Here is a 71419-nt window from a genome sequence, read left to right on the forward strand (position 1 = left end):
CTCCGTGTATACCCAGTGGTGAATTTCTCCAGCTGATGGGGTGATGTGTAACCACGTATCTTGGATTAGAGTCAAGCCCTCTGTGTCAGGGTTCACAAGCTGCTAGTATTATATGTTTCACGGCGCAGTCGTAGTACGTTACAGCTGAGATTCACCCTGCGTGCAAAGCAGGGCAAAATCCTACACACCACTCAAGTTCTCTCCCAGCCCTGCCCTCAGGGTTTGGGGTCTGCAACAGCCGGCCAGCCACGGCCCCGCAGTTTAGGTCAGGATCCAATGAAAAGTTTGAGTGGGACTGGAGGGATGCATGAATGTTGTTCTGGTGTTTTGTCACAGGGTCGGTTTCACTCAGTTAAATTTAATCCTTGGTGAATCACTTGATGAATGATTTAAAATGTATTTATGGGTTGTGTGGTTGTTTTTCTTGTCTGCATTCAAAGCTGCCTTTACTCTCTAGTGTTGATGGCCAAAGTGTTATTCCTTATTGCTTATAAATTACCATTAACTTGTGGCTACCTGAGAACACATACACTACTTTTTAAAGGCTTGGGTTTTTTTCCCCTTTTTCTGTTTTGGTTTTTTTTTTCTTCTTCTTTTTTCTCTTTTCTTTCCCTCCCCCCTTTTTTAAGGGGGTGGGTTATCATTGTAAAGATATTTAAAAGTGCAAATGTGAAGTAAGGATAATGATTGTTAAGAGGATGTGGGTGGTATGTCTGATGAGAGAGCGGTGGGCTATAAGGCAAAGGGGAAAATGCCGTGAACGCATTGTGTTGATGATTGTTGCCTGTGGGGGAAAAAATTAAAAAAGAAGATATATAACTGGAGAAAAATGGACGCTTTGAGCTGCTCTCAATGTAGACGACACTGTGGCAAGTGCATAGCCGAAGCCTGAAGTGATCCCGCTGCAGGATGCCGTGAGCCTGGGATTGAAGCACAGCGGAGTCGCTCTGAGAATTGCACTAGCAGCGTGTTGCGCATCGGGAATGCTTCAGTACGTCACGACCACGCGAGAATGGACTGTCTGAAACCGCTGAGTACCAAAGTTTGTAACTGAATGAGTTAGCATTTGTATCATGTTGGTTTTTTTTTTTTTGAATGTTATGATAAATAAAATGTATTTTTCAGTAAAAGACACACTGCAAGTAAGCCTGCAGTTCACTGCTTGGTCATATGTTTGTCAAGTTACCTTCGCTGTTGTGCCGAACAAGTGATAACAGAGGCGTTACTTGATTCAACATGTAAAGAGTAACAGAAGAAAAGATTTCACCGGAGAGCAGATCCAAAACCCCATACTCGGAGTCTCCCCAGGTTTGCTCTAGTGTTGTAAGTCTCTTTCTGACCTGATCTCACTCTTTATTCTGCCCTCTTAAGACAAAGGGAAGTTGGGGGCATTGCTTCGTTTGACTCTCTCTGATCTTCCCTCCCCCCCCCCCCCCCCCCCCCCAATATAACTTAAATGAAAAAAGAAATCCCTGGTTTCAGTGGACTAACTTTGACTGGTATATGGGTTTGGGTATCCAAAGATACCAAAGATATCCAAAGATGGGTTTGGATATCCAAAGAACTGCATCTTTGTTGTAATGTGTTCAGAGAGAGCAATTGGTGGGGTGAATATCTTTTTTTTCTGCTCATTCTCTATGCTATTTTCATTGTCTAATATTGTGATACGATCAAAAATAGGATCACTTTATTAGAGGATAGCAGTATTGCTTGGATTATTGCTAGGAAAAAGCTTTTGCTGCTTTCATGTGTTCCTTCTACACTAGTGGAGATTGAGTAGCTTTCTGATGTTAAGTCCAAACTTTTAAAAAAGCACGAGTCAAACACCAAAAAAACACAAAATGGACTTGAAAACTCAATGATTAGTTTTGCGATTTAAAAGAACACTTTCACTTCTCAGTTTTCAGTACGTAAATGGCACATTATAATGGTCTTCCTTTTAACCATGTGCCCTAGATGCTTAAAGGAAAAGAGGTATCTTTTCTGCAGGTATCTGTATTATCTGCAGGTAATGCAGTATGAAGACATCTACCGTGAGTTTGTCGTACCATTCTAAGACATGGCTACATGGTCTTCCTACCTTGCTGGGAGCACAAGTTTACTGGTAAAACAGTGGTTTGGTGTTTGTGACGTTCTCTCTCTCTCTCTTTCTGGATTCTTTGAAATTTGTACCTTAGTGTTGCATTGAGGATAGATGTCATCAGTGACTTCTCTGCCAGTGTATAGTTAGTGAGTCCTATACAGAGATACAAATGGATTAATTGGCAGACCCAAAAGACTTAAGAGAGGAATGAGAATAGATATTGAAAATAAGAATTGGAAAAAGGGGAGAATGAACTGGGGAGAGCACAGCCACGCAGGCTCAAGAGGAGCAAGCAGGAGATCAAAGGATGACCGAAAGAGAACCTAATTAATAGTGGGTGTGCAGAGTGGAGAGAAAGGCTTTAGATCACTTTGTTCAAACTTGAGGATTCTGAAATTGCAAAGAGACCTGGGGTTGTCAACAGGAAAATTTGGGAACTGCTCCTTTGCTTTTCTCCAAGAAGAGCTCCTAGAGCCTGATTTGAGTGGACCTCTGTAACGAGCTCTTCACAGCAATGATGGTTTCTCATGATAGATGGACCTTTTAAGCTGTCACCTCTACAAAAGAGAGGGCAAAATTAAATATGCTGAGAGACATGAACTCTAACCTTTCCCTAAGGGGCTCACTCTGGCAGCCAGCATTTGCCCAACAGCAACGTGCCTTACGCTACAAGAATCCACTGAAATGAAAGCGAGAGCATTTCTTTATGATACCTTAAATTAAAATGAAAAGTCAGGTGAAATATGTCTGGGATTTTCAAGGATTGGTGGTGAAAATCTACGAGTTTCTAAATAGTCTTTAAAACATCACTGGTAGGAATGACAAGACCAAAAGGTAGAAATGCGGCACTTTTTTGTCAGAGGAGTAGGAACAAAGCAAAATGAGAAGCAGATAATTCCTTGATGCCGGATCTAAGCAAGCTATCCGAGATAAAACAAAGCACTTACAAAAAAAAAAAAAAACAAAACAAAACCAAACAAACAAACAAAAAAACAACAAAAGAAAGAAATTCTATTTTAGAATTGCTGTCATCTTGGATTGTCGCTCTTGAGAGCAAGTAATCTGCTTGCCAAACCCAGACTGTATCCCTAGTCTACCCAGCTGGTTTATTTTTGAGGTACCTATCATCTAGTTGCCAAATTCCAACCTGACGCAGCAGAATAGTGCCTGCCAGCCCAGCTCGGCCACTGCCCCGCATTCCATTGACCTCTGCTGGACAAGGTGCCCAGTTCAAGCCGAAAATGTGGTTAAAAACCTTGCTCAACCAGGACATCAGTTTATTTTGCTATTTTTAACAAAGCCTCCTGTGCTCTAAGGTACAATTGCAGCATGCATTATATGGGCCTGTGACTCCTAAAATGTATCTGTACTTAAGGACTGCTGTTCCTTCTACTCTGTGTAGCCAGAGAAATTCTCTACCAGATGCTCTCAATTAGTCAGAGTTGACTTTATAAGTAATGCGTATTCATCAGAAATCTGGGCTAAGTATTTTACAAGTTGTTGCCTGTGGGTTAGCCCTAGCACCTTTCACCAAGTACCGATTAATTTTATTAAAAGTAAAATAATTGAAATTATTATCTTCTTCCTGCTAACACAGGGAAAGGAAGATGCCGGCAGCATGATTGCAGGTTGTTCTGAGGTCATGCTGATTTACACCCATGCAGCTCTGCTTGGTATCCATTATTGGTAGGAAAGACTGCATTTTACCAGCAGTTATTTATGGTCAAGTGTTACAAAAATAATGATGTTTAGTCCTCATATCTGCTAACCTGTACTGCAGGCTGAATTCATAACCTCGTGAGGAGGTCTGCCTTCCAAACCATTGAGCTTTGTATTTCCCTGTGCTTTCCGTACCAGAATATGTTTAGGAGTGGAGTGATAAACTGAATCCTGGAATTTGAATATTTTTTAAAGACTATATGAGAAATACTCTTAAAAAAAAGAACGCTCCTTGAAACTTTAAGATGAAAGTTTCAACATCTCTTTTGCAAGTGGGCTGCTTTTTGGGCTTAGCTGAATTACCATTGCCCTGTTCTTTCTGTGGCTTCCAATTAGAAAGAACTGAGCATTTGTTTACTTCTCTAAAATTCACATATGAATTATTGTTTAATTGCTAATTTCTGCCATTGCTGATTATTTAAAAGTATACATAATAGCCATTATTAAAGCTGTACATCGCGTATTTGTGATTCACACACATGCACACGGTTTGATATATGCAGTGTTTGCTTTGGTTGTATTCCTAAGTGTGTTTTCACTTCAAACGCAGGCTTCAGCAATGTATTAATTTCACCTTATTTTTAGAAGATTGTCAGTTTTGTTGCTTCTGTAGCTATGGAGCCCACGTAAGGAAGCCGTGGCCTTCCATTACCCAGCTGTTGGACTAACCCCCCCGTGGAATCCTCATTATGTCCAGCTGTTAGGGTCAGACGGCTTCAGAAGCAAGGGTATTGCTGCGATACCAGGGGGTATCCATGAGGACACATATCGCTTCGGAAGGAACAACGTGGGCCTCAGAGGCTCTGTTTCATCTAGTTTCAAGGGATGTTGTCAAACCTGTGGGAGCCCCAAAATTGCCCTTACAGGCTCGTTGTCCCATTCTGAAAGACCAGTTTTCAATAGTGTGGATGGCCACGTGATTTTCCTCAACAAGCTGTGCCAGGGCTTGATGAGTAAATGAAGAAGTGAAACACACAGGTCAGTATCTCTGGGAGACCTGATGTATTTTATGTTAAACAGACCTGTGCATTTCATGTGAAAGAGGAGCAAACCTGGTGTCATTGGCTCAATACTGGGCAGTAGCCAGATTATCTTTCGTAGTTGGAAAATATTTTATGTTATGCTTTTTTAAAAGTGAGTACTGATGTTACATTATTTTTATGTGCCAAAGGGCCCCGTTTTACAGGCACGCATTCAGAAGGTTCTTAGATTTGATAAATTTGGAAGTGGGTAAGCCTTGCAGTGGGTTGCTGATATTAGACACAGATCATACAGGTACAAATTGCATTATCTAGAACCTTTTTATTCTGATTTTGGGTTGTGAAGTCATGGGTGAGCCTGGCAGACTGTTGATGCAAATTAGGATGTGGAGTTCAGGTCATCATATATTGTTATCTCAATTGTCTACAAGTGAAATAGTGATGATAGCTATGTCTTTGTGCTGCTCTTTGTCCACCTTCTATAATTAGGGTGTCAGATCACTGCAGGAGGAGACTGCCTCTTTCTAGGTGCGTGAATACTTAGCTCTGATCTTATTTTTGTTTTATACGACACAAATAGCACGTAGTAATAACAAATATGAAGTTTTGTCTTCAGTTTCAGTTCCTAAAACAGTAGTGGAGGCATCAAACAATGTCTACAAAACAGAGGGTGCAGACTTTGCGTGTGGATATTGAGGGGAAGAGATAGCTTTGCGGGAGCCTTGCTGCAAGAAGGAGGACTGTGTTTGGGGAGAAGGAGGGGAGGTTTGGAAGGGAGGAAGGAGAAACTGCCCCTTGTTGAGGGAGGAGGAATGCCTGGGGATGGGATGTTGCATGAAATCTTCAGCAGAGGAGTGAAAGAGGGCATTTAAGGCTGAAGATCAGGAGCAGGTTTGCTGGCAGTGCTGGCCTGTTATTTTACAGGGTGGTGCCACTGCCAGCAGTGTTGGTATCACGTTGGCCTTAACTCACCTCTGGTAAGTGTCAACACTGAAGAGGGACACCTAGGTCTTACCTCTCCAGAGGATTTGGGCAGGCACCTCCAGCATGTGGTGCACCTGCTTGGGGTCTACACCACTTTCTGGAGATACCTCCATCTCCTGACTAGAGGAGGAGCCCAGGACAAGTGGGTGTCAAACTTACATTGTTGGTTCCTATGTGGTGGTGAATTAAAGGGTTCCTCTTGCCCCTATCAACACCATTCCTTCCCCAACAAGAGGCTTTCCCAACCCTGAAGGTAACGGACAAAAGCCAAGACTGAAAACAAAACATTTATTTCACACGGTATTTTTACCTGTTTTATTTATGCTTTGACTAGAAGTGTGTCAGCATTTTCAGGAAAGACAACAAGCAGACTGTTTCGTCCCATTGATAGTTTGATTTTTGCAGATTTCTGCACTCTTGTTTATTTACAACACAAAAGAATTTGGATTTTTTTTTTATTCTCATAATACTTCTTTTTTTCATGACAATCTAAGAGTTTTTCCTGCCTGGTTTTGTTTTTTTGAAAAAAAATTGTTCCTGGCTTTTTATTTTACTTTTTTTGTGACCAGCACTCACGCACCTTGTCCTATAAAAATTAAATCAGATGGATCATGTCAGAGATCAGCTGAGCTGGGATGAGGTATATTCTTTCTTAATCTGCAATGCTGCTGTAAATGTAAAACTTTTTTTTTTTTTTTTTTACACAGTTCCTATGAAGACACTGCTTGAGCGAGCAAAAAGGTATCAGTCATTTTAATTGGAGGACTCGTATGTCTAGTGATTACTTTTTGGCATTGAAATATGAGCCTAACTTACCTAGAAGACAATGTTCTGGCTCTGCACAGGCTTTGCTAGACTGTGCATTCAAAATGGATTTCTTTCAGGACCTTTTCCTTCATCATAGTTCAAAATGGCCGCAGCGTGTGCTCATTTTTTGAAATACACCTGCCTTGATTACACACTGCAACACAAATTTTCAGGAGACAACCTTGAAAAGCAATCAGTGTTGGCTTAACTCTGCTCCTGGTGATAACTACAGAAATTATACCATTGATTTCACTGGGAACAGAATTAAGGCGACCGTAAGTACTTCTGGAAATGTTACCCCACATTTTTAATCAATTGTATTTAACTATGGCAGTTAATAAAAAACCTCAAAAGATAAATAATAATAATAATAATAATAATCAGGCTCTGTCTGCTTAAAAAAAGGGAAAAGCCTTTCAAATAATGTAAAATAAAACCTGCTTTTTTTGTAAACTGGCAATACTGAGTAAGCAGGAATTCATGGTCCCATTTAGATGATAATTGTACTTGACTATTTGAATAAGGATTGGTCATAGGCCTAAAACACCTAAATACTTTAAAATATATCCATAAATAATCATCCTTTATACATCAAAATTGTTCTTACTGCATGTCAAAAACACGGACTTCTGTATTCCCCAAGAAAGAAAAATGGGTTATTTTTGCTTTTGGCATGAAAAAGTAAAGATAAAAAACTAGCACCACCCTTAAGGGAGTGCATGGAATACTACCAAATTGGTCTTTATTTGCCTTAGCTTTTTTTTTTTACAAAAGTCTTAAATATAGGTTAATATGTAAACACTGTGCACGCACTGAGAGGTTGATCCTGGCCTGTTGAAATCAATGGCAAATTTCCCATTGACTGCAGTAGTGCAAGATCAAGCTCCAAGTTAGGACGGTACGTACAAGCCTAAGTCATTGAGGGAGCCATGGATTCAGGAAAGCAAAAGATCAGGTGCTCATTTCAAAACCAGTTGCTGGAGGAATCAGACTTGGCGCCGAATACCTTCCTGCACATGTTGGAGTTCTCTTGATGGAGAGGGTATTCATTACCTGCCAACAGTTCTGCTTTCCCTCTCTTTGCAGTGTACCGTCTGCCAGATGGGAGACTTTCATACTTCATCACGGAACGCCTGTAAAGACACAACATGGTGGTCTGGTATTAGCAAATGTATGCAAAATCTGTACCCTGTATGTGAAGCTAGAGATGAACACTTTACATACAGAGGAGATTACACTTCCAGAATGTGTAGGTATAATCAGAACACGTTTTAGTATCTGCAGAACAACAGATACTGTTTTGTTAGGATTTCTTGGAGATCCTCGAGTTCTTTAATTCCTCTTAGGCTTACCATCTTTTGGATCAGAAAAGCCTGAATGGAAATCTGGCACAGGCTCTGCAAGCGTTATCCCCCTTAGGTCTTAGCAAATAGGGACTAGTGGGGAGTAGTAAACTCAGCTTCTCACATGACAATGCAATTACTGGTCTTTGCTACTGGAAAGCATCTTTTTTACCTTATTGCAGAGTTGTTTAGTTTTCAGGAAAGTTGGTGCCTTAATAAAATATGATAAAACACAATGGTTGCAAGAACTTAACACACCAGGTACTTTTGTTGACACTAGTAAATAGCAGAACATGAAGAAAACTTTCCACTTCAGCTAGTTTATGGCTATGCACTTACTCTCTCAACAGTGTAATAGAGAACTACTGCTGGCAAAGTTTCAGGTCACCATCAGAACTGATCGTATGCGAAGGGATGAGTGTCCTGCCACTTCAGTTAATTTACTTGCAAAATCAAATTAGAAAATTAGACTAAAATGCACATTCAGAGCAAGTCGTGATCTTCAAAAAGTCCTCTCTGAATCTCACAGGTGGGGGACAGGGAAGAATGGGTTAGCAGAGAGCTCAGTATGTGTAACAGCCTACGCTGTACCTGACTGTGTTAGGCTGAAATTCAGCCTCTGTTGTTAACCTCTCATGGCTGTGAATACCAAAAGTTCCAGGTTCAGTAGCTGGCTGGAAGGATGCCTCAGAAATTGTGTGCTCTTAGTTCTTACCTGAACGGAGACTCGACTCTGTCCATCTGCATACAGACTAAAAATGGGTACTGTGAAAACTGCACTGTGGAGATGAAGTCTAATGCTGTTTCTACTTCCAAAGTGGTTTCCATACCAGTTTTTACAAAGAAGGAATCAACCTCAGTGTTACCAGCTATAAACACGGCTACCCTGCAAATAAATTCAAGCATTACAATTAATTCAAAACACATCAAGAAAGAGGAAATTAAATTGCAAGCAGTCCTACCATCCATACATTAAAACTGCCCTCAAAGGAGCCTGTTTTTCAGGAAAAGGTATATAAATTCAGATGAGTCCAGTGGGAACTGGTATTACTCAGCTGGAAACAAGAAGAGAAGTAGAAGTGTTCTCCTGTTCATGTAACTCATCTTCAAGGTCTTTCATATTTAAATTCTTCTCAGCAGAACTACTGGGGCTCAGGAGCCTGAGCTCTCTACAGCTATAGTGCGCGCTGGGAATATCTCACCGGTTCTTGACGTTGGTTTTGGATTCTCTGTACCACAGGCTGAACTCCATCCCTCCCGAGATGTCGATGGCCAGGCCACCTAGGAACTCCGCGCTGGCCCTCGGCCCAGACTGCAGCTGAATCTCCTACAGCCGTGAGAAAGCACAGGTAACCCCCTGTTACTGACTGGTTACTGACTGCAGACCTCAGTGGTTTCCTCGCTCCCTTTTGTATTGTGATCATGCCACTTGTCATTTTGCAGGAACAAAAAGGAATAGGTAGCTTTTCTGAGAGGGTGGACAAAACACCCCTGATGTACCTTTACCCTAGAAAATGGGATGAGGCTAAAGTGAGGTGCCTTGTACCCTTCCCCTCTCCCTTATGTGCCAGCTGGCTTAATTTCTGCAAGGAGTATCGCTGCATGGGTGGAGGCTCTGCTGGCACTCCAGCTAAGTCAGATTAAACTCCTCACTGGAGCCCCAGCAATGGTGCAGTGTGGTGTGGCTTCTTCAGCGCACCCAAAGGCAGCCCCATACTGGCAGTAGGATGCAAAGTGCTGCAAGCAGTTGTGCAGTGTGTAGTGGCTCCGAACCCAACGTATGGCAGGAATGATTGATGTCTTCGGTGTCTGGGTGGCCAAACCCATAAGCTAAGGCACCTCAATTGCCACTGTGAATTTGCATTTAATGCATTTTCCATCAAGTGTACTTATGGCTTCTTGAAACCTCTATGGCTGGACTGGAAACCCATCACGTGGAGTCTGTTTCGGAAGTGATAATATCATTCACGGTCATGGCAGTTCGTTACTTTTAAGTTTTGACACACAGCCAAGATTTTAAGGTTCACTCAGCCTGGCAATCTAACTCACTTTATATAGTTGTCCTGCTTCCCTAAGAACCAGTGGATTAATTCACTGTTTTAAAAGAACGATTAATTCGGGGAAAGTTTATTTTGATCATATCCCCCATGTACAGGATGCTTGCTCCTCTCTCCCAGCTGGTTTTCACCCTCCTCCCAGTTTTCTGTGCCTCTGGTATTCTCAGCACCTGTAATGCTGCAGGAATCTATAGGATGCGTAAATACTCAACTCCCTCCCCCTTTTTGATGTCCGGGCACTTTAAAGGTCTCTCTTCTCTTCGTAGCTATTCAGTAGCCCAGTGGTTCCAGCTAATGCTGACCCAAGATTTAAGAAAGAAGCAAGCAGAGACAGTCTGGCTTCCTAATCCCTATAGCAAGGAGCAACATTTTTATTTAGAGCATTAAAGTTTTCCTGAGTTTTCCTGCCATAATTGAGGACTTGGATAAGTATGGTGGCTCTATATGTTTACTTTATCTTTTAGGGTAAATAACCAATCTCTGAAACAATCTTTTTGGCAGAAGCAACTTGGCAGTCTGTTGCTGCTGAAGTGGGCTTGAGATTTAATGTAAGAATGTAGTGGGCTGGCTGTGGCTCATAAATCCAGCACATCCACAGCAGGTGTGGTCATATTTCTTATTTTTTCATATTTCTCTGATTTCTTATTTTCATGCAAGTTAAAATCATGAGTTGGAATTGTGGTGTTTCTGAAATCAAAGGGAGTTTTTCTACTGACTGCAATGAGGCAAGGAATACTTTACTTGTCGGACTGTTTAGGTGTTACTTTATTTTACTTTGCTTTTAATTGGGCCTGAATTGGTGGGTAGCTGTTAATGAGTGAGGAGGTAACAGTATACATTCTGGCAGAGACACGTATACACAACCAGAGGAGCAGATATTTTTAGATGTATTGTCAAATTGCACCTAGTAATATTAGAGTAGGCTTGGTTTGCAATGGCTGCACAGTTTAAGGCTACCTAGAATTAAGTCAGGTTTGTCACTGAAGCCAGCAGAGAAGCTAAGGAGCACTTGTTTTGTGTTTACTCATCTATTTCCTTATTTAGAGCTCAGTCCTGTCCTTCGTCTCATGTGTAAATCCAATCCAGGCTGACGGGAGGTATAAATCACAGGGACCCGGCCTCTTCAGGAGCATTCTTTTTCTTTCCGTCCCTATTTTAAGCTTTGTATGTCATTTGCAGTGGCAAATGTGATCCAAAAGATCAGAACAGGTAGTTTGTTACTGTTTAAAATGCTGAAACATGCTATGTTTCAATAACAAAAAAGATTCTTTCTGCACTTCACTGACAGTGCTACCGTAATGCAATGCAGAGACGGCTGAAACAGGCACTTCTTTGGGAACTGGCTATCTTCCACTGGGGTCTGCCTTTCAAATGGTTTCTCTGACCTATTAATACAGTATTTAATTTCTCTGTGCTTCTGGCAGGTGTGTTGCCTAGGAGAAATATTAACACCACTGAACTTTAATGCAGGTGACTTAGGCGTCTCAAAAACAGTTTTATGAGAGCTGTTTATTTTATAGAGGGAATTCTAACTTCTGGACGGTTATTCTTAGCCCTCAGACAACAGCATGAGAACTGGTAATGGCTGTAAAATACACTCTGATTTCAGTTTGTGGAGTTATGTGAGAAAAGATGTTACAGACAGTGGGCGGGAATGTAAGCTTTAGAAGCAATATTATTAACTTGGAAATCACTTCTCCAAAGTGTGCCTAGTGTGGTTACTACAGTTGTAAAGTTAATGAAAAGAAGCTATTTTCTGGGGGATGAAGTGTGTGTGTGGGGGTGGCATTATTTGGTGGATTTGACAGCACTTTGAGTACAAGTCAGTTTTAGTCTTTCTGCGCAAAATGATCCTTACAAACAGCAACAGGGAAGCAGAACTTTCGTAATATTTAAAAATCACTTTTCTCAAAATTAGGCTGCACCAATGCAAAAATTGTAACCCAAATACTACACAAATTCTTTTCTGGCAAATCAATTGCTCCATTTGTAAGTTCCAGTCTTGGCTTCCAAGCCATCCTTTTGATGTTTGATCTCCACTGTGCTGTCTGTATCTTATGTTGGGTTTTTGCCTGTTCTGAAATCACACTGCGGCCAGCTGTGGTACACTGAGTTTTGGTCTCATAGAATGGGCACTGTTTCCCATGCCTGGCCCTCTTCTTTGAAAGAAGATAAATCTACATTTGGCTTGGTTGTCTACAGTACCAATTTGTAAAGGGGCTTATGTTCTGGGCAAGGCCTGTCCATGCTGGCCAGGGAAAGTGGAGGTAGTACTCAACTATCAAGAAACTAGATTAATTATGGCCCTCTTGCACTGTTTTTCCTCAGTTCCAGTGTTAGGCCATTCACACTTTTATTCTGACAGTGTTTTCTGGTATAGTTGTAATCACAGTTCAAGAACTTGACTGGTGAAAGCATTTCTAATGAAGTTTAACTGGGTTATGTGGAAGTGCCCAAACCATGTTGATATTGCTGTTGACCTGGAACATAGCTATAAAACCATTCTTAGAAAGATGTGCCATGTTTAAGAGGCAGTTCAACCTAAAGGTGTTTTCAACAGTGCCTTTGTGGGGTATAGAGGTATGAACAAGTGCCTTTTTGGTTGTGAACACACACTTTTGGTTGTGTCCGCTACTTGAGTCTCAAAGAGCTTAGGCAGCACCTGTGCCAGTGGCAACCCAAGAGCAAAAGCAGGGTGGGATCCCATCTCATCACACGGCTGTCCAGGCTTCCAGAGAGTCAGTGACTGACCGAAAATGTTACACCCTGATATTGTTAAAAATGGCATGCAGTCCCAGCCCTGATGTGCCCCAGACTTTAGTGAGCTTCTCCAAAGGTGAAGAGTGGGGAATCTGCTGGCTGACAGAGCTCTTGGGGTGCCCGGACAGCTGATTCATCCAGGGTATGTATGGAGCTTGGTGCATGCACAGCAGTTGGAAATATTTAGTTCTGTAAACACCATGCTTGGATGCTCAGGACTGGACATGATTATCTTTCTCACCTCTGCAGTCTGTTTGTTAAATAGGTCATGGTAAAGTTTTTGCCTATAATCTGTGTGTGAACTGTAAAGCATTGTTGGAATGAGCTTTAGTTCGCCAATTTGTGCACTACATGGGAAGCCTTCTAGATTTATAATAGAGGGGCTGAGCTGGGTTCAGGACAGGGACAGCTGTCATGTGTGGGGGGTGTTTCTGTGTAATTTTGATCAGAGTGGATTTTCTCATCATCTGCTTTTGGCATTTTCTTTTGCCAAGATTTAAAGGGGAAAAGTGAAAAGTAAAGTTCGAGCCTGCAGATGTTTCATGAGCTGAGTGCTGCTGTTCAGTCCATGAGTTCTAAGGAGATCCCTGCTTGGGAAGAACAAAAATATCAAAACAAGTGCTGGCCCTGCACTTTCAGAGAGATGTCTAGACTTTTAGTCCTCCAATAATATATTATGTGGCCAGTTAGATCTGTATATGAGTTTATATTTAAGCATAAAATTAACAGAGCATTTGGGGTGACAGTTGCATAAAAATTGTGCCATCCTCATTTTAATTCCTGGGTTTGCCTAACAATAAGCATTTGAAATCTGGACCTCTTAGCATTGTTCTTTGAAGGTTAGTTACCTGGGAAAGTTTGAGTACTCGTGATTCGTTCATTCAGTACCTCACAGTTATTCCCTAATTGGACATAAGGTCTCCAGATAACTTGTGAAGAGGAAAACTTAAGTGGTCACATGGGACACTACTGTATTATGAGTGGGAGGGGAGGCCATAGCTGATAGCAATATGAGTTTTCTACAGTTGGATTTGCTTTTACTCAATGTTACTTTGTTTTCTAGAATGATACGTGTTCTCACCTTTGCTCTAGATTGCTTTTAATGTAATTTCATTCTGTTTTTTAATATCTGTGACTTTTCTATTGCTGCCATAGTAAGAGAAGCCTATGTAACATTGATCAGGTTTGTTAGCACTGAAAAGAGAGAAAATAAGATGTCCTACAATAACAGTGGGGGAGGGAGCATCTGTGTTTAAGAGACAGAAAAAGCAGCAAGCAGTGTGCCATTAGTACCTGTGAGTAATCCGTCAGGAGGATAAGTCCTTTCACCACGTTAATGGGATCTCCAGTTGCTGAGAACATTTTAGACATTAAATCACCATACCCTTGGAAAAATGTAACTGGCCTGAGTTGGACATCGAACAGAATGGCTGACATGCCAGCAAAGGAGTCCAGGTTTTCCTCGCCTTCATCAGGAGTTGCAGCTATTATGGACTCTAGACCTTGAGCTTCAATCACCACCTAAGAAGCAACAGTGATACAGAAGCAATGAAAAAAGACCTCTGCCTGATCCAGGCTGTTAACAACCCTACGCATTTTCTTAATGTCTAAGAGCCCAACTCTTATTTACGTAGTTGTAGATGAAAAAGTATGAGGTTAAGACTTAAGGGAACTAGGTAGAGCAGCTAGAAAAATGGAAAATAAAATAACCTCACAGCATGTGTCCCGGTAAAACAGAACCAGTTTTGTTCAGTAACTTCGCTTCTTAGCTAAGCCTCTTCTAACTACTTGATATACAATACATAAGAAAACACTTGGCTTTCAGTTAGGGCAAATATGTGCCTCATTGGTTATTGTGGGTTTCTTTTTCCCCTGTTATTGGCTTGTTCTCTGCCTAGTGCAGCAAACCTTATGGTCTTTGGCATTAGCTGAATTGCTTTAGAAGCTATAAGAAGAGGGCTACATACTGACTTAGTTTTTATACACAGTGTGGCAGTTACCTGGCTGGCATGAAGTTCAGCATTTCTATCAAAAACATGGATGTTCATGTTACTTCTCCTTAAAATGCCAGAGCCAGAATAGAGGATGTCAAGGCTGTATGTGGATGATACATCAGGACCACCTTAATTAAAAAAGAAAGAAGGTACCTGTGACTAAACTAGTGGATTAATCAAATATCTGGGAATACAAACAGGGCTAAAAGGCAGTTTCATGGTTACATACGTGTAATATAGCCAGAGTAGGCAGAAGAGGAGCCCATTTTGGCGAAGCGATCATAGTTATGAGCACGCATGTCCTTCAGAACTTGCCGAACTGTTTTGCTGTGGTATTTCAAAATAAACAAACAAACACAGAGACACAAAAATGTTATGGTATCAAATATATTACTATTCTGTAGAAATATCAGATTTGAGAGAAGGTGAATTTCCCAGTAGGAAAGAAGGTCTTCAAACCACTCACATTTTCCCACTAAAAATCTGCCCTAACTTGGAGGCTCTTTTCCAATTTCAGCTGCTCTTTGCAGTCATGGGTAGAAAAGCAAGGAAAGGTCTTGCTTGAAAATTAGTAGTGTTGAGAAGAGGAGATATTTTGCTTATTTTCATTCTAGTGCTGTGATGTTCAAAATTTTTTTGGTTCACTGGTTCTTAAAATATAAAAGCAAGGGCCCCACTGACAGAATTAAGACCAGCAGATGATATTTCTTACAGTAATGCAAGTTAGATGCCTAATTCTTATTTGTACTTCTGAAAATGTGACTAGCTATTAAATGGATGTAATTGAAATGCAGAGATTTATTCTAAAATATCAATACTTAAAAGTGACACAAAAATCAGGTGTCCTTTTATACTCTCCTTAATTTTTACAGTAGTAATTCAGGAGAACCTGTGTGTGTTCTTTGGGTTTCTGCAAAGGAGTAAGGATGAGCTGTATTTATGTATACTGAACTTAATGTACCTTGAAGGCATTTCAAATTGAAGTATATCTTGGATCATGGAGAGCATGTACTTGTTCATTTCCAGGGACAGTTCACCAATGGAGAGCAGGATATTTTTCACTTCCATGTAGGATGGATTACTGTTTAAGATAATAGCAGCTGCAGTGGTTCTCACTGTCTTTTCGTGGACTTTATGATTCTGGTGGTATATCCTGTTCATTGTTTCCTTCACCTGGTCAGGAAACAGATTATTTAGTCAGTACTCACACAGATGACTGGGCAAAGTACAGCTTGGAATCTCGTTTATAATATCTGCTTAAGCTAGCTCCATAGCTAAGGATATATTTTCAGCACCCTGTTTTTCATGGTCCTTTTGGAATGTATGAGACATGTATAGCTCAGCAACCATATGGGCAAGTGGGGCATCTGTTATGTTCTCTTTGCCACAGTCCAAATAGTCTTCCACACTGATTTTCACAGCGGGGCTGTAAACAAGTGGGAACACTAAGATCAAAATACTGTGGCAGTGGTAAGATCAAGAGAGAGATTTCCTTGACTGTTAAGTGAATATGTACTTTTAAAAAATCAAGAATCCTGCAATTCTAATTTTCTAGATAGTGCCTGTGGTGGCCTTGTGTCCCTGAGAAGGTTGTGAAACATCTTTGTTACAAAGAAGTCCGTGGAGAGCCATGTAGCCCCACTGACAGAACAGCCTCTAGCATGCTCACTGCAGAGCAGCACCCTGACAACCTCAGTCACAGCTGCCAACAGTAGATATGAAATGGGATGCAGTGAATGCAGCAGAGGCAGGACCTCATGTTCTGCTATTTTGTATGTCTTTTCTTATTCTTGAAGGCTGCAAGGTAAGATGCAGCTATTGTACCCTTCTCTTACTTCATGCATTCTCCCTGGCTATGTGAAAGCACAAGAACGAACAGTGGTTACACAGGTGTTCAAATGCTCCTAATGTCTCCTGTGTGTGACTCTGGAGCCAAAAGCTAACTGGCACTGGCAGACTGGGAGCTGGGACTTGGCCAGCAGGAATGTATAGTTTTCTGGCTGGAACTGTATCATAATTTCCTGGAGGTAAAAAACCCATACATGGGGCATATTTAAGAGTGAGACTGACAAATGAGCTTTGTTAATTTGTACTTGATGTTTAACGCAGTCTCTTGTACTTCTTTTATTGGGCAGTATATTTTCTTACCTCTTTGGTGAGAAAAGAAGGATCGTATCTCTGTAAGGCAGTGGCAGCAAGATTGCTGATGGGCCCTTCTCCTGACTCCGCGTACTTCAGAAGCAGTGGAATTGCTTCGGGAAGGAGTGCATTCTTCAGTGCCAGCAGGTACATCCTCACATTGTCATCTTTCTTAGCCTTTTCCAGTCTACTTAGAATCAGCCTTTTGGCTTCCACAACAGCCTAAAGAAAATCAGCAGCATGTTTAAATGGTGATCATAAACCCACCTTTTTCTGTCTCGGAAGAAGGAGGTGCAGGGCTGGGTTCTAGCATGTTTTTGTTTCAAAGCATCGTTGCACAGGGTTAGCAAAGGTGTGATTTGTAAACTGTATGTCAATTACTTCCTTCTAGCATAATCAAAGTGGCTATAGCCACAGTGACACCTGGTCCATAGATTTATCATTTGCTAGCTGCTCCTGCCCCGATTCTTACTTGTGGAGCCAATATGTTCCCCCCAAAAAAAGACAAGGGACGTGTTCTTTAGTGCTTCATAACACAGTGTTATAAGAGTGCTTGGCAATTAACCGAGGAAGGAAAAAGGGATTCCTAAGGGCCCTTCAGGTGCTTTATGTCTTTTCAGCAGTGTGCTGCAATCCTGAACAGCACAGATCCAGCAGGCTGCAGTGCCTTGTCTGATCATCCTCATCTTCTATCATCAGCATCTACTCAGTGCATGGTCAAGGTGATAGCCTTCCTCCTGGGTTGTTCTATGCATGTTTGGGGCAGAGTTGAGTACTTGAACCAATGAATTTTCTTCACAGACCTGAAATAACCTAAGGTGATTGCAGATATTAAATAGATCCAAAGTTCTCCAGTGGTTCTCTGAGGAGATATGCTGTGGTTTAACCCCAGCTGGCAGCTAGGGCCACACAGGCACTCACACAGTTCTTCCCCAGCTGCCAGAAGGGCAGGGAGAAAAGGAGGAAAAGGGGAAAAAACTAATGGATTGAGATAAAGACAGTTTAATAGAACAATAACAGAAAAGAAAAAAAAACAATAATAATAACAACAACAATAATAATAATGGTAAAAGAATATAAAAGACACAAGTCACTCTTGCCACCTGGTGAACTGGTGAATTGGCACCATCCTGAGCAGTGACCGCAAGCAACCCCTTCCCCCTGACTAACCCCATTTATATATTGAGCATGACATCTATGGTATAGAATAATCCACTGGCAATTCCATCATTCTATCTATGCTCCTTATCAGCTTCTATGGGAAGCTTAAAAATGTCCTTAAAAAATATAAACATCACCTGGCAACAACTAAACCAATACGCATTACTGACATTCCTTTCATACCAAATCTGAAACGCAGCAACCACTAGAAAAAAAATATTAACTATATCCCAGCTGAAACCAGGACAACATGCAAAGCTTTTGCACAAGTGAGCTAAAGTACTGCTTCTACTGACAGAGTAGGCAGTGAGGAAAAGTTCTGTCAAACAAGGTCAAACTGGGAGAAATCCACAGAAATGGGAAGAGACCAGATTAAAGCCTAAAGCTGACAAAGGTAGATGTCATTATAAAAAAAATAATCCTCTCTCTATCAGACATAGGAATTTATGGGCTTATTTTAAAACAGGGCAGAATATGCTGCCTGTGTATGTCGTGCTCTCCCAGTAACATCAGCAGGCATTATTTGCATGTGTTGCAGACCAGAATTTGGCCAGCAGTGAACAGCAGATACTCACTGGAAGCTTGCAGCCTTCTCTGTCACACAGCTTTCTGATGAGCGCTCCCATGACAATGACGAGAGTTTCTCTGATTTCTTCATTCGCAATATCACCCTTGAACGTAGCCTGTTACACAAAAGCAATGCTATCTAAATATGATGAAGCATAGTCTGTAGTGGGCTGAATGCCCTTCCTGATTTCCCGTGAACGTTGGTGCAATGCAAAGGCAGTGACGACCACAACATCATAGGCTCAGGCTGAGCAGAGCACTGCTCTATCATTACATATAAAAACTGACTGTCATTTGCCCCTTGAGTTATATTCAGTGTCTCAAATAATAGACTAATTTTGAAGCTATGTTTAAAAAAAAAAAATGAAAGAGTATTAAATGGTTACAGGACTTTGATAAGGCAACAATCAAACAACCCTAAAATTGTTTTGCTAATATTCAGAATTATGTGTGTTTTCCAAGTAGTAGATATTGATAAATTTTTACAAAAAAAATAGACTTTCAGTCTGACCTACTAATTCTTTTTGTTTCCAGGCTATATGCTACTGGCACTTTTAAAGGAAACCCTGGAAGGGATAAAGGAAAATTGGAAATAGCAACAGTCGTTTCTTCTTCCTTTCCTCTTTGACAGGGATGAGGTTCAAGAGTATTAACTCTGTTATTTGTTTTGTCCTTGGACTTACAGTTAAAGATTTCAGGAGCATTTCACTGGGGTGAGAAGCAAATCCACAGGCATACAGGAATCGCTCCTGCAGGATAGAAGTGCTTGCATCCTTAAAGTCAAGAAACTCCAGTATGGCTTCCAGTGATTCTGGGGTCTGAGCAGATGTTATGGCATCCACTACCGGCGGACTACAAAGAAGTGGAAATGAACATATCATTTTAATGAGCTAGAAAATACTGAAAGGACTTCACTGCGTATAGAAAGAAAGAAGCTAATGCGCTGAAAGATCTCTTCATTGTAGGTAAGAGACAGAATTTTTCACTCGTATTGGAAGAAACCATGTCCCTGAATTCTTCTGCCTTAAAATGGTAGATGAAGTCCAGAAATTATTCATGTCTGTGGATAATAATATTTGAATTCATGCAAATATAGGATAAAAAAAGTACTAAAACCCAAAACTATCCAGAGTGTCTTAAAGTTTACAGGACAAGGTTGTAAATGGAAAAAAGTGTTTTATTTCTACATACACAACGGCAACTAGAGAACAGGCTTCTATCTTCTATGCTACCTGATTTACTCTCAGTTTTATCTCTGTTGTTAACAACTGCTATAATTTGTTTGAAAGATCCTGACTGTATGGTGGGACTTGGAAACGCTTTTGAATTCCCCAGTCCAGGTGATCATGCTGTTCATACCCAAACCGTTAATATTAGAACAATATCGAGGGATGAACCATCCCCTTCTTTGCTGTATTTCCATTTGAAGGAAAATGGGCAAGTCAAGAACAACTTATAGAGTGTTTCAGAACAAGCAGGTGGGATGAGAAGCTTTGGGTAAGCTACAAAGCATGTTTACCTTGCACTGTAGATACAGTCTTGGTGATTGAACAGTGTGCTGCAAATATATTATACCACAAGAACAAACACAGCTTTTTTTTTTTTTTTAAATCCTTTTCCTGTAGACAGTACTGAATTCTGTTTTTGCGTTGCTAGGACATCACTGGTAGAACTGAATCTGTTTGCATGCAGTTTGCCCTTCTGCAGTTTAAAATAACTTAAACTTTTTGAAAGCTTGTTCACGATGACTTACAGAAGTTCTTTATTTTCACTTCTAATAATCTGCAGTATCTCCTCTTTCGTAGCTTTTCTGATGTTCTGAATGAAGGACAAAAAGCTTCTTGCTGCTTCAGCTTTGGAAAGTTTTTCAGGATGCATATGTTCTCTGATGCTCTGCCAGTGTTCAGAAAGCTGCAAAATAATTCGCTTTATGACAAATCTCTCAGCTGTGGTTTCAGTTCTCAAAATCAAACTTACTAAATGCAGATATGTGGGCCAGCTATTGCTCAAATTAGCTGAAATCCAATAGATTGCTGATCCTTTAGCTAAGTATTATTTAATTTATAATATCCCAGCACAAATGTCTTTGAAACCTTTCTATAGCTTTCTCTCTTCCAACACTTTAGTATTTTCCTGATAATGTACATTGCCTTAAATGCAATCTATTTTGGAACAAAACATGATTATTTATACTGTAACTGGAATAGGGTGAATTCTCATCTTGCAAATTTACTGTGCTTTCTGGTGAATGCAATGTTTGCCTTCTGTTTCCATTTTTTCCTAAGTCAGTTTTTTTATAGTGGGAGATGCACAATCCCCAATTCACAAATTAATCATGTTTTCTCAGAAGATGGTAATTTTGTAAGTGGTTAGTGTGGAACAGGAGTAAATGACCTATAAGTAATTCCCATTTCTTATTCATAAACCTGCATAGGATGGGGAGGGATTTGTGGTTGTTGTACAAAATTATAGGTAAGGTGATATTAGAACAGGTATTGGCCCCTTCATATATTGTTGCTGTATTTACTCCACACACCACATTTTTTACTTGAATGAGCCAACATGGTACCAAAGCACCTATATCTGTCCTTCCAGATACGCTCCCATAAGAAACTGGTGCAGGTATTTTGACCTTTCCTCTCTCACTTGCCTTTGCCTCTGTTATCTCAAAGTATCAAGTTAGATTATTATTATCTCAAATTATTGGTGAAAACTCAGCTGTTCTTTGCAGCAGTGTTTACTGCAGTTTTCCCAAGTGGGAAATAACACTGTCGCCCATTTGACCTTTACTAAAATACTTCCCCTCTTCATGGGTTTTGTATTAGGCAATAACACTTGAACCTGCCAGCAAATCATCCTAAGTATCATTCAGAAGTACAGAGTGCAACTTCCATCAACTGTAACAAACAATAATTAGGCAACAATGATTGATACATAAGATATTTCCTGAGGATTAATGACCAGCTGGGAGGAGCTCATGTTCTGAGGCACAGATGGGTCTGTTAACCTCAACTGGTGATTAGGCTTACCACCAAGGTCAGTGTGGCTATTATAAGCTGAATAAACATTTGGGGCACTTTCTATTCCCCCTGTTAAAGTTGCACTGTAGCCTGACAAAAAATAACCTGTATTTTCTCCTGTGCAGAGCCTATCTACGTGGGATGCTCTTAGTCAGCTTAGCCCATACCCTAGAGACAAACAAGATGAGAGACGTGAGCTGGAGCCATCTCAAGCAAAAGAGAGTGGAGACCAAGTCTTCCTTTTTGGTGGGGTGCTCTAACCATTCAACTGCTACAAGGAGCAGCTGCCATCTCCTGCAGTGGCCATGACTTTAAAAAACAGCATTTCCAGTTGACTTTTGTGAGGGCTTCATTCTCCTGATGTGAATGTCGGCCAGTTTGTATTGAGTACCCCAAGGATTCAGGCACAGATGCATGCACGTCCACATGGCAGCTCAGCCAACCTCAGACTCGAATCTCCGTCTCTCTGAGAGATCAGACCAGAGATCTTGTGGGCACTTTAGGAAAATTCAAGCCAAACCAAGAGGTCCTAAACTGATCAGGACTTGGTTTTGAATATCAGTGCCTGACAGCTGCCTTATCAACCTACAAAGGTTGGTTGGACAAGACTGAAAAAAACACCTCAACTTCAGAAGAGGCAAGCATCTATTTCTGTAGGACCCATGAGCATCAAAAGAATGTAAGAACCATGAGCTCTTCTAAAAACAGCATGCTTTATGATGTCTAAACAGAGAAAGCTTAGGCCTAAATTTAAATGTAAATATTGGCCATAACCTCACAGGAACCTCACAGAAGCTAGTGCTGCAATCTGTGAAGTAGTGATTGTAATGGCTATTTTACCAAATTCATAAAGATAGAGATAAGACCTGTTCCTATTTTAAAAGGGTTTTGAAAATGTAAAACTATAGGGCATACCATGTCAGCACGGCATTAATATATACTATGATATATAAGTACCAAATGTTATGTTGCTGCTTTGGATACAGTGTTCTGTTTATAGACACCATCTTTTCATAGCAGTTACTGTAAAATATAGTGAGAAAGCAGGACTTCATTCTCATCGTGCCATTAGGTTTATAATGACATAGCTCAGTACCCAGGCAGTGCTCTGGAATTATACCCTATGTTTGTTATCTTGGTCTGGAAATTATCTGTATAACTATTATGACAAACTCGGTTCCAAGCGACAAATTGGTCAGCACAAACCCTGATGGGCAGTCAGGGAAAATGCACCTGTCCCTGCTCTGTTTAAGATCCCTTGATGTTCCCTGCTCAGAACTGCTCCAGCACGCATGCAGCATCATTTCCATTTCATTTCCCTTAATGTATTTTTTGTCTTCTCTGCAGCTCAACAAGCATTAGACAAGATAAATTATTACAGTGCAATGCTACTTCCAAATAAGTAGCACAAATTCAAATATAGTAAGTAATTTGTGTTCATAGGGAATATAGCTGGAGGATTAAAATTATGTGTGCTGAGTAGAAGCCTTATCTTGCTTATCAAAAACTGGCAGAGGATAATAATCTTTAAATTAATGTTCCCACTCACTGCTAAATTCAGTCCACGATAGTTATAGCATTAAAATTGTTTGCTAACAATCACTGTAGCAATTTATATTAGTTTATGATGAATAGCATCAGTAAAACAAAAGATGACGCATTTACGGTACCAAGCCCTTAGTAGTCTTTAGATGTCTTAAATAGAAAAAACCAATGTATTTTTTTTTCCAGGGGAAAATGAGAACAGTATTGGGCTTGCCAAGAATACTAAAGCCCCATTTTATACTTATAAAATACCTATGAAGTCTTTTAAATAAAAGACTACCTTCACAGTCAGGCAGTAAGAAGAGGTTAGATATATTACGAACAAATGTTTAGTCTGCCTAAGGCATGGCTAACTACCGTTAATTTCTAGTAGCAGTTCAGCTTGTCCATGACAGAATTGTTTATAAACACTGGCCAACCATCTTAAAAGTAATTTCCCACTCCATTACCCAGAGAAGTAAGTTCCTGCCAACTCAAGGTTGGCAAAGATGAGAAAAAACAAAAGGGTGTTGTATTTTCTCATGGTCTTGAGAAATACTGGACTCAATCTTTGAAAGAGAGCAAAAAGTTTGGTACTTTTAGAGGTAAATCTTAAAACATTCTTGTGTGGTGGAGCACCTTTGCATCACTACCATGCTCCTCACTCTGGGATGTATTTTATATTGCTACATTAGACCTCTCCTAGTGGGCTGCTTGGACAGAAACTTCTTTCACACTTGTTCTGCTCAGCTAACAAACCTGATGTCCAACAAGCCTGTGCTTACTTACTGAAGCACACTTTTTGCATTCGGATTTGACTGTCTCTGCTACTAGTGTCACTGCAATGTAACTGGAGTCCAAGGTCTTGATAACATTGGCAACTTGCTTCCCAGCGATCAGTCCGGGGCCAGCTTGTACTGACTTCAGTTCCAGTCTCTGCCTGTGTATCCATACATTGAAGACACTGTTAGAGCTAAGCCATTAGAGCATAAATGCAGAAATCACAGCAAGAGGAAATAAAAAACCCTCCACAGACCAAAAACACAGAACACAGACTTGTTGAGGACTCATTTTAAAATGTTCAGAACATGTCAAGTCGATGGCTTTTTTAAGGTAACAGAAGTATCTGATACCAGCAGAATCACTGCTAGAGGTATGTGGTATAAAATACCTAAATAATAGACTTTCTGAAGTATGAATTTATAGCACCTGGTCAACAGCCTTCAGTAACCATATGCATTATGAAATGTTTCACATATTTGTTCATAAGAAGATTTGGAAAACAAGATTTTGAATGTACATGTTTTTAATATCGTAATACTAAGGAGATGCCCGCATCATTTATCTTGTATATCTCCAAACTTTCAGTGGTTTAGAGTCTGAAATCTAACACTGATCTAGGTTTTGCTGCTGTTTCCTTTCTATGCAGCAGATTCTGTTTTCCATACTTCTGAACTTTCACACACTAGAAATTGAGATCCATTTGAAGTATTTTTTAAGAAATGAAAGAACACAGACATGCAACACCTACAGAAGTAATGCATTTAAAATATTTTGGCCAATTTCAGCTGTTTCCGTTTAATTTCTTATGAAAGTCATTATTACTTTGCAGTATGGTAGAGCCCTGAATCAAAGTTGGACTAGGTACCATACAGATACAAAAGATACCTAAATCCTTACCTGGAGAATTTAGAGCTTCAGATCTTGATGCTATAAGACATACACATATAACCTTACTTGAACCACTAGTCCTGCTACTATCAATGACAGTCAAATTGTACCACTTACTTTGAAACTATTTTGGCACCTGTTTTTCGTCGGGAATTCAGAAGCAAAACATAATTTTCTTCTGCCTTAATGGATTTAATGAAACTGTCTTCCAGCACATAAATTGTGGCAGATGTGGCTTTTGTACTCACATCTAAAATCTGAAAATAATTAAAAAATAAACCAGAAAAAGGACTGATCAATAAAAAACAGAATAGGAAAAGAGATCACAGTTCCACATTGGGGCAAAACGCATAACAAAATAGAGCCAAATGAGGAATGTGCATGTGGGTTAACAACATCTGAAGTTAAGACCATAAACCAGGATCTTCCAGGTTCTCAAGAATTCCTTCTGCACCAAGAAGTCACTCACTTCTGCACCATGTGTTTCAAATTCAATACATACCAGAAACAAAAGAGGGTGGAGGATGGGACAAAGTTATGAGCAAGCTGTAACTGAGAAAATGCCCAGTACTACATTTAGTTAAAATTACACTTCAAATAAGAGAAGAAGTCTTTCCAGGGAAATGTTTTGTAAGTAAGATTATGGTGGTCACACCTGGGAAGCAAAGCCAGCCACCTTGCTTGATCTGTTTTTAAACAAGATGAAGTCTTTGTGGCAAGTGTGAAAATCAGGAACTCAGTCATAGCATTAAGCTGGTTAATTAAGAGTGTGTGTGCTACCTTTGTACTTCTCGGCCCTGAGAAAGATCAGTTTCTGATGTGGAGAATCCCAGTGCCTTCAGCAAGCGTCCAGCCTGCACCGAGTAGTAACCACTTAGAAAGGTATTTACTAGTAGTGAGGGACCACTGAGGTCTTCAGTTACCTCTATAGCACATCGCCTACATTACACCTGTGCATTAGGGAAGCCTTCGACCTTTCAGGCAAGCCTGACAGGGCTCCATTCAGGAGTTAGCATCTTGCCCAGCATTTAATTTGTGACTAAATGCTGTGACTTAGCATCTGGGAAAAAGGTTACTGTTGTCACTATGACTGTGACTGTATATAGTGTTTTCCTCCAAAGAAAAAGAACCCTCACATTGATTAAAAATTCAGTACACCCAGGATAAAAGTGTTGTAAATCTGAATAGAAGCTAAAATATTTTATGTATGAGATTCAAAACTTATGAGAATTGGTGTGTTGCACTTAATGTCAGCTGAGCCAAGGCGGTTTCCTTGTTCTCCCCATGGGTACTACATTTGAAATTTCTACTAGTAATATTACAAAACCTACATGTAGAATTTGCTTTCCGTAATGCGAGAAAATGAGTAATAGCTATTAACAATATATTTTTAAATAGGCAGAACTGTTTTTACTTTGTTAAAGAAATCATACCTGGTTGTGGCTGGTAAATCCTTGTTTTTCTATTTCACAGGTGTCCAGGGCTTTTACTTTAGTCACTTGATCCTGCCGCACATGGTAAGTAGTATTGCATTTGCCAGATATGTCCACCTTGAAAAAAAGAGTTGGATTAGGACAGTTGCTTGAATTTATTTTTGGGACCCTGGAACACCATCCAGAGATGAACCATTTTCTCCACTACTGGAATCTTTTACACAATATGCTGCACTGGTTTGGTTTACCAGTTTTGAAGGTATCTGTGTTTCTAACCACCTGCTTTAGATAGGCAGGGGTACTTTTCATTAGACAGCTTTGAAGGAAAGTAACAATATTTGTTTAAACAAAAAAAGTTAGGAAACACCTGGCAGTTGGCGCTATACTTAGGAATCCAAGTTAAATTCCAGCTTTGTTGATGTGGACAGATACAAATGTAACACAGGTTAAATGGATGTGGCTACACCATTGCTAACTTTGTCTGGATACTCTGATTTAAAATGGCCTAATCCATTGAATTGAGGTTAGGAATCAACCAAATTGAAACATCAGCATCATCTCTTTTATAGTGACCTGGTTTAAGTTGGTATGATACCAGATTCTGCCAAATTGATAGGAGCATTTTAAATCAAATGGATTTCACCAATTCTTTATGTTAATTGCAGCAACTTGATCTGTGTCACCAAATATTCTGAAGACTGTCTTTACATCCCTAAATTCAAATGCAATCAAAGGGCTGATTTCTGTTACAGTTAATTCCTTCTGAAGTCAGTGGGAGCCACAGGTCTGCCTTTCAGAGCAGACTGGGCTCTGCCTCTTTCTCTGATGATGATTATCTCGCCAGATATAGCATCATACCTCACGGGCAGCACCAGAGTGCAGCTGTAGCTGGAACAGACTAGCCAGACCTCTCTTAATATTTTGAGTAAAAACAGGTTCATTTTGATATGAGTAGAAGTTTTTGACCTGCAGGAATAAAAAACAAGTATATAACAAATTTGGTTAAATCAGAAAGGAATAGTGAGGACCCTCTCTAGAAAAACTCCCTTTACTTTTTTCTGATCTGGAAACTGAATTTGGCCTATTGCCCTTATTTAAGCAAACTCCAGGGGCTGCAGGGGATGCCGATAACAGTACAAACATGTTTCGGGCTTCAGCTGTACCCAAGTATTTTCAATGCAGTGAGCATCTTTCCTGTTAATCAGAGAGAATTTAGAAGAGAAACTTTACACAATTTCATAAGTGACTCATTTTTCTGCATAATCCTTGGATAATCCCACCCCATGGGGGCATAATATCTGTTGCACTTTAATCACAGGTTGCAAAAACCCAGAATGAATCATAGCTAAATCACAGTTAGAATGACTTAAATGACGTGTCAAACACATCACAACCTTTGCACTTCATGGGTCAACTGTTGTGCTTAAGCCTCTCCTCTGGTAACAAGACTTTGCACCTCCACTTTGCATTCAAGGTGCTTTAAAAGTGCACTTTTTTTCAGGAATTGTAGGTACAATCAGCGTATTATCTCGGGGCAACCCTGAAAAGTGAAATCACTACGCCAGGGATTAAAGTATCACACCACAAAGAAATCGTAAGAGGAGTGTACAGACACTATTACCTGAGAAAAAGCCCAAGTTTTTAATACTACATCTCACTCTTAGTGTGTGAACTGCTTAATGTATTATGAGCAGATGTATTTTGACTGTGTTCTTCTGATACCTCTGTCCTCATTTAGGGATGTGTACAGTTGGGAGACAGTGCTGTCCTGGTTCTTTTTATGTTGTGTAAAACTGATGACATGGCTGAGTCTGAAAGTTACTGAGCAGGCCTGATAGCAGCTGCAATTCAGTAGGCTGAGCTGGCGGCCAGGGTATGTGCTCAGTGCCTATTTACAGCAGGAGGTAAAGATCCTGACGGGATAGGGTGTCACAGCCCTCACTCCACTTTGCAGAAGAGAAAAGGGAGCGTGACCTTCAACCTTCCTCCTTTCTCACTGCCCCTCTGCCCATGTTCCACCTGCCCACTTGCTTGGGTTGTGGAGGGGAGAGTGAGGCTCTTGGCCTAATGGTCCAAGCCACCAGCCAGTGAAGAAGCTAGTGGAGAGGAGGCAGGAGCAGCCATGGCTCAAGCTTTGCTGCTTCCTTGGCAGAGCAGTAGGCTAAGCGCAAGGGGACAAGTAAGCAGCTCCTCAGGGACAAAGAGAGGGAGATGGATTTACTTCATTTCCTTTCTGAGCAAGACCGGGACCCTGAGAGCTACAACTGAACATGGGTGCTCCAGCAGTGGGACAGTGCTTCGTTGCTGTCTCAGGGCAAGCTATAAACCCCAGGCACACACCAAGACACACCTGCTCACTGTGCCTTCTCTTCTGATTTTTGGAGACAGTTCCCAGTAGAGGAACAACATGAAAGGCTGTTCTGGTATCAAACTCATTAACTTGGAACCACTGAAACTGCAGGTGACACTGAAGTAAATCAGCAAGCCAGAGACGTGGGAAAAGTAGTCACACTGAAGTATTTGCTAAGGGTTTAAAGTGATTAACACTGTTGCTCACAGACTTGGTATAATCTACCTCATTGCAAATTGTATCTCCTTTTCTGCCTTCAGACCTTGGATAAAATATTGGCCTCACTGAAGTCAACAGCACAAATCTTGCAGAGCGAGTGTGCGTACATCTGCATGTGGCCTAGATATATGTGGCCAATCTGCTGCTTCGATACTGTATGTGTTCTCAAAGAGTCTTGGGCTGGAAGGGCCCCTTGTACAGGTAAATTACAGTCAGTTCTAAACTATTGTATTTTGCACAGAAAGAAAGGATATGATGACATATTAAGACCACTGAGATGATAGTGAATTGGTAAATTCTCCAAGCCTGCAAGAAAAGATTTGTCTCAGGTTTCCTCAGGGATTGAATTTTAAAAGACAGGGTCTTACTTTTCCACGGACTAGCTCCAGAACTATGGGCCTCTGTAAAGCTTCCAGATATTCTTTCCCAATTATCTTCTCTGTGCTTTTTCCTTTGAAGATGTTTTTAGCAGCTGGACGTTCATTCACATTTTCAACTTGAACATCTCTTATCTAGCAAAGTAAAAGCAGAGAAAATTCATGCAGAGAGCAGTCTAGCATTGGCCTGGGGTAGGCTAAATAGGCTAACTCACCTAATACATCTTCATTATTTTTTCATTTCTGGTTCTGATCATTAATCTTCCATGATTACTATGTCTACGTTTTCACAAGAAACCAGCGCTTACCACTGGGGAAATAAGTGGCAGAAAAACTCACCATAAAGCTAAGTATCAAATGCAGTTTGTATTTAGCAAATGTCATGATTTGCAGCTACAACCAAGGGCTTCAGACAACCTCAGGTAGGTGCTTGCACACCAGTTGTTTGAAACTATAGAAGCTGTATGAAGCCATTTCAAAATATAGGAGATATTCTGAAGTTCTGGTTTATGATGTTAGATGTATTCTTCTGAAGTCCTATTCTATAGGAATCAGCTTATTGAAAAAGCTAGTTTTAGCTGATGAGACTAGAAAAGAGTAAATGATGTGGATCATCTTCTGAAAACAAGTTCTTCAAGATTAAATTATCAGTTAGACAAACACAGAAAAGATTGGGCATGTTTTAAGTTGTCTGATGGCATTAATTACCGTAATTTTGATCAACTGGTCATCATCATTTTCAGGATTTCTCCATAAGAGGTTGACATCGACACCAGAAGAAAGCCGGTAGCCTGCACTTTTCTGCAGTGATGCTTTTGCCTGATCAACATACACTTCAGCCGAGTAAGCAAATTTATATAGCTTGTCATTATTTAAGCTTGGTCCAGTAGTGTGCCCTGTTTGGAAAGCAAAAACAAACAGTGTTTTAGAATTGAGTAACTAACATAATCTGTCATCTTCTCTAAAAAACACATTTAGAAAAATTAAGAATTTAATTGCCAACAAAAGATTTCTGGGACTGATTCTGCTACCCTTGATTACAGAGGCTGTCCCACTGGTGTACCTGGGGTTTTGTGTGATTAAGTTGACACTAATCTCATATATTTAAGATAAGAATGTCCACAAAATCCTTTGTTCTAGCTTATGCTTACATAAATAAAAGGAAGTAAAATTCTTTACTTCGGATATGTTTGCATGAGAAATTAATCCAAAATGATTTGCAACTCAAAATACTGTAATTAATCATATAATTTGTGTGCTTAGCAATTTGAAACGCACTGATGTAACTTGTTGAAGCCAACAGAAGTTGATCTCTGCATCTCTTGCATGTTTATTGGGAATCCTTCCATCAAGACCCTTGCCCACAGGTGACGTGAATTTAATGAAGACATTGGGAAAATATTTTTTAGATTAAATAATTAAGCCCTTGTTCTTTAAACCAAATAATTGTCTCTGTAGCTGTGCCTTGGCTGTTAACTGATGTATTTTAAGGGATATAAAAGCCAAAATCTAGCATAAATGCAACTTGCATACCCAATTTATGGTGCTATTTCCATTTTCATCAACAACTCAGACTGTTCCCTAGGGATTCAGTTGCACTCCTGTTAGTGTAAATGAAACCTGTAGTATATAAATGGCTTTTATTTTTCCTTTATAAGAGTACTTACTACCATACCCTTTCCTATCTTCTCTTTCTCTTCTCTCATGCACCTCCATGTGAGGAATGTGTGGCACCAGAGTCACAACTCTCTATCCAGCCTCAGGCACAGGAATTAAGACCGTGCCCCTAAAATCTGTGGCTAAGGAAAATCAATTTCTTCTGGAATACCCTTTAAATATTTTGTCATGAAGGGTATAAATAACATCCCGTTTCACTGCTTCCCTCCTCTGGTGCATATGGCTACAAAGGTCTCTTCCACACAAGAAAAACTGATGAAGTCAGTTTGTAGAGGGAAGGGAAGGGAGGAGAAGCTGGCTGTACACAAAGTGCTGTTGCATCCGCAAAGTAAATACACATACAGTGACCTTAGGTGCTATCTGTAAGCAGCACGGCACTAGCCTTTCGGACCCAAATGCTGCACCAATGAATCCATTGGGAATTTCTTCATGGAGTTCAGGAGGTGCAGAGCAGAAACAAAAAGTTCAAAACAGACTTAATCTAAGAAAAGCAAAGTGCTGTCTTCAGGGAGATGCATGTCAGTCTTATGACAAGTGCAGGGGGAAAAAAAAAGAAAAATCTATCAAAACATCTCAGACAAATTCTTAAGCGTGCTGTAATATCATCAGTGTGTTCAAAGTCCCTTGCAGAGGATCAACAGGCTATCGTGATTTATGTCATGTCCCTCAGTGTTTTATTTGACTCTGCTAAATAAATTTCAAATCACTGCATTGGTAAAAAGGATTATTTCATTCTCAGATTATAAATCCAATTAGGGAGGTGGACCATGTAATTCCAAGATGGCTGTTGGATATATACAGATATATTCTGAGTCCTCGAAGAGTCCAAAACCCCCCCTTTTTAAGGTTTTGCTTGCTTCCTTCCCCTGTTCACTCAGATGTCACAGCAGTAGATCATGGTAAGCTTCAAATAACCTTTTCCTCAGGAAAAGAGCAACCCCACCAAGTCTGGTCTGCAAGTTGCATAAATTGGCAAAGCCACACAGAACTAAACTGGCTTATGCTTTATGCCAGCTGGAGATGTGGCACAGCAAGTTTGGTAATCCCCAGGGGAGCAACCTGTTTGCATGGGAGAGCTCAAAGCTGTGACTATTGATTTTTTTGCAGGGAGGCTGGAAGCATTAATGTTAGCACGATTGCGGTCTTCTGGTTTTGCATGTCTTGTGTGTCTGCTTCAAAAAAAAGTCACCAAGAGGCATATAACCCTTCCTTCAGATTTACTGTGAATTTCCTAGGCACTTCCCCAATTCTCCACAATCCTATCAGCTTTGAAGCTATGTTGCCCTTGAGAGCAGAGGGTGCTCCGTGCCTGCCCAGAGATGGCTGCATCTTTCAGGGTCACCCTTGGTTCCTTGCAGTACCTCGGAGCAGGTCACTCCCTAGTTCAAAATGTCCTTCATTTGCAGCAGAAATGGCAGTGCCGATTATTTAATATCAGCTGAGATTTTATAAGTGCCACCCACTAGGTGCTTTCTAAATGCAGAGGGTGACACAGTCCCATCTAAAGATTAAGGTGGGAAGAAAGCACATCCAAGAAAAATGATCCAGGTGCTGAGAGACATGTCTTATTAGTTAAGGTGGATGTTTGTGGTTTGGTCCCTCTTTCTTTGCAGTTAAATCACCTTTCACCCATCCTTCTTTTCCCACAGCTCAACCCATAGATCTTGTTTTCCTTTTTGCAAGAGTTCCTTCCCTCTTCCTCCCTTTTGGCATGTGCTTGTTCCCACATACAAAAGAGCTGTTCCCTCCTGAAGGAAACAGATGAGCAAATGACGCAGCAGCTTCTTGCAAGTGTCATGGAAGAGATGAATAGTTGCAAAGTATTTCTGGGAGCTAGAATAATATTAGGTTCTTTCACCATTTCATACGTGGAAAACACTGCAGGACCCAGGGCAGAAGATGCCTTTAGTTGCAAGACTGGTGTCACTGATGGAAAAGGGTGAGTCAATGATGGATCATGATAAGAAAAGCAGAAAGAATGAGGCAGTATTCAAGGCAGTCCCAAGGAGTTAGCACTTACCATGGCAGAAATGGGGAAGCCAAGAGAGACAATTGGATAGTGTGGTCAGTTGGAGAGGCAAGGGAGATATTGGTGGTTGAGGGACAGAGACACAGTGTCACTGCCCAGAACCAGTATTCAAAACAGCGTAAGTAAATTTTCATGCCATCTTTCAAAAAGAACTACTCAAAAAGTTTTTGATAGAAAGAACTTTTTTTGATAGAAAACCTTTCTGATAGAAACTTTTCTTAAAAAAAACACCCTGCCTTTAGAAGCTCTTTCCTTTGTATTCAGCACAGTACTGGGATCCTTGCCGCCCGTATAGCCATTGCCATTTCAGCTGATGGCAAACGTCCCACTGACTGAGAAGGGAGGAGGAAGGGAGGACATAAAGACTGCAATCGGCCATGCTCTCTTGGGGTCAGAAGTGCCTGCTTTCAAGGTGGAGTGCATAACATACAGTTTGACTAGTAATGTTAAGTGTCTGTCATTAAGGGTAACATGCCAAGTCTATAATTAAATCATGATACTGTATAATACAGAAGGTTACACTGCATGAGTAGAGACAGCTGTCAAGTCCTGTGCCTTTTATTAATACATACGGCATGCACAGCATTTGCGTCTCTAACTACTTGCTGGCTCTACCTTCATAAATTATATTTGCCACTGTTTCTGATACCTGATAGCTTTAAAAAGCAAAACCCATCCGCTTCTTTGAAAACATTTTTCAAGTGAAACTGCAGTAGGAAAGTTTCATGTGTGCTGATACAGCTGACTTAAAAGAAAAGAATATTCCTTTAATATTTCCAAAAGGCAGCATGGTAAAATGTTCATCCTAATCCCATCTATGTCACTGAGGCACTAAGTGGCCTTTAAGCCAGTAATTTAGCTCTCAATCTCTCTGCACAAGAGAGAGATGAGGCCTGGCAGAGCTGAAGAGAGGACTAATTAATGAGAAAATGCTTGCTCAGTACCTTGGGGATGTAAAGTGACAAGCAAATATTACTTCACATCAAGAAGGAGTTTTGCTTAATTGAAATTAAGGAGAAACTGGGAAAAGCATACACCAGAAATGTGGCATGTTGGTATCTAGCCATAAACGTTCCTTGGCAGTCTCGTGAAATACACTCATAGGCAGAAGAACTGCCTGCAAACTTCTCTGCTTTATGACTCCTGTCGTAAGGGGGTACGGAGGTAGGGAGGAAGGTTGTTGCTTTGTACTCACACAGATAGTGTCCTGCATCCTCTGCAGGGAGCAGGAAGAGGCACCTCTACAGCCTTTTAACAGTTTAACCTAGGATGGCATGCCCCCCCCCCCCCCCCCCCGGCTCCTCATCATGATGAAGACATGCTCATTAAACTAAAAACTAGGTGTCAGCTCATGTTTTAAGGTTGCTGCTCCTCTAAATTTAACGTCAAGTTGTACATGAAGGGCCACTCCTAAAGACACTTTTCCTTGCTTCATATACTGGCACTGCTGAAGTGGGCACTCTCCAGATTTCACACCCATGACCTCTGTCAGGACACCTGAGTAAAGCCCTGTTCCCAGGGCTTGTGCAGACATACAGGTTTTCATGACTTATTGCAGAGCAAGCTCCCCATGAAATTAATGAGATGCTTGTTACTGACTTTGGTGGTAGCTGAGTCAACTGCTCAGAAGTTGAAACCTGGAGAGCCCTGAGCACTTCCCGGCTCTGCTCCACCGCAGCACTTCTGTGTGTTTAACTTTTGAGCGTAGTCCCTTTCAAGTCGGTGCCCCCACAGCATGTCCTGACTAAGCAAGGTCAAGATCCCCAGTCTCCTGGCTCACACCGCTGGCCCTGTGCACCTGAAAACATTGTCTCCTCCATCCCCTCTGCTGACATGAATGCTATAAGCACTTAAGCCTTTGTAGTTACTAAATGTATTTTGCATTACTCAAAGACAGACAAGTAAAGATGATCAGGTTTGCTGCAAAACAGATCTGCATATACACACTGGTTACGCCCTTGCTGAGCCAAAAGCTGAACCAAGCCCGGTACAGACCTACCTTTAACAGAGGCTGAGTAGGTGGAAATGATGCAAAGGAACAGCACAGTAAGAAGCATCATGCTGGACTCCCTTGAGCTCCTGACCACAGCATGAAGTGTGAGAGCCTCCAAGAAGTGAGCTGCTGAGTGGAGGGGCGCTTGCAGAGAGCACTGCCAGGTCGGCCACACTGTTTATCTAGATGTAGTAAAGGTCAGATTCCAAATTCCACACTCAGGTACTAAGTTCATGAAAGGACTTCCAGTTAATTATTAAGAACTAAGGTAACTGGTGGTTTCTACCCCACTTTATCGATCACCTCAGCTTTCATTTTTGAATACTGAGCCCACACAGTCACATTTCTGAGCGGGGGAGCTTCTCTCCAGTCCTGGTAGAACTAGGAGCTCCCGCCACTCCTCCTCTGTCTGAACAAAAGGGTGTTTGGGTCTGTTGCTGCCGAGGGCCAGACCCTGACCGCTGTCTCCACTGTCTTGTTTCATCTCTGTGAGCAACCCCAGAGGCAGATGCTTTTTAAGGGTCTTCCTGCAAGCAGAAATACATGGGAATTAACAGTGCCATCCCCAAAAGTGATACTACTTTATTGTAGAGACTCAGACACAATGTCAGTTCCTGCTATGTTGTATCATACCAAATAAATCCTCTTTCTTTCAGCAGCCCCAGCACCATCATTGCAGTGGCAGAGGTTAGAGACTGCAAGGATGAGATAAACTTGCCATTCTGTGCCACCTCAGTGAATGCCTGCTTGGCTAGGTCTGGGAGCAGGGCAAACCAAGCCCTCTTTTTCAGCTCTATTTTCCCCTTTTCTCACTCACATTTCACCATCTCCCCTGATAAGCCCCCTAGCTGACTAACTCATGCACTTCCCTGCTTCCTCTGAGCATAAATCCCAGGCCATCTTGCGCTAAGCCTCATGGCCACAGGGCTTGATAAAGGACCCACTGTCCTTCAGGTGATGGTGGGGCAGTAGGTTGCACCCCTCCACCACATTCCTCTGCACCCCCTGGGTGTCACAGCCTGTGAAGGGGGCACCTTCTCCTCCAGCATACAAAGCCTCCCTGGCTCCATAGGGAAGGAGGATCTGATCCTGCTTGTAGAGAAGGCACACTCATGAGCCATCACCACGCTCCTTCGCTCCACTTCCAGAGCTTGCTTTAACAAGACTGTGAGCTACAAACACCCCAACTGAACCAGTGCTGCCCCTGGCTGCGTTTAGCTGCTCCCAATGGTACATTTCTGCCACCAGCTCCTCTATTAGTAAGGAATTGTAAGGTGAGAACAGCCTTCAACTTGGGTGGTATCAATGCCTCTGTTGCCTTGCAGTAAAAAGAAGCTGAGCACTGTGGATGTCAAACGTCGCCCAGCAGTGGGAAACAACAGGTCCATGCCAATGCCTCTCTCTCACGCTCATCTCTCTGCACCTTGTGGAATTCTCCCCAGAGCTCTTTGTGTATTGTGTGTGCATGCACGTCGCGGGGAGGAGATTAGTAGGAAACCCTGGGGACTGCTACTGCTGCTCCCCAGTTTGTTGTTATTTATGCTGCTTCCCCAGTGCAGGCTGTGACATGCTCCTGAATTCAAGGGACTGAGGCAGAGGACTCCAGCTGATCCTTTTGCTGCATTTGATAAAGGAGGACCTTGCCAGGCTTTCTGTGCTTTTTTTTTTTAAAAAAAAAAAAAAGAAAGGACACTCTGTGCAAAACCAACTCTGGCTAGAGCAAGACCATAGGTACAGATCCTGATTTGGAAATGCACCACTCACACTTCACTCGTGGGGAGGAGTTGATGTTGGTCTGAAACCTGGAGAAGAGAAATTGTCCTCTTCTTATGATCTGGGGACAGAGGAAATGTATTTCTTCCTTGAAATTATGTTACTTAAAAAAGGCCTCCCTTAGACACTAGAATATCCTCAGATCTCCTGCTGAGTAAATCAGTGTATCTCTTTGGACACCAGTATAGTAGTGCCAATTATAGAACTAAGGATGTAGCCATGATGTAGAGAAATAGTGTACATATATTTCCATGTGCGTATACATATATACATCTATATACATACCCATAATGCATACTTGGTATATTCTTTGAATGTCTTAAAAACAGGAGGCCTGAGCCTCACCTCAGTTAGGCCCAGAGTAAATCAGCAGTGATTTCCTTGAAGTCAAATTACACCAATGAAAGAAGTGTTGTGCCCACCAAAGTCCATTACACGCAGAGGTTGCAGGATCAGCCCCTAATGTACGCTTCAGGCCATGCTGGCATATGTACTGGGGTCAAAGTATTACTGTTGGTGCACATTTTCCAGAGTCCAAACTGTAAGTCTCATATCTTTATATGACCTAATAAAACTAATGAGATTTCCTCACATCTTCTGAGGTCAATGAAATGTTTTTGTCTTCACAAGCTGCAGTGTGAAGATCTTGGTTTTCAACTCAAACTTTCAGCTATGTGCATTGAAGTACCCAAGTCCATCTTTGCCCTTCAGCTGGTGCCTGTGCGCCCCAGGGTGCACCTGCTGTTTGGGTGAATAAGACACCCCCCGTTTCTGCTGCAGGGTACAGGGGGAAGGAGACACACAGCCAAGCCACTGGCTAAAGGTGAGTTGTGCGTGTCACTTGCATCCTAAGCCTCGCCTCAAGAGTGCTGCAATCAGACCTGGCCCACAGGAAGTGATGTCTGTGTCCACGCCTGAGCCTCCACTGAGTACATTTTTTCCTCTCTCCATACTCTGCCTCATGACCAGCAGTGCTGTTTGTACAGAATGCTTCAATATGCAGTTTTCAGCTATGGGGCATCGAGTTTGTTCTTTTGCTGGGGGGAACTCACCATTTGAATGAGCATCTTGAAAAGTCATGTTCTGGCTCTATCAAAATAATGACATTCAGTTAGACAGTTCTTTCTGAAGATTTGCAACTGCTCAGGCCTTCATTTTGCTTTGTCACCACTTGGCACTTGGCAGACTTCAGAAAACATTGCGTTACCCTGTGTCGGTGTTTGAGGACGTAGGGATCTGGATTAGCAATAGTGACGCTTTGGAAAGAGCAATACGAGAAAAACAGATTTATAAATCAAAATACGTAAGCAGTTTCTTCATTCTAAGAAAAAGCAGACCAGAATATTATGTGAATTTGTTAAATGCCTTTTTGCTTTTTTTAAAAAAGCAAGAAAGCAAATGGGCTTCTATCAGTAACTGACCTGCAGCTTTTTAATGACCAAAGGAAAATGAAGGATTCTTCATAAGGACGGTGGTGCATCTGGACTTTTGTGATGCTGGTGTGTAAAGCTAGATATTAATAGTAACACAAGTGAGGTTTTAAATAGATGCTAGCAAAAGCAAATCTAAGTCTAGCTATTTTTAAAGTAATGCAGGGAATAGGAACCACAAATGAAATCAAGTATTACAGCAAATATTAAACACCAACAGCAGTTAAAGGTCAGTGTCTTACAATAGTGACAGCATACAGTTTTGTGACTTTAACATAGCCATAATAAATCTGAAACCAGCACTAAAACTGAAAGAGTGTGTATATCTGGAACCAATGAAACTTGAGATAAATATTGATGCAGATGAAAAGGGTATTACGGTAGCATATACACATTTGCTAACTCCATGTGCCTCGTTAACCAGGGGCGAACAGATAGCTACATATTTAGGCTGCCCAAAATGTATTTTTCTCATATAATATAATCCCAGTCTCCAGAACTGACTCCTGTACCAGGGCAGCATTTGTTCATGAAGTTATCTGAAGGTCAAAGAATATCACCCTTTGTTGAGTATTGACACTACAGTTTAAAAAGCTAATTGGCAGTGGCCTTTAAAAATATGAAGCATGAAGGCGTGCACCCCTTTTTAAGGGGTAGAGGGAACACAGCATTGCTGGGGGATCTTTGGAGCTAGAAATCTGCTCTGAGGAATGTCACCACTTAAAAATACTTCACTGTCCCCTGTGTGAACTCACCAGTGTCATCAAAACCATCAGATAAAAATAAGGTTTTCTTACTTTTCACTCATCTTAATCCCGTGGAGCCACCACAGCCGTACAGTAGGGGCTGATTTCGAAGCAAAGTGCTCACTTGCGTACCTGCCTGCAAGGTCAGGCCCTAAAGGCTCCTAAGGCCTGGCCAGGCATTCACGTCCAGCCCCACTCGCTCTGCTGCCATGGCAGGGCCAGCGGCAACAGCCCCCTGACGCCCAACCTCGGCTTGTCACAGCGCCTGCCATAAGCAACGATGCAAAAAACGAGAAACCCACCCAAACCATGACTGATCTTCAAGTGCGTTCGTTACAGTAGTAATTTTTGGGGTCTGTTTTTTGGTTGGTTGGGGTTTGTTTTATTTTTTTTGTTTGTTTTGGTTTGGTTTTTTTTGACTGGAAGCTGCTCCAGGAGAAACCAGAGCTACCTCAAAACACAGCAATCGGTTTACACCCCCGCTGCCCAGCGGGGCCAGGCCGATAGCCGCCTCCCTGCGCAACCGCCACGGACGCCTCCCGCCCGGCTACCGGCCTCTCCTTGAGCAGGGGAGGTGCTATGACGACGTCGCGCGATATTTGCGTGTCGCGGCGCCCTCCCTCAACGCCGGGGCAGTGTTTGTTAAGCGCCGCGTGACCGCCGCCCGTTGCTCGCCGGGATTTGAAGTCATGGCGAGTGGGGAGGTGCGCGCGCGGGGGGTGGGGTGTTCCTTCTCCTCCCCCTCCCGTCCCTTCGCTACACCCGGCCCGGCGCGTGGGGCGGCTTGTGGGTACGTTGCAACATCTCCCCCCAGCCCCGCCGTGTCCGTTACTCGTTGGTGTACGGTTGGGGCGGGAGGAGCGCTGGGGTTCGGGCTCGGCTTTCCTCAGAGGGAAGAGAGGGGAAAATGGCCGGCTCCGAACGGCCTGGGAAGCGTCAGCCCCCCCCCCCTCCCCACGCCGGGCTGTCGCTGCCTTGGGCGGGGGTGGGTGGGTAGGGTGTCACGGCCTCCCCCGGGCCCTTGTGGGCGGGGGTGGCCGGTCAGGTTGAGTTATGAGGTACTTCGGCGTGTGAGCAGAAATAACGCGTCTGTGTTTCTTTCTCTCTTTCTCTCTCTCTATATATAGCGTGTGTATACGTAGATACGTGTATATACATAGATGGGTATAGATGATTATGCGCCTATATATAGGCACGGAGATGTATGTATAGAACTCGGTATCTGCGGGGGCGCTGCGGTGGTTGCAGCCGCACCTGTGCCACGCGGGGCCGCGCCGTTGTGGCACCCACGGGCGACCTCGGCTCCCCGGGCCTTGTGCCTTAACGCCTTCGGATAGGGAAACCGGGATGGCTAAGTGAAAACGCCTCTGGTTTTCTCGTGTTTTGTGTGTTTTCCGGCTCTTCTCTTCCGGAAGAAGCCAGGGGATTGGTTGGTTTGTTTTGTCTGTGTGTTGGTTCTGTAGATGCAGTGTTCTCCGTTGAAGTAGTTATCTTTGGAAAACTGTGCTGCTGTTGGGCATACAGGAGCTACAAGTGTGAAAAAAATAATATTTGCCATTGAAAAGGAGAGGGTATGATTGTAATTGATTTGAATGCAGAACGTTTTGCTGAGTAACCGTTTAGTTTATTCATCCTCTTACTTGCTATGTATTGTCCACTGACAGTGGCCAGTGTCAGTGGTTGGCCATTGGCTTTGGTTCTCAGAAAAAATAATAAATTATTTTGAAGGGGTGCAGGTCGTTCACACGTTTTTTTCCGCCCAAAATGGCTTTAGTCTCTTTAAAATTACATTTCTGTAACGTGCTACCGTAGTTATGTCACAGGATACCTCTATAGTTCTTTCTGTTTGTGTATTTGAGAATAGTTTGTGTACACGTAATAGTACTGCTAATGTTTTTTTCTTTTATGTTTAACCCAGTATGACTGACTACTTTTATGCACTTGTGTTTTCACAAAGTTTTTAATTGGAAACTGTTGAATAGCTACAGATGTAGCAGGCAGAGTTTTAGACATGATCTGTATATAGGCTATGATCTCTCTAGTACTTTATATGTTACTGTTTTCAGAGACACTAACCTAGCTTTAAACAAAATCAGGCCATCTATTATTTATTATTTTTTTCTTTATTCAAGTTTATAGTAGGTGTAGAGAAATATTTGTTCTCATTGAACTTCTTGTTAGTAATATACTACTGTTTTGTTTCTTACAGAACTGGTGAGGGAAAAGCTCGCTTTTAATGAAATACTTGTTGCATGTTGAGAAGTCAGTAAACCTGGCCAAAAGCTAATGTCATCAAAAACACCAAGAGAAAGTCCAGAGGTGCCAACGGAAAATACCATGTCCCCTGAAGTTCCTGATGTGGAAGGAGAGGTGAAGTCAAGTGACAATCCAGTAGAGAGACAGGAGGCAGGCTCAGACAAGGAAGAAGAATGCCTTGAGCTCATGTCCAAGAGGCAAAGGAAGAAACTATTGAAGCAGAAACAGTGGGAAGAACAGAAAGATCTACGGAGGTATGGTTTGCAAAATTGCTTTCCTAGGATCGTGTGTAGTAGTTAGCGCTAATAATAATGATGTTTCAGCAGAATATGCGTGTAGATTGCTTTAGTAAATCAAGGCGGTTGAACCAGTTTTCTCCCATGGCAGGTTTAAAGCAGTACTCACAGGTTACTCCGTCAGCATATGAAGAAGCTATAAAGGTAAGCATCCTCTCTTCATACTAGAAGTGCTCCTCAACTTGAAGAGGATATCAGGAGGGATTCAAACTTGCATGTTTTTGGCTTGTCTGAAGGGAGAATAACATGTGGCCGTATTCTTTCTGAATGGGCTGCTCTCTCTTTCCCTGGTGCTCTCAGACTTGGTGAATCTTACAAAAAAAAGTGGATAAAAAAGTTTTCTTTTGAAACATGAAATGCTGTGCTACAAGATATGTTGACTTGCAGTCTGGTAAAATAGCTTTGGTAGGTGGTGACCTTCTGTATTATTCTGTTGTTGAGAGAAAGCATATCTGCAAATGGGCTGATTATGGTTTATCCTTGTCTTGCTGAATGCAAAGTCTTCCTTACCGAGACAGTGACTGTCTTTGAAAATTGATCTCCCAACTGCCTGCTCCTATTGGAGGATGGGGGAAGAAACAGTTACTTTAGAAAACTTTTTGAAAAACTGTTCAGTGGAACAGGAGGTGAAATGCCTCCCATATTACAATTCTGATACTGCGATTTGGGCAATCTTTTTGGTTGTTTCTGTTATGAGACCTGACTCAAAGCACCCTTAAACTCATCAGACTCCCACTATTGACTTAATTGAATTTATGCCAGATGTCTGTCTTTGTAGGTATATACAGAACTTCACAGAGGCAGGGTATGTGTTTCACGGTGGTATCAGCCTACTACAAATGGATAAGTTTAAACTACCACAGTCATGGGACAACCACCTTGTTCATAGAAGTATGCAATTACGGGCATAACATGTACCTCAGCAGATATGGCAGGGCTTTTTGAAGTTTTTTTTTGTTGTTGTTTATTTAGGCAGAAACGGAAAGAAAAACGCCAGAAGAGAAAACTAGAACGTCAGTCAAAATTGGACTCCAATAATGAAGGGAATGACAGAAAGCGAATGCGAAGGGAAGTTGTTCCTAGTACACTTCGCCTTATTGTGGACTGCAGCTTTGATGACTTGATGGTTCTAAAGGTAAGAGAAACTTACCCATCACAGATAAATGTTGAAAGGTTCTCTAGTGACAGCGTTGATGGAATGTCAGAGCACAAAAACTTGATAGTTTTGGAGATGCTGACTGGGCATTTCCTGCTAGGCTTCGCCCTTCATAAACACGTTGCTTCCTTGTTCAGGCAAAGCCTCTGTTAGGGCTGATATAAACCAGGTGTTTCTGCAGGTGTTTAGGAAGGGTGAAGCATGGTAACTGAAGATGATTGGGACCTTTAGCAGTGGGCTTAATTAGACGCTTTCTCTAGTGTCTGTAAAAACTTGCATTGCAATATTGCAGCAATAAAGTCTAGTTTACTTGAAATCCTTTGGAGATAACAAAACATCCTAAAAGCTCTACATGAATCAAAGCAATATAATGATGTTTCATTTTAAAATGGGAATCAGTTATATTTACAAAACACTGCTTTTGAGGAGCTGAGAATAAAGCTATGTAGTGTACCTTACAAAAACCATAATTGGTTAAAAATTAGGTCTGCTGCATTTTAAGTAGTACTAGTTAACTGTTGTCCAAATTATCAGGTCAAAATGCCGGAGCCAGCCACTAAATTATTTGCATTGTTCTAGTGTTCTTCAGCTTAAATTTTTTTTTTTTTAAGCTGAAGAACAATATTGTCACAGTGATAAGTCTGCTTGATTCCTCAGATTCATTTTGAGCATGTTATTACATATAATTAAATCCTCGTGATTTTTGTTTGTTTTGTTTGTTTCCTAGAATAATGCAAATCAATCATAGAATCATTTAGGTTGGAAAAGACCCTTAAGATCAAGTCCAGCCATTAATGTAGCACTGCCAAGTCCACCACTAAACCATGTCCCTAAGTGCCACATCTACGCATATTTTAAATACTCGCAGGGACAGTACCTCAACCACTTTCCTGGGCAGCCTGCTCCAATGCTTGACAGCCCTTTTGGTGAAGAATTTCTTCCTAATATACAATCTAAACCTCTCCTGGTGCAACATGAGGCCATTTCCTCTTGTCCTGTCCCTTGAGGCTGGGGAAAAGAGGCTGACACCCAGTTTGCTACGACCTCCTTTCAGGTAGCGGTAGAGAGCGATAAGGTCTCCCGTGAGCCTCCTTTTCTCCAGGATAAACACCCCCAGTTCCTTCAGCTGCTCCTCATCAGGATTGTGCTCTAGACCCTTCACCAGCTTCATTGCACTTCTCTGAACATGCTCCAGTACCTCAATATCCCTCCTGTAGGGAGGGGCCCAAAACTGAACACAGCATTTGAGTGCTTAGTACAGGGCACTGAAATAACTTCCCTAGTCCTGCCGGCCGCACTGTTTCTGATATAAGCCAGGATGCTACTGGCCTTCTTGGCCTCCTGGGCACACTGCTGGCTCATATTCAGCCAGCTGTTGGCCAACAGCCCCAGGTCCATTTCTGCTGAGCGGCTTTCTAGCCACTCTTCCCCAAGCCTGTAGCGCTGCATGGGGTTGCTGTGACCCAAGTGCAGGACCCGGCACTTGGCCTTGTTGAACCTCATACCATTGGCCTTGGCCCATTAATCCAGCCTGTCCAGATCCCTCCAAAGAGCCATCCTACCCTTGAGCAGATCAACACTCCTGCCCAACTTGATGTTGTCTGCAAACTTACTGAGGGTGCACTCAATCACCATGTCTCGATCATTGATAAAGATATAAACAGAACTGGTCCCAATACTGAGCCCTGGGGAATGCTTCCTGTGACTGGCTGCTAACTGGATTTAACTCCAGTCACCACAACTCTGTGGGCCCAGCCACCCAGCCAGTTTTCAACCCAGAGAAGAGTACACCCATCCAAGCCACAAGTAGCTGTGGGAAATTGTGTGAAAGGCTTTACTGAAGTCTAGGTAGACAACATCTACAGCCTTTCCCTCATCACCTAAGCGGGTCACCTTATTGTAGAAGGAGATCAGGTTAGTCAAGCAAGGACCTGCCTTTCCTAAACCCATGCTGACTGGGTTTATGAATGAAGCATATGTGTAAAGGTGTCTAAATGCACTTTTGTAGAAGATGCATGTGTTTCCTTGGCAGCATGATCCCTTCATAATAGCTGTTTTTTTTCTCAGGGTCTAATGTCCACACTCTCTCAGTAGTCACTTTTGCCAGTTAAAAGCTTCCTTTTTCTTTAGCTTCTGAGTGACTCATGGTAAAGCATTTTGTGGTGGTCTGTCTGAAGGACTATGTAAAAAAAAAATTGTATTGTATACAGGATGTTAAGAAGCTTCACAAGCAAATTCAGAGATGTTATGCAGAAAACCGCAAAGCGTTTCATCCTGTGCAGGTATGTTTAAGCAAGCTAAGCACTGACTGTATTGCCACATACAAAAACATATGAGAAAGGCAGCTGTGGCCCAAGTGGTGAGAACTGTATTAGAAAAGAAATATTTAAGCTGTCTCTTTTTAATAAGAAAATTACTTCTATTGTAATAGATTAATTTTCAACCCACATGTTATAAAAATCTCTCTATATATGAAAAAGTATGTGCATGCAGATGAAGAGTGACAGATACTAGCATGCCACTAAAATACAGAATCACAGAATTATCAGAGTTGGAAGGGACCACTAGAGATCATCTAGTCCAACTCCCCTGCTAAAGCAGGATTGCCTAGAGCACGTTACTCAGGACTGCATCCAGGCGGGTCTTGAAAATCTCCAGGGAAGGGGACACCACAACCTCCCTGGGCAGCCTGTTCCAGTGCTCTGTCACCCTCACCGTAAAGAAGTTTTTCCGTGTATTTGAACGGAACTTCCTGTGTTCTAACTTGTGCCCATTGCCCCTTGTCCTGTCACTTGGAACCACTGAAAAGAGCCTGGCTCCATCCTCCTTCAACCCACCCTTTAGATACTTGTATGCCATAATAAGGTCTCCCCTCAGCCTTCTCTTCTCCAGGCTAAAGAGTCCCAGCTCTCTCAGCCTTTCCTCATAAGGCAGATACTCCAAGCCCTTAATCATCTTAGTTGCCCTTTGCTGGACTCGCTCCAGCAGTTCCCTGTCCCTCTTGAACTGGGGAGCCCCAAACTGGACACAGTATTCCAGTTGTGGCCTCACCAGTGCAGAGTAGAGGGGGAGAATGACCTCCCTCGACCTACCGCCCACAGTCTTCCCTATGCAGCCCAGGATTCCATTGGCCTTTTTGGCGACAAGGGCACATTGCTGGGCCATGGATAATTTACTGTCTACCACAACCGCCAGATCCTTCTCCTCCGAGCTACTTCCCAGCAGGTCCGCCCCTAACCTGTACTGGTGCCTAGCATTCTTCCTCCCCAGGTGCAGGACCTTGCACTTGCTTTTGTTGAACCTCATTAGGTTCTTCTCTGCCCAGCTCTCCAGCCTGTCCAGGTCACACTGGATGGCAGCACGGCCCTCTGGGGTGTCAGCCACCCCACCCAGTTTGGTATCGTCAGCAAACTTGCTGAGGATACACTCTGTCCCCTCATCCAGGTCATTAATGAATATATTAAACAAAATTGGACCAAGTATTGACCCCTGGGGGACACCACTGGTTACAGGCCTCCAACTAGACTCTGTGCCGCTGATCACAACCCTCTGAGTTCTGTCCCGCAGCCAACTCTCAATCCACCTCACTGTCTGTGATACTGTTGATACTCAATTTTATCTGTGACGGACTTAAAAAAAAAAAAAAAAAAAAAAGGGACTGTAAGTGCATATTTGTCTTTTAAATGTGTTACTGACTATGAATATGGTCTTAGTACCTCTTTCAGCTAAAAAATAATTAAGAGTTTTAGATAATAGTTAAGTGTAGAAAAAGTCTTGTACAGAGAGGAAACAGATTGGCATATTAACATTTCAATATTTTGTACTTCTTGTTCTTTTCAAAGTTTTTCTTGACCAGCCATGGTGGACAGTTGAAGAGCAACATGAATGAAAATGACAAAGGATGGGTGAACTGGAAGGTGAATAATTGAATATTTCTGTAAAAAGATACAAAGATAGCGTATTAGAAATAGTGTGGCTCTTTATGTTTTTAATTAATTTAACTTAAATAAGCCAAAGACTTCTTGTCTTGAATCTACGTTTGATTTTTCCTTGAAAAACTCCCACACGTTTGTCCATTTTATTGAACAGACTCCATTCTCTGATAGACTAAGCAAGGCTACTTGATTTAGGCAGTTCTGACAGTCGTCTGTCTTGACAGTGCTCTATTTTTCTTGGGGGGAAAATAAGACTTCAAAGTCATGATGCAATTCTCTTGTGTGCACCTTCACTTCCATTGTGCTGCTTCTTAACACTGAAGTGTTCTTCAGAGAAGTAGCTTGTCTCATGGTCAAATTCATGTTGGTTTTCCTTGCGACTCCCTGTTAAATTCCAGCAACTTCAAACGAAGAGCACTTTGTGTAAATAAAAAGATACTTTCGGCATGTCTTGTGCGATAGCTGCTTTGCAAAAGCATAGCATAAACCTCTCTTAGGAAACAAGTAATGTTAACTAAGCATTTACTTCTGGTTTCACATTTTTAGAAAGGTGGACTTAAATTATTTTGATCCCTATGAGAAATATGGTAACATTTGAAGGTAATCACAAGACTTAAGGATTTGTAAATTTCTTCTAGGTTTCAGAAGATTTCCTGATGATTTTTACAAGTCAGTGCTGTAGGGACTGTGGATTATTTATGCAGAAATCAATCTACAATGTGCTACGTACTTAAACATGAATGGGGGATGTGGAATGACAGTATACTATTGGATTTATTTTTGCTGGTTCCATCTTGGGTCTGTAAAGCTTGCCCAGCAATTCATCAGTTTAATCTAAGTCCTTTTAACTACCTTTTTTTGAGGATATCCAAATTAGAACAGAGCACTATAGTGAGCTAATAAAGAAAGAAGACCTGGTATATCTTACCTCAGATTCCCCGGACATTCTCAGTGAGCTTGATGAGAAGAAAGCCTACGTGATTGGAGGACTGGTGGATCACAATCACCACAAGGTAAATTATGGGTCCATTTCTTTACAGCTCTTTTTCTTTTTTTTTTTTTTTTTTTTTGGCACCTTATTTGACATGAATGCTGTTCATGTGTAAACTAACCAAAATAAATAACAAGAAAATGTCTTCAAAACAGACTTAAAAAAAAAAAAAATTGAAGAAATGGGGAAGAAAAACTCGTGGGCGTAGCAGTGGCTTGTGCTCCAGAGTGCAGACATGCTAAGCTTTTTAGGATTTTATCTCTTCATTTTAAATATAGGAATGGAATGAATAACACTGCTCAGCTTACTGGGGGCCGTATTTTCAGACAGAAGGGTTTGGTTTCTGTTCATGCACTTGTGTGTGTGTGCGCGTGCGTGCTTGTATGTGCACGTGCCCAAATATAGGTGAAGAACAGTGCTTGAATCTTGGATGTCCTTTTTTAATAAGTTTGCTTGTCAGGAGAACTTAGCTAAGTAACACACATGCCTCAGGGATCTGGTTCCATACCTGTATGTGGGATTGTGCTGTGTGGATCTGGAATGTCACAGAGAATTCAGCTGGGAAATCAAAGCACTGTTACTGCTTTTCTTCAAAGATGCTCCTATGTAATTTCTGGTGACATGTTTAATATTTCAATGTGATGCTGAAAAAAGGGATGGATCTTAAACCTTACCAAATGATACTTGAGCAGTTAGTCCACAGTTAAAGACTAGGAAGGAGCTAAAGCAGATCCTTTGTATAGTCATTATGGTATAAAGTATTTACACAGTTTTAAAGGGTACTTTTTGCCTGTCTTGGGCACAGGAGTTGCCAGTTTCAAAAAAGCAAACAAAATTTCTTTTCCCTTTACTTTTCCTCTCAAAAAATAGCCAGTTACTGTGCTCTGAGTAACTTTGCACTTAAGCATAAACTCGCCTTTAAAACAGGCTATGGCTGACATGTTCTAGAGCTGCAGCTGCATGAAGAAGTTTTATTTATGATCCTCTTGGATATATTCAAAGTAGTAAGTTTTCCAAAGGTAGCCCTTGAAGCAGGTACTGTCTAACCAGGGTAAGTTTCTTATTGTAAATACCTTCTAAAGCAAGATCATGGCAGCACTGGCAAAACTCTTGTCAGAAAATTATACCTACAATAATCTGTATGGGCTGATCTGAAATGATTCTTAGTCCAGTTGTTTTATTGTCTTTCCCACAGGGAATTACTTACAGAAAAGCTGTAGAGCAGGGAATTGGTCATGCACAGCTCCCGCTTGGAAACTTTGTCAAGATGAACAGTCGGAAAGTGTTAGCTGTCAATCATGGTGAGTTTTAAATCACAAAATAATGACATTACTATAGAATATGCCCAAGATATTCAGAATTTGAACCCTCAAAATGTGCACTGTAGTGCAGATACCTAAATCTTATTTTGTTGATATTTCTTGAATCTAGTTGCCTTTGGAATACAGTAATTGCCCTGACCTTTAAATATTTTTAGATATGGTTAAATATAAAGGATGGTGTCTTAGCCACTTAGAAGTGCACCTCCTATTCTGTTGAATTGTCCCATGAGTAATTTTGGTATTCTTACCATCCTGGCCTTGTTTCCAGGTTTTATGTATAAGTGAGTAAAATGTTGGAAACTATCCCGTGTATCTTATCCCAGGGGAGGATAAATGTATGGGATGTTTTCACCTCTTTGGACAGCTTTCTTCAGCAGTAACTGCTTAGGTACCTGTAGACTTGCCTTGTTTGGTATCAGCAGTGCTCCATCTGCTGAGCTTTCATAACTGTATTTTTAGCTGGTTTCCTGGTTCTGATTGAAGTATACAATTGCTAAACCAAGTCTTGAATACCACTTCTTTTAAACTTTCAGTTCTATTATTAGATTATCTTTTAGTGTCATTAAAGAAAAATACATGCAAAATGGAGCCTACCCAGACCCTTATGGAAATTTTTGACCTGGTGTCCAAGTTTTTATTTTGCCCCACTTGAGGTTCTTTTGTTTTATCTTACCTTGCTTTATTTCAATTTTATTTTATTATGTGACACATTGCTCAGTGATAACTTTATTTTCTGAAAATGCCATTGATTGATGCCATTGATTTGCGTGATAGTAAGATTACTTAAACATGGAGGAGAATATAGTATAATACAAGAATGAAAAGTTATCAAACTCCATGTACATGTAAGATTTTACATGTTTTAACTTTAAATGTTCCTTTATATAGACGAGAATAGACTTTGTGTTATTCATCAAAAGTTATGATAGCTGTAGCTTTCTACTGGAGTGTTTGTGCAAAAATCTTATACTGACCTCTAGTGTTAACATTTCTGGAGGCTGTCTTCCACGTTTGAGCACTGAGTATAAATTGGATCACTTACATTGAGGTTTTCGTTTATCTTCTGTATGGTCTTGTGCATGTTTCTTGTACCAGACTTTTAAGCACCCGATTTTACTACAATTTAGTTGGCAAGATTTCATTTTGCATGAAGTTGTCCTCCCTTGCCCTTTAAAAACACTTTCAAATTGCAGCTGAAAGGCTCTTAACACACAGACCCATTTTAAGATAAAGATTATACTATAGCAGCATTTTGCTTAAGGTTTTTGGGCAGGAAAATATACATACCACCACCACCACCAAAAATGGCGGTACCTTTAGCAGATGTAGTCAAGGCTCTGGTATATATTGTAACCCTAATAGCTTACAACCTAAATCCAAAAAGACAGCTTTCAAGGGAGGTGCTACTCGGCATGAGTAAAGGGGACAGAATCAAGCTGCCTCTCGGGTCTCGATTTGTGGAGGTGAAAAGGAGATTTGCACTGAGGTTTTTATATTTTGGTATGAGGACATCCACCTCACTGCTTTGTGTAACTGTGTAATTGCTCACCCTTTCTGTTTTGATTCGGTCGTTCCGGCGTCTGGGTTTGCACCATGGGTAAAGAAGTTGAAGCTAGCGCAGTGCAGGGCTCACAAGATGAGACTATCAAACTACTTTTGATAGGTGGGAATTTGGAAAGTCCTGTAGAAGAAGAAACTGTGAACTGCCTTGTCAGACTTTGAAGAGTTTTAATTAAGTGGACCCCCTGGTGGTGGGAGATAGGCATCGTTGTTAACAGAGGAATTTGCTTGGTGCATTTTACTTACTTGTAAACTTTCTCACTTGGGATCGAGTCTCCATATATTTCCACAGGCAGTTCAGTGCCTGCATTACCATGTTAAAATGGCACGTAGAATGCATGTATGTGTGAAGTATTCGGTGCTAGAAAACTGACAAGGTGTAAGATGGGGATTATTTTTTTGACTCAATCTGGAATTTTTAAACTTGGAAGATTTGAGATCTGTGTAAAATACTGTATGCAAAACAACTGTAAATGTAGCTGAGAGATTTTGTTTCCTTCTGTTCAGGTTTGTATCCCAAGGCTAATACTTTGTAGTGTGTGTCACAGGACCATATTACTCCATTCCAGTCTGCAAGGATGTCTACCAACCTTTCGCACTGCCTTTTTCTGTCCTTGCATAATGTTTTTGTTGATATTGCAGCCCATCATAGAAATCTCTGGTCTCCTGTGGAAGCCATCCTTTTTCTATCAGTTCTGTATTTGCTATGCAGATAAAGGAAGTTCCAAAGCAAAGGAGAAGAAATGTGCTCCTCACACTTTTCTTGTCTCTTAAGCCACTGTTTTTGCCACAAATGCTTTCTGCAGTAGCTTACAGTGATACTAGTACAGTCCGTTGAGAGCTCATACCTTCATAGTACATTTCAGGTGAATAACCTGCTTAGTGAAATGGCCAGCTCTTCACTGTCAGTGTCTCGGAGACTGTCTGAGTCAGAGAGAGCCGGCTGTCCAGTAAACCTGGATCCAGGAAACCTCTCATAAATGTGACACTTTTCTGTAACTTGACTCTCAGTGAGTATGAGATCCATGCTGCTCCTCCATTTCTGAATGCCTGCCTAACTCTGCATAAGGTTTTTGGTTTTTTTTTCCCCTCCACAGCTCCTTTGATCCTTTCTCATATGCTGTCACTTGGTATTGAGAATGCTTGTACTGGCTGCATTCTTTGAAGTCAACATTCTCTGGTGGTGTTAGCACTATTCCTGTAGCCTTAAGCTTGAAGAGCCACCCCTCTGTCCCAGATCTGTCATCCAAGTCTGGCTTACTCACCAGCCATAGGGCTTCCTCCTGCCTTCCCTGCTGCTGCTGAGCTGCCATCTGTGTTGAGAGGTTTTTAGGATGGCCTGGGATTTTTCTAAACAAAAGTTTGCCAATTAATTTTGTATATAATGCAATTTTGAGCTCTTGTCAATCAGGGGAAGTTTTGGGAACTGAAACGGGAGTAGTAGGAGGGTGACTGTATGGTTAGTACAATAGAAACAGCAAGAAGGGGTCACAGAATTGGAGAAGAATAAGGATTTTTGGGATAAGTTCAGATGGAAATGAAAGAGAAAGCTAATTATAGGAGGTTTTAGGAAGATTTTGTGCCCTCCGTATGTTAGGGAGGGGATAAAGTCATTGTTAAAGTGCATCCACAGCAGTATTCCTATCAAACATGGGAAAGCATTAGTGCCTGTAGAGAAGCCATTGGTGAGACCTGAAGTACTGGGGTGACATTTCTCTCTGACCCTCAGAGAAATTAATTCAAACTGGAGCTGCTGCAGAAACCCACTGTTGTAGTAACTGTTTTACAACTGGAGGCTCAAAGTGTGCTTGGCTTTAGACTGCAGCAGTAGCAGAATTGCCTTGTCTGCTCCTGCCTGTACTTCATCAGCCTTACTCTGAAGATGCCACAACCGAATTCATGTAAACCTCTGTAAAGATGGATTTGGGGGGGTTGTTCCTGTGAGCAATTCGCTTATCTCCCTGTAAAAGAGCTGATGGTCTGTCTTGATGTTGCAGTGTTTGAGATCATCCTTGCATACCTGGAGAAGAGAGACTGGAAGGAGGCCTTTTTCAGTGTCTTGCCACAGCGGAAAGGGGCTGTTGCTTTGGGAGAAGCCAATGATTTGTCCAAACATGCTCTGTCTAGAAAACAAGATGAAGACAATGCCTCGGACAGCAACTAGACTTCAGAAGGAGAAGATGGGAAAGATGAGACATGCAGTTCATGGAATAAAACTGGGATATGAAGTAGTTACGCTTCAAAGACCATCTGCTGCCCTTGTACTGAATTGTCTCAATGCTTGGTAGTTCCATACATGCTCCAGAGCTGTTTCTGGACATGAAGGGTAAAGATAAATGCAGGTTTCTTTTTACCCTGAAACTTCAATATTAATAGCTTTTTTTTAAAAAAAATAAATTAATGGCAAATGCAGTATTTATTTTGTTTCCCAAGGAAGCTATTTCATTATTTCATTTTTTTTTTAATATTGCCAAGTTGGGTGTATTACCCAAGAGCAGTAGTAGTTACTGTGTTACTGTATGCATTCTTTTCCATTTCTGCTCTGATTTTCTTGAAAGCAGTGAATGACAAGCGTTCCTGTGACCTCAAAACCCGTACCACTAGTGCCTGTTGCAAAGTGTGCATGAACACTAAAAACAAACAGAAAAATTCTCCTTTTCCTCAGCTTCTCAATAGGCAATCACAAGCAACTGAACTGCCTTTCTCAGCTGAGCCACTGCAACTTTTATACCATATTTAGTTAGCTGGGCTCAGTAGATGAAAGATGAGTGTGGGGTTAAGTCAGTGCTTTGTACTTCAGTTTGAGTGGGATGGACGTCTGCCCAAGTGCAAATTGTGTGACTTGGTTGGTACGTGGTGCACATTGAGATGAGACAATCACTTTGGATTACTTCTTGACCTTCTCGGCAAAATTTATCACATGGTCTCAGAACAAGACCAGGAGACAAGAACTTTTTCTTACAAATATCTCAGTTCCAGTATACCTGTTTAATCATATGATCCTGTATGTATTATATTGTCTGTCAAAAATTCTAAACACAATCAAATTCCAAAATATATCAGCAGAAAAGTTCATGAGGGATAAAAGAATAAGATGGCATAAGAATATAGAAATAGATTTTACTTTTTTTTTTAGGAAGTTCTTTATATGGGGTGCCTAGTTTTGCCTGCCTACCAGTAGAGAATAAAAATTCTAAATACCTGTATCTCCTGATTTAAAAAGTAAAAATATATATCTCCTGATATGGGTTGTAGTGGACTGATTGAATAATTGAAATGAAAATGGCTAATTTGTGTAACATCATGATTGCGTTTCTATTTCTCAGCCAACTTTTATAACTTTCATTCCAAAAGGATAACTTTAATTGGAAGACTAGATTTCCAAAGCCTTGTGGGTTTTTTTAACTGTGTAATACTTATCGTAAAATATTCTAAAAGCAGTGATAACACAAATGATTGGACATTTGACAGAACAATGTTCCCAGCCAGCACAGTCATTTTAATAGTTGAAAATAAAATCGTGCCCAAAATGCAGGATTCAGAAATACTTAAAGGCTTCCCATTTCCTTACAAAGAATGCTTACAACAGTTTAATTTAGAGTAGTAGTCTTATATATGACTGTGTTAAGGGGCTCTCGAGGAAAAACTGTAACCCAGGTCATGTATTGCTTTTTTCACCAGTTCTCAGTCTGTGCCTGGAAAGCGTGTAAGTGGTGGGGTAGTGGTGAGAATGGTCTCACTACCTGAGAGAGCCGCAGCGCTGTAGAAGACCTCCTTCTCAGCAGGCGACCAGGTCGGCAGCACCTTTTTGCCAGCTGCAGCAGCTAACGTTCACCCTGTAGCGGGGATTCACGTCTTTCCTCATGGAGGAGTCTTCAGCTGAGCAAGCAGCAGCCCGGTGTGTCCGCTCTGCCAAGCAGCTGTGGCCACTCAGGGCTGGTGATGTGGGGAAGGCTCTAGAACCTCTCCTGTTCCTTGTGCCAGCAGGGAGCTGCATGCCACAGTGGCAGCAGCACACCCCTGTCTTTTGCCTGTCATTAGCAGAGGGAAAAGCTTGAGTGCCTTTATGGTTTTAGCACTCTTCCTCTTTAACATGGCAACAGTATTGATGACCAGAAATAACCCATTTCAGAAGAGAATTCATATTTGCATGGGGACAGAGAAAAAAAGGCTGTGCACAGTACTATAAAATCGCCTGACCTTGGGGTTCATGTGTTCAAGAAAATTCACACTTTTGGACAAGATTTTAGGAATGATTTTTTCTCGAGTGCTAGATATGTGCGGTGTTAGGTAGTTTCCCCAAGTGAAATTGTCATCATCAGGTAGGGTTAATGGGGTGAAATGAGTAAGTCTCAAAATTCCTTTTCAGGCATGGACCAGTAGGGATCTTCAATGGTGTCATGCGATTGCTCTTTGCATTGAGTACCAAGAAGAAAATCTTGAAATCGACATTGCAGTGTGGCTGCTGGTTATGGCTGGAGATGTCTGCAGAAGGTGCTTTGCCCAGAAAAATAAGATTCCTGCTACCCTGAAGTTGCAACTGCAGTCCACTTTTCAGGTCTCCCTCGAAACACTGCAAGTTGATAAGCGTTGTTCTGTAGACGCAGATAATGTCACAGGCTGTTTTGCATGTCTGGGTTTCAGAGGCTCTTCCTTCCTGGCCACTGCTCATATTTCAAAAGCACAGCTATCAGAGATGACTTCTGCCTCCCTGCGAGGGTGGACCAGCATCAGTGCTTTTAGTCCCACCGCGGCTGGGGTGGGCCACAGCAGTCGGTTAGCTTGCGGTCTCTAGGCCCAACTATTTGAGGACATTGTATCTGCGAGTGACTGCTACTCATTTAATTTTCTGTTGGTTTTGCAAGCCACCTTGGGAACAAAGGAGGATAAAAGCTTGGGCTCTGAGGTCGACAACAGATGTAAGTTTCTCGTGATTCAAGGTCTGTTGCAGAAAAATGAGGCACGCTCTCTTTATTTTTGTACTGGCCAAAAGTGGGAATAGATGTCATTGTCCACCAGAAATTGGAGAAATGCAAAAAATGGAAGGAGTCTGGGGAGGGGTTTTTTTGCAGTTGGAGGGGCAAAAGAGGACTGTGCCTGGTGTGACATTGTCATGACAACAAATGTTTGGGTAATGTGCAGGCTAAGATGCTATTGAACCTTTTCAAGAAAAGGCAGCTGATAGCAGAAGCATATATACTGTGTTTAGCTACCTGGGTCAGCAGATGAAATACAAGTGTGGGGTTAATTAAGCCAATGCTTTGTACTTCAGTTTGCGTGAGACAGATGTCTATCCAAGTGGAAATTGTGTGCCTTGCTGGGTACATGGTGCACATTGATGTGAGGTCACAGAATCACTTTTGATTATGTCTTGATCTTAGCAAAATTTATCATGTGGTCTCAGAACAAGACCATGAGACAGGAACAAGTCCCTCAGTTCCAGGGTACCTGTTTTATCACATGATCCTGTATGTATTGTATTGTCTGTCAAATATTTTCCCTTGAAAAAAAAAAAAGCCCATAGACTTGATGTCTTGATTCAACCTCTTTCTCACTGACTTAAGTGCTTTTGTAAAGTATTGAAATGTACACCTTGAAAGTATGGTTTTCTTTGAGTCCTGTGAGCCTGCCCCTTCCCTTTCTTCTGTAGGGACTAGCCAGGTAGCTGCAAGTTCTGAACAAGTGCAGCTTTGACAGAGATCGCCTGAAGAGTGTCAGAAGATGCTTTACAGTTGAGGTTCTGCGTGTTTTTGCACATACCATCTATTAAACCTGCTCTGAGACTCTACAGTCTCTCTAAGGTGTTCTTAAGGCCATTTCACACATATGCATTGTTTACTGTATCCTGAGAGTGCAAGAGCAGGTTGTACAGATAAACTTGAAAATTTGTGATGTTTTGAAAGGTCAAAACAATTCCCAGAAATCCTTTGGGACCATTTCAGTTAAAAATGTGGGCCTGTATTTCAGTGACTGGAGGTTTGGATGGTGGTTTGAATGTTTGGTTTCATCCCATGCCATCCCATCTGTGTCCCGACCCCCCTCATAAAATCATAGAATAGTTAGACTTGGAAGGGACCTTAAAGATTATCTAGTTACCACCCCCCTGCCATGGCCAGGGACACCTCCCACTGGCCTAGCTTGCTCAAAGGCCCATCCAGCCTGGCCTTGTGGGTGCCGCATGCTCGGCAGTGTTCAGCTTCCCTGCGCAACCTGTTCCAGTGTCTCACCACCCTCACAGTAAAGGTTTTCTTCCGAACAGCCACTTTAAATCAACCCTCTTTATGTTTAAAACCATTGCAATTCATCCTATCATTACACTCCCTGATAAAGAGTCCCTCCACATCTTTCCGGTAGGCCCCTTAGGTACGGGTAGGCTGCTGTAAGGTCTCCCCGGTACCTTCTCTTCTCTAGGCTGAACAGCCCCAACTCCCTCAGCATGTCCTCGTAGGAGAGGTGCTCCAGCCCTCTGATGATCACAGTGGCCCTCCTCTGCACTCGCTCCAACAGGTCCATGTCCTTCTTTGGGCACCCCCCCAGCCCCCAGCCTGAGCAGGATGCAGTGCTCCAGGTGGGGTCTCACCAAAGCGGAGTAGAGGGGCATTGGACACTGCAATTTGTGATGCTTCTCTGCTACTCACGAGAGCTATAGAAGCAAATTCTAGCTTGCTGTGAGGCAGACATCTGCAGTCGCTCCACTGGCCAGATTTTGAAACTCCAGGTTCTTTTTTTTTTTCTTTTTCTTTTTCCCCCCCCGCCCCCTCCGAGGGCCTAGGGCTTGATGTGCGTGTGCCCCTCTTCTTACCCCAGTGGGTCTGGGACTGTTGAGTCAAGTCTGCACACAAGAGCTCTTTGTGCAGGCCTGGCTGAGTGACGCAAAAAGATGCATTGGGTGCCAAAATGTGTTCACTCCTCTCCTTTTTTTTTCATGTAGCTCACTTCCCATATACCTATGCAGCGTGGTTGAATCACTTGAGGACTTAATACAACAAACACAAATTTATTTTAACAGGGAGTCTCAACAACTATCTCTACAATCTCAGCGGTGAGATGACGTACTTCTGTATGCGAAGACGACTGGGAGCCGCTTCTTAAGAGGGGGTTCTGCACTGGCTCTTAAGAGGGGGTTCTGCACTGGAAAGGGAGGTATCTATAGTTTGGGGGTGGCCTGTTGAAGAAGAGACTTCTGCTGGACTGTGAAGGCAGGATGGCCTCTTGTTGCCATAGCGCTGTCTCAGCCCCAGTTCTTCCCCGGTCCGCTTGTGCTGGAACCCTGCTTCTCAGCCTTGTGAGCAAAAGACATTCTCCTTCCCTTTCTGGAAAAGATTGTGAAAAAGAAAGCTGTAGAGTCTCAGGCTAGGCTTAGGATTTTGGTAGACTGGTTAGGTTTTGTTCCCTATGCAGCTGTGAGGACAGGAGCACGCGCAAGGTTCCTTGGCAGAAGGAGTTTCAGCTTGTGTGTAATGCAGAGAAGATTTTGGTGAGGAGGTGAAATCAGTACCTCTTGCTGCTGTGTTCTTTCCAGCAAGAGGCAGGTGCAGTTGTCCACGTGTCCCTCACCTGGCACCAGGAAGGAGAAGATTTACTGGAATATCGTATCAAGAGAAACCCATTGAACGGCTGCAACATGAGAGGGTCTTGGGTATGTAGCTCTTAGAGAACCGACATTCCGGTTTGAAATGTCGTTTCTCATACTGTCGCTGAAGTTGAGTCCTGCTGCAAAACCAAAAGCTAGAGCTTCTGAACATTCGTGCTCCCTGTGCTGTTTGGTGAGGAGCATCCTAGACACGACGTGTCTAAACACCTCTCATTGCCATGACTGCTTCGTGTTTTGTCTTGCTTGCGATTCTTTAGTTGAAGGCTTGAATGGAAAAGAAGGAACATCTAACTTGGTAACTAGGAAAAACTGTGCGCTGCAGTATACAGGTGTTTGTTACCAAAGGGGTTTTGAGTGCCCCTAAAACTTGGTGCTTTTCCTGTAGCAGCGAAGTTTGTAGCCAAGAGCGTGGGGTTGTTTGTAGTGAGGAGCATTTTTGGTTGAGGCTGTGCCTGAGGAAGTTCAATGGCAAAGTTGTGTTTCTGCCAGGAGGAGAAAGAAAGATTTGCGGCGATGAGGTTGAGCTTATCCCTAATTGTCGCCGCCTCCCTGCAGGTTTTACCTGGACTGCTTCTGTTCCCCTTCTGGACCTCTCAGAGGAGGGGTTTGAGGCTTTAGGAGAGCCTGGGTCTTCGTCTGCTCTGCTGGACTTCTGCGAGGAGGGGGCTGAGGCTTTAGCAGAGTCTGGGTCTTTGTGTTCTCTGCTAAACCTTCCTTCGACTTCAGCACGCCTTTGTCAGTCAGCACACCTTTGTCAGTGGTCTGAGGAAATCTGGCTGTACATGAAGTCTTTTTCTGAAATGGAAGGTAACCGAAATTTTGTTTCCGCTTGTTGATCTAGGGGTGAATTCAGGAGTTCCCTGACTCATTTTCAAAGGCCTTAAGGGCATAGGAGAGACACATTTCCTTTGCTTTCTGCCTTTCCCCAGCCTATACCGGTCCAGAGCTCCAATGGGAGAGCACGTTTTTCCCCCCTGCACCAAACGGGGTTGCGCTTGAGATCCGAGTGACTCATTTCTCTGTTGTGTCACCTCACTACTCAGCGTGGCTGCCGCTGGGCCGCGCACACTTCACTGGCCCCTATTCCTTCCACCCCAGCAACCCCACTCAGGGCAGGTCTATGAGAATTACAGGGATTAAGGTGGATAGGCAGGAGCACCTGCTTTTCAGAAAGGAATGCAGGTGCCTTTCTTTGTTACCTTCTTTACTTGCACTTGCGATCCATTTTTGGATTTCTCTCAGTGAATCTGTCTGTAAGACTTGGCCGAGTCTTCCCAGCACCTGGAAGATGTACAGGATAGTTACCATGAGGGAAGAGAAGCTGCTTGGCCACAGGGTTTTTGGGTGTGTTTTTCTTTAGCTCTGGCTGTGTGAGCACACAGTTTTACAGCTGCGCCAATTGCCCAGCCTGAGATGTGCCATTGATTTTGCCCCAGTGGGAGCGAATGAGAGAGTGCCATGTACACGGCTCTTTAGAGGCACAGGGAGGAATCCGTAAGGGGTGTTTACTCCATGGAAAGCCCCTTGCTTGTGGCATGTAGGACTTGCGGGCTGTTGTTCAGAGAACAGGGTTCAGCCCCTGTGCGAGCTGCATTGCTTCCCCAGGGATTGGGGAATAGCAACTTCCAGCTAGGTGAAAGCAACTCGGAGTATATGGTAAAGAGTAACTTGAGTCAGTAGAATCCACACCTGGGAAGAAAATAGGACAAATAATGGCCCACACCATCCGCAAGAGACGGAAGATGTACCACTATAGGCAGCAATCTACTCCGGCACTCGGATCTTACCTTTATGTCCCAATACAGATAGCTCTGGTCAGAATTCACGTTCTCTTAGGCTTGATGACCATGACACAAGTTGACCCATGGAGAGGAAGGCTGGGTGACACATGCACTGTAGATTCCCTGCCTACTTGCAGGTTGTGCAGAGGCCTGAAATTGTTTCTTCAAGAGCTTTTCCAAAATAGAAAACAATGTGTAAAGAGTTGCTTGACTCCACTGAGGCAGCAGTTGAAGACAGTGTGAAGTATAGAGCAAACACTGGTGCCCTGGAAGAGGGCGCAGCAGAAGCCACCTCTACGACTGCTATTTGGTTGCATTTGGCCGCCTAGAGGTTAGTTGTTACGGCCTTGGGATACATGGTCATCCAGAATAATAACAGATCTGTGTGGCATAATGTGTAACTTTAGATTTTATCCTTCTGCTGAAGAAAATTTGTAGAAATACAGGCTCGTCAGTCTGATTTCGGTGCTGGGGAAGGTTGTGGAGGTGATCATCTTGAACGCCATCACATGGCACGTAGAGGACAGCAGGTGGTAAGGCCCAGTCAGCCGGGCTTTAGGATAGACAGGTCCTGCTTGGCTGACTGCATCTCCTTCTATGCTAGGATGACCCACTTACTGGCTGAGGCAAAGGCTGTGGCTGTTGTCTCCCTAGGAAACCTTTGCCACAGTGTCCGGTACCAATGCAGCTTGCCTGTGGCCTTTCCAGTTAGCAGATGTTGTGGTTCTGGCTGGGGGAAGACGGTGTTGCCAGCAGACAGGCGTTCTCTTGAAAAGCTGCTTCTTACGACGCAGATTGGAGCGTTGTTTAAGCCTGTGCAAACAGAGGAAGGGATGCCGTCTTTACTACCATAAAGGCGCTGCGCTACCCCGCAAGCGGCCACAGTAGGGACACTGCATCGCCCTACTGTTCCCCAGAGGTGTCCCTCTTTTGGCCGTGACTAATCCCAGTTCCAGATGGGGGGGGGGGGTTCTTAGCGACTCGTGCGTGCTGCTCCAATGCTTCTCTTCCATACAGGACAGGGGAGCAGTGGGTACTTTTGGAACGCTATGGCGTTACGCTCCCATTTCTCTTTGGCCTTGCCAGGGCAGTTGTCCAGGCTAATTGGTTGTTTCTCAGCCACCCTTACCTGGCATGTGATAGACCATCCTAGGATGGGGAGCGTTCCTGGAGAAGGAGTACGTTCCCCCTGAGCAGCTGGGCCGAGAGCATCGCCCGTTGTTCTGCAACATGCCGTGTTTGAGCCAAGGTTCACACACTGACTTGAACTCCGTATTCACGGTGTAACTTTTCTTATTCTGCTGCAGATAGTCTTCCTGCAGAGCAGGCCGGCTCTTCCGCTGGTCGCCTGAGGCCAAACCCTGGGCCTGAAGGAAAGAACATGAAATGACATAGATGGAAAGGCAGCAGAAACTTCAGTTCCTCTTTGTCCGTTTTGTAATGCTGAACTGGTCTGCACAGAAAGGCGAAACACAAATTGATTTCTGATTTCCTTCCGCGGGAAAGGAAATTCTTGCTTTGTCTTTGTTTTTACGGATGTGAATTCTAAACAGTGCACAGCACCAGTGAGGGAATCCTAGTTTTATATTAGCTAACCTGGCACGTTCACTACAAATGCCAGGTACCAGCTATTGCGTCGCTGTGATCTCAGTAAAGACGGTGCCTCCCATTTGGTCTAATATCCTTGTTAAATGCACGTTGACCAAAACATTTTGTTGGGATCGCCGTCCACCAGCCATCCGTCTATCCAAAGACTGCTTTAAAGGCTGTAAAAAGAACGCCTCTGTGCCATTAAACTCTCCTGTCTATACTATCCCAGTAGTCTGCCCTAGCTTGCACCTATTCTAAACACAACCCCATTCCAAAACATATCAGCACACAAGTTGTTGAGGGATTAAAAGAATAAGATAGCATCAGAACACAGAAATAGATTACTTGTTGGGTTTACTTTCTAGGAAATCCCTTACATGGGGTGCCTAGTTTTGCCTGCCTACCACCAGAGAATAACAATTTGGAATACCTGTATCTCCTGATTTAAAAATTAAAACTACCTATCTCCTCATACTGGTTGTAGTGGATCGATTGAATAATTGAAATGAAAACGGCCAATTTGTGTAACATCCCGATTGCTTTTCTGCTTCTCAGCCAACTTTTAAAACTTTGTTTCTAAAAGACAACTTTAATTGGAAGACTAGCTCTTCCAAAGCCCTATGTTGTTTTTTTTAACTGTGCCGTACTTACCATACAATCACGGAATGGTTTAGGTCGGAAGGGACCTTGAAGATCACCTACTTCCAACCCTCCTGCCATAGGCAGGGACACCTCCCACTAGACCAGGTTGCCCAAAGCCCCATCCAGCCTGGCCTCAAACACCTCCAGGGATGGAGCTTCCACAGCTTCTCTGGGCAACCTGTTCCAGTGCCTTACCACCCTCAGAGTTAAAAATTCCTTCCTAACATCCAGTCTAAATCTACCCTCTTCCTGTTTAAAACCATTACCTTTCATCCTATCACTATACTCCCTGATAAAGAGTCCCTCCCCATCTTTCCTGTGGGCCCCTGTGGAATGATTACTAAAAACGATCAATAATATGGCATTGGTCACACATTAAAATCAAAAGGTTCCTAGGGTAAAATACAGCCGCAGCTGGTATGTGAAGAATCCGCTACATCTGCCATTCCCTGTACAATATGGCATGCAAAGCAACAACGGGGAGTGGAGTGGGGTGGATACTCCAAGGCCAAACCCTGTGATAATCCGGAAAACATGGGAACGAGATGGCACCATGGAAGAAAAACGGTGCAAAGTATGGAGCAGAGTGGAGACACCACGGCTAAAACTCTGTGATAAACTGGGAACTTGGGGCCTGAATGGAGCCCTCAAAGGTCTTACAGAACTGATAAACTGCCCACTTGTTACCCTGAGGCAACAATGTAATTTTTTTTTGCTGAAATGCTCTCCGTTAGTGAACTTTGCTCATAGTGTCATTATAATACCAAAACAAAACACACCTCCATCCCAAAAGCTACCCACCTCCAAGGTGTGACCATTCCTCCTTGAGTCTGCGACCCGAATTTTTCGTAAACTATACTTTTAAATGTGAGGCGAGAAAATTTTACACCAATCATAATGAAAGTATTTATGATTAGAGTCACTCAAACTCCACCTTGAAGATAAAAAATAGTATAAAAATAGCCCAAGAAAAGGGGTATGGGAGGGAAGACACCATTGTGGACTTCTGGGACCAGTCGACAGGCTGAGCCTCTCTCTCTCAGAGCTGGACGCAGTGCTCCAGGTGGGGTCTCACCAGAGCGGAGTAGAGGGGCATTGGACACTGCAATTTGTGATGCTTCTCTGCTACTCATGAGAGCTATGGAAGCAAATTCTAGCTTGCTTGAAAAAGTAAGTTCTAAAGTATCGGGCTAGGCTTAGGATTGTGTTAGACTGGTTTTGTTCCCTATGCATCTGTGAGTACAGGAGCACATGCACTCTTAATAAGGAATCCTGCCTGGACAACACTTGGAAAAGAAGAGACTGTTGCTTTGGCAGTTTCTCCTTTTTCCTACTTGTTCTGTTTTATGATTAGTCTCTCTTCGTTCTCCAGTAGAGTTACACAGAACAGGAAATGCCAGTAGCATTAAAGATGATAGAAATGGCTTGGTTAAAATGGTATAAATGGATTGGTTCAAAGTGGCCACAGTAGGGACACTGCATCTCTGTACTGTTCCCCAGAGGTGTCTGTCTTTTGGCCGTGACTAATCCCAGTTCCAGATGTGGTGTTTCCTACTGACTCGTGCGTGCTGCTGCAATGCTTCTCTTCAATACAGGATAGGAGAGCAGTGGGTCCTTATGGAACAAAATCGCATTTCCCTCACATTTCGGTCAGTTTCCCCAGGGAGCTGCTCCGGGGCCAGTCCTTCCCACACCGGAGCAGCAGAGCTAGATGCACAGGCGCTTTTCCTGAGGTAGGGACACGTCAGGGCAGCGCAGCGACCCGCCCGGAGCCGGCAGCTCTGGCCGGAGGCGCTGACCAGGCCGGGGCCTTGCCAGAGCATCGGTGACATCCCTCATCCCCGCAGCAGCTGGGCGCTTGTTGGCAGTCGGCGCAGGAACGTCGCCACTTCCAAGTTGGAGTGTGCTGCTGGGCGAGTGCTGGGCACCGTCCTGTGACCATCTGCCCCGTCTAAGGGCTCTCCTCCTACCTGAGCCTCGCGGCAGAATGGCGGGCACTTGTCCAAGAGCAAAGGCTGCAGCACCGGTTCAGGGCTCTGCACCACCCACCCCAGTGGCGGCCGATGTCTCCTCCCAGAGGGAGCTGCTGAAGGGAGAGGCGGCGGTGCAGACCTCGGCCTGCATGAGGTGCCCGCACCTTTCTCCCGGGGCAGGCAGAGGCGGCAGACCTGCCTGCCAAAAGTGTGCCCTGGTGGAGGCCCTCCGGCAGCAAGTGCCTGAGCCGCAGGAGGCAGTGAGGAGGCCGCGTAATAGCGGGGAGGCTTTGAAGGAGGCAAAGCTCAGCTCCCAGCGTGGTCTGCAGCGGACCCACGGCCAAACAGTCCCAAACTCCCCCAGCGGCACAGGCAGAAGGGGGGCGGGGGCAGTGGCAGTATCACAGCAGACCGGCAGCCTGTGACAGCAGGAGGAGATCAGCTCCAGTGAAGGTAAGGCCTCACTGGGGAAGGGGATCGCGGCGGATCGGGCTGGCAAAGGGCTCTTTTGAGGGCTCTTGTAGCCGGGAAAAGCGGCTGGCGCGTGCTTGTGCCGGAGCCGGCAGCTCGGGGGCGGGCTGCTGACGCGGCAGGGGCGGAGCCAGCGTCACCCGCGGCAGTTCTAAACGGGCTGCCCAGCACGCGGGCAGCTGGTGGGCGTCACCCAGGGCGTCACCGCGGTGAGAGCGCTGCTCACTGAGCCCTGAGGAGGGCAACCAGCTTGTGAAGGGGTGAGTACCAGCCACACTGTGCTGCAGCAGCAGTGTGGTAGCTTGTCTAGTCAGGTGCAGAGGTTAGCACTCCTCACTTGTTAGACCCTCCCACTTCTTGTCAGTGTCCCAGACTGCCGTTGACCATGGTCTCCACCAGAAAGAGACCTTGTATCAGAAAGACTGTGTCGACACAGATGGAGCAACTGCCCCGAACCGTGGCTGTTCAGGTCTCCGGCTGCAGGGAGTGTCAGAGCCTGCTGCTGCCTGGTGAGGGAGACCAGCATTCCACCTGCGTGAGGTGTGAGCAGGTACAAGATCTGCTCAGCATGGTTGTGAAGCTTAAGGAGGAGGTAGAGACACTGAGGACCATCAGAGAGTGTGAAAGGGAGATCAACTGGTGGAGCAACTCCCTGACGTGCCAGACAGAAAGGCCCCAAGGGGATACCCCCCAGAGGGTGATGGACCCCCTGCCCTGTCCCTGTCAGGCAGAGGTAGGGATCCAAAAAGATGATGAGGGGTGGAGGCAAGTTCCAGCTAGGTGTCATGGGCAACCCCCCTCTCTACCTGCTCAGCTTCCCCAGGTGCCCCTCTGTAATAGGTTTGAGGCCCTGGATCTTGAAGAAGACGTAGGCAAGGATGTGGTGCAAGCCGCACCTGCAAGGTCATATAGGAAGAGGCAGTTGACTCCACGCCTCAAGACTGCCTCTGATAAAAAAGAACGAAGGGTAATTGTAGTAGGCAATTCCCTTCTGAGAGGGACGGAGGGCCCGATATGCAGAGCTGACCCTCACCACAGGGAAGTGTGTAGTCTACCTGGAGCCCGGATCAGGGACATCACCAGGGTACTTCCCACGCTGGTGCACCCGACGGACTACTATCCACTGCTGATATTCCAAATGGATGGGCAGGAAGCCGCATCCCGCAGCCTGAGGGGAATGAAGGAAGATTTCAAGGCCTTGGGGTGGATGGTGAAGGACTCTGGGGCTCAAGTTATTTTCTCTTCTCTCCTTCCATCTTCACGTGATGATGTGGGATGAATGGAAAAATTAAGTCACTAAATGATTGGCTTCAAGACTGGTGCTACAAGCAGGGCTTTGGTTTCTTTGATAACGGCTGGTTTTATAAGACACCGGTCTGGACAGTGACACGTGGGAAAGGTTTATCTCACAGGGGCAAAAGGATGCTGGGGCAGGAGCTAGCAGGGCTCATTTGGAGAGCTTTAAACTAGATTCGAAGGGGGGTGGGGTTGTTACTGAGCTTGCATTGGTGGGGCAGCACTCCAGAATTGATAAAGACTGGGAGGCCTCCCATACCCATAGGGTGAAATCGGTGTGCTCAGCTCGCTCCCTGAAATGCCTGTACACCAATGCACGCAGCATGCGGAATAAGCAGGAAGAGTTAGAAACTTTTGTTCGGTCAGGAGATTATGATCTGGTGGCAATTACAGAGACATGGTGGGACAGCTCACATGACTGGAATGTGGTCATGGGTGGCTATGTCCTTTTCAGGAAAGACAGGCCAGCCAGGCTAGGTGGTGGAGTTGCCCTTTACGTGAGAGAGCAACTACAATGTACCAAGTACTGTCCACGTGCAGTTGAGGAGCAAGTTGAGAGTCTGTGGGTGAGGATTAAGGGACAGGCTGGCAGGGGTGACACTGTTGTGGGTGTCTACTACAGGCCACCAGATCAGGGGGAGGAAGTTGATGAGGCCTTCTATGGGCAGCTGAGAGTGGCCTCACAGTCACAGGCCCTGGTTGTCGTGGGGGATTTTAACTTTCCGGATGTTTGCTGGAAGGACTACTCAGCCAGCCAGCCTCAGTCTAGGAGGTTCCTCCAATGCATTGATGACAACTTTCTGATGCAAATGGTGGAGGAGCCGACTAGGAGAGGTGCACTGCTGGATCTCGTCCTCACTAACAAGGAGGGTCTGGTGCAAGGAGTAAAGGTTGAAGGCTGCCTTGGCTGCAGCGACCATGAGATGGTGGAGTTCATGATCTCGGCTGGTGGAAGCAGAATAGCAAGCAGAATTGCAACCCTGGACTTCAGCAGGGCAAACTTTGGCCTTTTCAAACAATTACTAGGGGAAATCCCGTGGACAAAGCTGTTTGAAGGTAAAGGTGCCCAGGATAGCTGGTCAGCATTCAGGGACTGCTTCTACCAAGCTCAAGATCAGAGCATCCCGACACGTAGGAAGTCAAGGAAGGGAGCCAGGAGACCTGTGTGGCTAAACAGGGAACTGCTTGGCAAGCTCAAGTGGAAAAAGAGAGTTTATAGATCATGGAAGGAGGGGCTGACCGCTTGGGAAGAGTACAGGGCTGCTGTCAGGGGATGTAGAGAGGCAACTAGGAAAGCTAAGGCCTCCTTAGAGTTAAACCTGGCAAGAGGGGTCAAGGACAACAGGAAGAGCTTTTTCAAATACATGGCAGATAAAACTAACACCAGAGGCAACGTAGGCCCACTACTGAATGGGGTGGGTGCCCTGGTGACAGAAGATACAGAGAAGGCAGAACTACTGAATGCCTTCTTTGTCTCTGTCTACTCTGTCGGGGGCTGTCCTGAGGAGTCCTGTTCCGCTGAGACCGCAGATGAAGATGAAGTCAAGTCAATGGATGAGTTTGCCTTAGTCGATGAGGACTGGGTCAGAGACCAGTTAAGCAACCTGGACATCCATAAATCAATGGGTCCAGATGGGATGCACCCACGGGTGCTGAAGGAGCTGTCTGAAGTCATTGCTGGACCACTCTCCACCATCTTTACCAAGTCTTGGGAAACGCGCGAGGTGCCTGAGGACTGGAGGAAAGCAAATATCACTCCAGTCTTCAAAAAGGGCAAGAAGGAGGACCCGGGTAACTATAGACCGATCAGCCTCACCTCCATCCCTGGGAAACTGATGGAACAGCTTATCCTTGGTGCCCTCTCAAGGCATATCAAGGATAAGAGGGTTATTAGGGGCAGTCAGCATGGCTTTTCCAAGGGGAAGTCATGCTTGACCAACCTCATAGCCTTTTATGATGAAATAACGAGGTGGATGGATGATGGCAGAGCGGTAGGTGTGGTCTACCTTGACTTCAGTAAAGCATTTGACACGGTCTCCCACAGCACCCTCATGGCTAAACTGAGGAAGTGTGGACTGGATGATCGGATAGTTAGGTGGACTGCGAACTGGCTGAAGGAGAGAAGCCAGAGAGTTGTAGTCAATGGGGCAGAGTCCAGTTGGAGGCCGGTAACCAGTGGAGTGCCTCAAGGGTCGGTACTGGGGCCCATATTATTCAATATATTCATCAATGATTTAGATGAGGGAATTGAGTGTACTATCAGCAAGTTTGCTGATGACACTAAGCTAGGAGGAGTGGCTGACACGCCAGAGGGCTGTGCTGCCATCCAGAGAGACTTGGACAGGCTGGAGATTTGGGCAGGGAATAACTTAATGAAATACAACAAGGGAAAGTGTAGGGTCCTACATCTGGGCAGAAACAACCCCAGGTTCCAGTATAGGATGGGGAGCTACCTGTTAGAGAGCAGTGTAGAGGAAAGGGACCTGGGGTCCTGGTGGACAGCAGGATGACCATGAGCCAGCACTGTGCCCTTGTGGCCAAGAAGGCCAATGGCATCCTGGGCTGTATTAGAAGGGGGGTGGTTAGTAGATCGAGAGAGGTCCTCCTCCCCCTCTACTCTGCCCTGGTGAGACCGCATCTGGAATATTGTGTCCAGTTTTGGGCCCCTCAGTTCAAGAAGGACAGAGAGCTGCTGGAGAGAGTCCAGTGTAGGGCAACTAAGATGATTAAGGGAGTGGAGCATCTCCCTTATGAGGAAAGACTGAGGGAGCTGGGTCTCTTTAGTTTGGAGAAGAGGAGACTGAGGGGTGATCTTATTAGTGTTTATAAATATATAAAGGGGGAATGTCATGAGGATGGAGCCAGGCTCTTCTCAGTAGCAACCAATGATAGGACAAGGGGTAATGGATTCAAGCTGGAACACAAGAGGTTCCACTTAAATTTGAGAAGAAACTTCTACTCAGTGAGGGTGACAGAGCACTGGAACAGGCTGCCCAGGGAGGTTGTGGAGTCTCCTTTGGAGACATTCAAAACTTGTCTGGACGCCTTCCTGTGCAACCTCATCTAGGTGTTCCTGCTCCGACAGGGGGATTGGACTAGATGATCTTTTGAGGTCCCTTCCAATCCCTAGCATACTGTGATACTGTGACCAGCAGGAGGCATAGACTTCCCCCGAAGCCTGATGTGCCCTTGCAAAACCTCTTCGGCGCTCTGCAGAGCCAAGAGGAGAGACCCACTGTATCAAGAGAGGCGCTGGAGCTGGGTAAGAGTGAGAAACACGCTCACTGTATTGAATTTTAGTCCGGGGCAAATTCGGTGGAGCAAAGAATATTTATTACAGCACTGGGAGTTACACGGCGGATTTCTCCTCCTGTGGCTCATTTTTTCCTTCACAAACACTTGTTTTTATTTTGTATTCCTTATACTTATTCATGTTTCTTCTTGGAACATAATTTGCATAATCAATGAGTTTTCAGAACACAACCTGCCCTCAATTACATAATCACTGAGTTCCTGGAATGCAACCCACCCCCCAATTTACATAATCAATGAGTTCTTGGAATGCAACCCACCCCCGAGCACGCCCCCTCCCTTCTAGCGGCGCAGGCGCTATGCTTCCTCAGGGGTCTTCCTGGTAGTTGTTGGAGGGAAGCTTGAAGTCTTTATCACCATGTCCTTCTTGTGGCTCTTTCATTCTTTACACTCCTGTGGTTATCTTAGCTAACTAGACCACCCTTTGTTCTGCAAGTTTTGGTACTTCCAACTGTTGCTTTGGTCTGATATCCTATCTAACACTATCCCTTTTCCAAACGCATAGCAAGCACACTCCCATCTTAGCTGAAGCCATAGCAAGCACGCATTTATTTTAGCTGAAGCAAAATTCTTTTCCCAAATTACTTATTACAGTAAGGCAACCTGATCTGCTCCCCGTGTAACAACCAGCGCGAGTAAGAAAAGGCAGCGGGCAATAGCAGGTGACTCTCTTCTGAGAGGTACGGAGGCACCTGTTTGCCGACCTGATGCACTCTCTTGGGGGTGTGCTGCTTAACGGGGGCTCGTATTGGGGATGTCGCCGAGAGACTACCAAGCCTCGTACAGTCCTTTGACTATTACCCGCTGCTGTTGTTTCACACTGGCACCGGTGATACAGCCAGGAGCAGCCTGAGGACTATCAAGAAAGATTACAGAGCCCTGGGAGCGGTGGTCAGGGACTCTGGGGCGCAGGTAGTTTTTTCATCAGTCCTCCTGCTATGAGCAACCTAGTCTAGAGGAAGCAGCCCCTTGCCATGGCAGGAGGGTTGGAACTAGCTGATCTTTAAGGTCACTTCCAACTCATATCTATGAATCTGTGATTCTTTTCATGCTTGCCAAGGCAGTTGTCCATGCTAACTGCATTGTTTTTCAGCAATCCTTACCTGGAATGGGACAGACCATCCTAGGATGGGGAATGTTCCTGGAGAAGTAGTACGTTCCCCCTGAGCAGCTCGGCTGAGAGTATCGCTGGTTGATCTGCAACATGTTGCGTTTGAACCAAGGTTCATACCCTGACTTGAAATTGGTATTCATCGTTTAACTTCTCTTATTCTGCTGCAGATCATCTTCCTGCAGAGCAGGTTGGCTCTTCCTCTGATCACCTGAGGCCAAACGCTGGAATTGAGGTAAAGAACATGAAATGGCATAGACAAAAAGCGGTAACTTCAGTTCCTCTTTTTCTTGCACCCACTTTATCTGTTATTTTTACTTCTGGCATCTGCAATTTGGAGAAACGGTAAGCACAGGAGGGTGGAAGCAAGCTCCTCACCGCTCCACTCCCAAGTAGCTACCTCGGGCAACTGATGCTGCCTGTGGGCACTTTCCAGCTGCTTTTATTTCCTTGGGGTTTCTGCTGAGGAGCTCAGCCGCTCCTTGCGGTGCATATCTGAGACACCTTTTTGTAGGAACAGAGGATATTGAGGCAGGGGGAGTGGGTTACTTAGTGTCTTGTGGAGGGACCAGTGCAGGGACAAATGATGATATCAAAGATGTCCAGGCCTTTGTTTTCCTCTTTTTTTTTTCCTTTTTTTTTTTTTTTCCAATACAGAGAGTAAGTTAGTTTATGGGTTTGTGTTATTGTTTGTTTTTTTTTTAAGAACTAAAATTTAAAGGAAATTATTTCATTTTAGTGGGCAGAAATGCTGAGATTGCATAAAAGCTGTGGAATGATTGATTAATCAGCACAGAGAATGCAAAGTAGTACATGAACTTCATGATCTGTGTATTTTCACAAAGCGTTGTGACTCTGACTCCCGTAGCGTACCTACAGGATTACACTGAGCTTTACGTTTGTTTTTTCACCACATTTTGTAATGCTGAACTGGGCTGCACAGAAAGGCAACATATGAATCGATTTCCGATTTCCTTCCGCAGGAAATTCTTGCTTTGTCTTTGTTTTTACGGATGTGAATTCTAAACGGCGCACAGCACCAGTGAGGGAATCCTAGTTTTGCATTAGCTAACCTGACACGTTCACTACAAATGCCAGGTACCAGCTCTTGCGTCGCTGCGATCTCAGTAAAGACGGTGCCTCCCATTTGGTCTGATATCCTTGTTACATGCATGTTGACCAAAACATTTTGTTGGGATCGCCGTCCACCAGCCATGCGTCTATCCAAAGACTGCTTTAGAGGCTGTAAAAAGAACGCCTCTGTGCCACTAAACTCTCCTGCCTAGAGCGGCACCGT

General features: G+C 43.4%; 2 protein-coding genes across 3 annotated transcripts; one reads left to right on the forward strand and one right to left on the reverse strand.

The window, feature by feature from the left end:
* Window positions 1-7537: 7537 nt before the first annotated feature.
* On the reverse strand, window positions 7538-34954 carry MTTP (microsomal triglyceride transfer protein; the record flags this gene model as incomplete). The annotated part of the gene is made up of 18 exons (XM_082482980.1): window positions 7538-7706; window positions 8632-8802; window positions 9119-9243; window positions 14027-14254; window positions 14734-14855; window positions 14957-15054; window positions 15689-15900; window positions 16876-17088; window positions 18603-18710; window positions 19278-19446; window positions 20348-20505; window positions 23928-24078; window positions 24927-25066; window positions 26243-26359; window positions 27101-27208; window positions 29180-29323; window positions 29897-30084; window positions 34894-34954. The coding sequence occupies 18 exons, from the start codon at window positions 34952-34954 to the stop codon at window positions 7538-7540; spliced, it is 2682 nt and encodes an 893-aa protein (XP_082339106.1).
* Window positions 34955-41044: 6090 nt separating this feature from the next.
* On the forward strand, window positions 41045-54083 carry TRMT10A (tRNA methyltransferase 10A). 2 transcript variants are annotated; one of them, XR_014269143.1, is made up of 8 exons: window positions 41045-41346; window positions 42361-42523; window positions 44755-44826; window positions 46387-46461; window positions 47343-47492; window positions 48666-48771; window positions 52350-52678; window positions 54034-54083. XR_014269143.1 is itself a non-coding variant. In XM_082482719.1 (7 exons), the coding sequence occupies exons 1-7, from the start codon at window positions 41123-41125 to the stop codon at window positions 52514-52516; spliced, it is 957 nt and encodes a 318-aa protein (XP_082338845.1). In that variant the 5' UTR covers window positions 41045-41122; the 3' UTR covers window positions 52517-53572. The 2 variants fall into 2 exon arrangements, 1 of the variants encoding a protein (XP_082338845.1); XM_082482719.1 differs by lacking the exon at window positions 54034-54083 and having other exon boundaries at window positions 52350-53572.
* Window positions 54084-71419: the final 17336 nt, after the last annotated feature.

Source organism: Vanellus vanellus, assembly GCF_965231255.1.
Source record: "Vanellus vanellus genome assembly, chromosome: 4".
In the NCBI taxonomy this organism is placed as follows: domain Eukaryota; kingdom Metazoa; phylum Chordata; class Aves; order Charadriiformes; family Charadriidae; genus Vanellus; species Vanellus vanellus.

Excerpts from the sequence above, each read along its gene's own strand:
- TRMT10A (XM_082482719.1), top strand. The coding sequence starts at position 41,123 with ATGTCATCAAAAACACCAAGAGAAAGTCCAGAGGTGCCAACGGAAAAT. Across the intron at positions 46,462-47,342 it reads AAGGATGGGTGAACTGGAAG|GATATCCAAATTAGAACAGA; the intron begins GTGAATAATTGA and ends CCTTTTTTTGAG. Across the intron at positions 47,493-48,665 it reads TGGATCACAATCACCACAAG|GGAATTACTTACAGAAAAGC; the intron begins GTAAATTATGGG and ends TCTTTCCCACAG.